We start from the raw sequence: 70,878 nt of genomic DNA, 5'->3' as shown, positions 1-70,878 counted from the left end.
GCTGAGCACCCCGCTCACGCCTGGCGGAGACCCCACCACCATCGAGGCGGATCTGGAGGCGCACCGCCAGCTCCTCCTCAAGCAAACCGAAGAACTGGCTGCTGCTAAGCGCCAGATGGAGATCACCCAGCGCGAGTACAACCGCGCCCACGGCCTCACTCCAGGCGGCGACGAGCCAAGCCGAGCCGGCCACATCCGTCGCAGGGGCCGTGACCTCGGCGCCGAGATCGCCCGCGACGGCGCTCCTTCGCCGGCTCCGTCCGCGGAGCTCCCCGTCTACAACACCCCCGACAAGAACATGCGCGCGGCACAAGCCGCCGCAGAAGAGCTGAACCGCCTTCAGGGCGAAGAGTTACGCCGCCGGACCAAGCGGGTGGCGAGCTGCTCGGCGCAGCCACCCGAGCAGGCGGCCGACCCCGGGTATGTCAATGCCCCCGAGCTTCTCACGCTCGTGGAGCTGCAGGCAACGACGGGGAAGGCGCCGGGGACTCGGCCGAGTCCGCCTCCCAGCGCCAAGCCGGCACCATGACTCCCGCGCCACGCACGCAAGCTCGAGCAGGCCGAGCCACCGGTCGAGCGGCGGCAGCCGCAGCCGGCCTCCCCGAGCCGGAACCAGGAGCAAGACTCGAGCCCCGCCGTCGGCACCGGCCGGCTCCAGAAGCAGCCGGCACACGCCAGCCGGCACACTCCCGGCTGGGCCCGCGCATCGAGCCCGCCGACGCCCGAGATCGCCTCGACCGGCTGGTTGAATCCCGCATTGCGGAAGAAGAAGCTCCAGCCGGCCCAAAGTGCTTCGGGCCCCGCATCGCCAACGAGCCCACGCTTGAGGGCTTCACGCTCCCCCGCGACACCCCCAAGTACGACGGCACCGCCAAGCCGGAGGACTGACTGCAGGACTACTCCACCGCAGTCGGCATCGCCAAAGGCAACAAGCGCTGGGCTGTGCGCTACTCCCCCCTGATGCTGGTCGGCTCCGCCCGCACATGGCTCAACAACCTGCCAGCCGGCAGCATAAACGGCTGGCTGGACTTCGAAGCGGCCTTCATCAGCAACTTCACCGGCACCTACCGCCGGCCGGGTCGCCCGGCAGCTTGAGATGTGCAAGCGGGGCCCCGGACGAGACGGATCGCGCATACCTAACGCGCTGGTGCGAGATGCGCAACTCCTGCGAGGGCGTGCACGAGATCCAGGCCATCAGCTTCTTCATGGGAGGCTGTCGGCCCAACACCATGTTGTGGCACAAGCTGCGCCGCAGCGACCCCAAGTTGATGGCCGCCTTGATGGCCATCGCCGACAAGTACGCGCTGGCTGAAGAAGCCAGCAAGGCGCCGGCTGAAATTTCTCCGGCCCCCGCCAGAAGAGACAACAACAAGCCGGCCGAGGGCGCCTCGCACGGCAGCCGGCGGGACAACTACCGCGGCAAGCGTCACAGTGACCAGCCGGACCGCCGGTACGGCTCCGCCCACGTAGCCGCCGTGGCAGACAACGCGGCAGGCGGCAGCCGCCGCCAGAAGCAAGACCGGCAATGGAAGCCGAAGTACACCTTCGAGCAGATGCTCGACTCGCCGTGCAAGTACCACAGCGGCAAGAACCCCTCCAACCACACCACCCGCGATTGCCACTTCATGAAGCGGCTGACAAGCGGTGAACCCCTCCCGCCTCCCCCCCCCCCCCGCCTCCACCAGCCGGCGGGCCGGGTGGCCAAGCCGGCGCAGAGAATGCCAACCTCGAGCACCACGAGGCTAACGAAGTGCACCATGCCGGCCGATATCTGGCCGAAGATGCTACCTACATCATCTTCACCTCCGAGCCCGAGGACAAGACGAGCCAGCAGAGCCGTTCCCTCGAGGTCAATGCGGTCATACCGCCGGTCCCCCAGTACCTAAACTGGTCAGAGCAGGCCATCACTTTTGATCGCCGCGATACACCGGCTGTCTTGCCGAAGCCGGGCAGCTACGCCATGGTCCTCGACCCCACCATCGGCACAACCCGGCGCAGCGTGCGTTTTTCGCGCGTCCTCATCGACGGCGGCAGCAGCATCAACATCCTCTACCGCGACACCGCCCGCAAGCTGGGCATCCAGGAGGCCGAGTTGCGCCCCACCCCCACCGTCTTCCATGGCATCGTGCCAGGCCATTGCTGCCAGCCGATCGGCCGGATCACGCTGGAGGTGATGTTCGGGAAGCCGGATCACTTCCGCACCGAGAGAATCGAGTTCGAGGTGGTGGACCTCGTGAGTCCCTACCACGCGCTCCTGGGCAGGCCGGCCCTGACCAAGTTCATGGCGGTGCCCCATTATGGGTACCTGAAGATGAAGCTGCCTGGCCCCAAGGGGGTCATCACCGTAGCCGGCGACTATCGCCGCTCCATGGACTGCGCCACGCAGAGCTCCAAGATGGCCCAGACGCTGGTCATCGCCACCGAGAAGCAGCTCATCCGCGACGCCGTCGCCCTCGCCAAGGCCGCGCAGACAGACATGCCGGCTGCAGGCAACCCGGCTGGGACGACTCACTTCCAGCCGGCCGACAACACCAAGAAGATCCTGCTGGACCCGGCGCAGCCGGACAAGTACGTCACCATCGGTGCCGGCTTGAGCAAGAAATAGGAAAGCGAGCTCACCAGCTTCCTCCGTGAGAATCGGGACATCTTCGGATGGACTCCAAGAGACATGCCGGGTGTGCCGAGGGAGTTGGCTGAGCACCACCTCCACGTCCGGCCTGAAGCCAAGCCGGTGAAGCAGCCTCTCAGGCGCTTCGCCGAAGAGCGAAGGAAGGCCATCGGTGAAGAAATCGCCCGGCTCCTAGCTGCCGGCTTCATCATGGAAGTGCTGCACCCAGACTGGTTGGCGAACCCGGTCCTGGTTTTGAAGAAGAACGGCTCCTGGCGCATGTGTATCGACTACACCAGCCTGAACAAGGCGTGCCCGAAGGATCCCTTCCCCCTGCCGCGCATAGATCAAGTCATAGACTCGACTGCCGGCTGTGAACTGTTGTCTTTCCTAGACGCCTATTCAGGCTACCACCAGATTCCTTTGAATCCGGCTGATCAAATAAAGACTTCGTTCATTACCCCGTACGGGGCTTATTGCTACACGACTATGCCGTTCGGCAGAAAAATGCGGCGCCACCTACCAAAGGTGCATGCAAAAATGCTTACAGGATCAAATCGGCGAAACGTTCACGCATATGTGGATGATGTCGTTGTAAAGACCAAGGAGACGACTACCCTCCTTGATGACCTGAGAGAAACCTTCACCAATCTGAGAAGATTTCGGATGAAGCTCAACCCGGCCAAGTGCACATTCGGCGTGCTGTCTGGCCAGCTCCTTGGCTACCTCGTCTCTCAGCGAGGGATCGAAGCCAACCCGGACAAGATCAGTGCCCTGGAGAAGATGGAACTGCCGCAGTGCCTCAGGACGTCCAGAAGTTCGCTGGCTGCACAGCTTCCTTGAGCCGCTTCGTCAGCCGGCTGGGGAGAAGGCACTGCCCCTGTATCAATTGATGAAGAAGGCGGACAAATTCGTCTGGTCACCGCAGGCGGATGAGGCCTTCCGTGACTTGAAGCGCGTGCTCTCAACCGCGCCAATCCTTGCAACGCCGGCTTCAATGGAGCCGATGCTGTTGTACATCGCAGCCACCAATCGAGTGGTTAGCGTTGTCCTGGTGGTGGAGCGCAAAGAAGACGGCAGGGAGCAGCTGGTCCAACGTCCAGTCTATTACCTTAGCGAAGTGCTCTCCCAGTCGAAGCAAAACTACCCCCACTACCAAAAAGTCACCTACGGCGTCTACATGGCGGCCAAGAAGCTGAAGCACTACTTCCAAGAACACCCCATCAAAGTGGTTGCCACAGCACCCTTGGCGGAAATCATAGGCAGCAAGGATGCCAACGGCCGGGTTGCCAAGTGGGCCCTGGAGCTAGCCGCCCACACCATCCTCTACGAGCCACGCACAGCCATCAAGTCGCAGATCCTCGCGGACTTCTTCGTCGGCCCAGGCTGAGATGCAGTACTTGCCGCCTGTGCCGGATTCCACACACTGGAAGATGCACTTCGACGGCTCGAAGATGCGCAACGGCTTGGGAGCCGGCATCGTCATCACCTCTCCCAAGGGAGACCGGTTGGACTACGTCCTGCAGATCCACTTCGCCGCATTCAACAATGTGGCGGAGTACGAAGCGCTCATCCATGGGCTGAAGCTGGCCAAGGAGATTGGCGTGCGTCGCATACTTTGCTTCGGCGACTCCGACTTGGTCATACAGCAAGCATCTGGCGACTGGGACGCGAAGGACGCCAACATGGCCTCATACCGCTTCCATGTCCAGCAGCTATCCGGCTTCTTCGACGGCTGCGAATTCCACCATGTGCCACGAGCAAACAACGAGGCGGCTGACGCCTTGTCCAAGATTGGCTCAACCCGGCAGGCCATTCCGCCGGGCATCGCCTTGGCGGTTCTCAAGAAACCGTCCATCATACCATCACCGGACTCGGATTCAATATTCGTACCGGCTGACCCGGGGGCTTCTCAGCCAAACCCGGGGGCTTCATCGCCCAAGTCGGGGGCTAACAAGCCGAACCCGCCGGCTACCATGCCGAACCCGGGGACTTCTCAGTCCAACCCGGGGGCTTCATCGCCAAACTCGGGGGCTAGCAAGCCAAACCCGCCGGCTAGCAAGCCGAACCCGGCGACCATGCAGTCGGATCCGGAAGCTCCCACGCAGGAGGCCCTGTTGGTTAGCGTATTCGAGATAATATGCGTACCTTCATGGGCACAAGAATTCCTCTCCTACCTCACCGACGGTGTGCTGCCTGAGGATAGAGTCCAGGCCAGGCAGATTGAGAGAAGGGCCAAGGCCTATACCATCATCAACCACCAGCTGTACAAACGCAGCGTAAGTGGGGTGTTCCAGCGGTGCGTCGAGCCGGCTGAAGGGATTGAACTCCTACGGGAAATCCATCAAGGAGAGTGCGGACATCACGCCTCATCCAGAGCCATAGTGGCCAAAGCCTTCCGGCACGGTTTTTACTGGCCGACTGCGCTCAAAGACGCAGAAGAGTTGGTGAAGAAGTGCAACGGCTGTCAGCGCTTCGCAAAGAAGAGACACCAGCCGGCTTCCGCCTTAAAAACCATCCCCATCACATGGCCATTTGCCGTATGGGGCTTGGATATGGTAGGCCCATTCAGAACGGCGCGAGGCGGCATGACACATCTCTTGGTGATGATTGACAAATTCACCAAGTGGATTGAAGCCAAGCCAATCAAGAAACTGGACGGGTCCACAGCCGTCACATTCCTCAAGGAAATCATTGTGAGATTCGGCTACCCCCACAGCATTATCACCGACAACGGCAGCAATTTCTCCCAAGGCATCTTCTCTCGCTATTGCGGGGAAATGGGGATCCGGATGGCCCTATCTTCTGTGGCACACCCAGAGTCCAACGGACAGGTGGAAAAGGCTAACGGCTTAGTCCTAGCCGGCATCCGGCCCCGGTTGGTGGAGCCGCTCGAGCGAGCAGCCGGCTGCTGGATTGAAGAGCTGCCCAATGTGCTGTGGAGCCTGCGCACGACGACAAACCGCTCAGTCGGCTTCACACCCTTTTTCCTCGTATACGGGGCCGAAGCCGTCCTGCCGACTGATATCAAGCACGACGCGCCAAGGATCAAGCTCTACACTGAAGCCGAGGCCAAAGAAGCTCGCGAAGATGGAGTTGACCTGGTCGAAGAGGCCCGGCTGCTGGCTGCGTCTAGATCTACTATCTACCAGCAAAGCCTCCGACGCTATCACAGCCGGAAGGTCCAGCCCTTAGCATTCCGAGAAGGAGACCTAGTGCTCCGGCTGATCCAGCGGACAGCCGGACAGCATAAACTGTCATCCCCATGGGAGGGTCCCTTCATCGTGAGCAAGGCAGTAGGCAATGATTCCTACTATCTCATAGATGCCCAAGAGGCTAAGAAAAACAAGCCGGACAAGGCTGACGAGGAGACTAAACGTCCCTGGAATGTCAACTTACTCCGCCCATTTTACACATGAGAGCAGGAATGTATGTATCCCTTATATCCCTTTTGTAAGCTATGAAAAAGCACGCGCCAAGAGCGCCGTTTCCGACAAGTTTTTCGCGTACTTTACCTCTGTTTCGCCAATTGGCTTGAACCCTCTCACACGGTCGGCTCAGTAACGTGATCCGGTTTCCGACAGCCGGCTTCCGATCCAGCTACAGACCGCAACCCGGCTGTCCGGCTGGCGGGAGTAAGGCCTAGGGAGCCGGCACGCGAAAAACGACTAAGGGAAAGAGTAAGAGCGAGTTGACTTGCAACTTTTCATATAAGTGCCGGATTGCCGAATTCAGCTCGTTCGACTGAAATACTGTCAGCCTCACCCAGCGGCCCGCTCTTGATCCGGCGACGGATCGCAAGTCGGACGTACGACCGGCAAGAGCACAGCCAAAGAGTGGGGCGGATGGGAAAAAGCGAACGAGTCGGAAGAAAGCAACTCGGCACACAAATGATTAACAAACACATTAAAGTGTGACATAATTAAAGGACGATAATATTCATACATGCGCACCCGGCATCCCGGGGATTTAATAAATTGTCTTGGCAAAAGAACAACCGAAAAGCAGGAATGTAAACTAAGCCGGAGGGGCATCAGCGGAGCCGGCTGCCGGGTCGTCCTCGGGCGCGTCTTCCGCCTCCTCATCTTCCATATAATCTTCATCGGATGGAGGAGGGTTCGGGTCCGCGACGAAGGCGCCCTTGTCGACGAAGTCGGCGATGGCGCTGGCTCGGGCAAGACGGGCAGCCTTGAGTTCGGCTGGGAGCTGGTCCTCCACGCCGGCTCGCCGGAACTCAAGCTGCCCCAGGTCCACCTCGTTGTACCAAGAGAGGACGAAGGACAGCGCCATGTCGGCGCCAGCGCGCGTGGCCGACTCCTTCCAGTCGAGGAAGCGATCCGGCGCCCGCTCCATCAGGGAGGTGAGGCTGGAGATATCTTGCGGCACCGCCTCCTCAGGCCACAGCATCGGCGCCAGCTCCTCAACCGCCTTCCGGAGCTCCCAGCCGAGCTTGGTGATGGGCTCGACGCGGGCAGCCATGGACGCCATATGATCCTCCATGGAGAAATACTCCGAGCTGCCCTCGCCGGTCTCCTGCCTCCTGGACTCGCGCGCAGCGCCAACGGCTGCCAAAGCCGTGTCCTGCGTCTCTGGGAAGGCCGCTGCAAGAAGAAGCAAGTCAGAAATCGTCGAAGCCGAAATAAGCTGAAAAATGCAAATTTTCGAAGTCCTAAGCCAAAAGGAAAAGCCTGGCGGCAGCCGGCAAGAACCGATTGCCACCAGCCCGAAGATGGAGATAGCAAAGACATCAGAAGTTTCTGCTGCCGGCTGCCAACGAAAGCCGGCAGCCGATAGCCGAAAGCCGGCAAAGGGAAAGGAACACTAAGGTGCACTCACCCGCCAAGCCGCGATCAAGTGCGCCAATCTCATCCGTCCAGCGCTTGGCGGTAGCCGTCAGCTCCGTGGACTTGGCGGTGACCTCCTCTTGCAGCACAAGCCGCTGTTTCTCCACCTCCGTTAGCCGCCGGCTCAGATCGTCCACCTTCTCCTTCTCCGCCGTCCTAAGGGAGTTGAGCTCAGAGAGGTGGTTCTGCTCCAGCAGGCGCAGTCGTGCCAGCTCCTGCTCAGCTAGCTTGAGCTTGGCGGCTGAAGAACGGCCCGCCTCCTCGCTCTCGGCGCACTGGGCGCGAGCAGCCCGGAGATCCGACTCCAGCCGCGGGACCTTGGCGGCTTCAACTGCGAGGCAGCTGGAAAGAAACGTCAGCCAACGAAGATTCAAAAGAAAATAAGACATCGAGTCGAAAGAAGCAAGAGCTCACCCTTGGCGGTTTCCAGCTCGTGGGCCAAGTCGGCCCGGTCCAGCTTGGCCTTGTGGTAATGGGTAACGGCGCGATTGTACAAAGTGGTGCGCCGATCCATCACGGCCTAAGGAAAAGAGAAAGTCAGTCAGCTAGGCGAAACCCGGGCCGGCTCCAAGCAGCCGGCCCATGCCTCGGAGGGCTACCAGGATGATAACCAAATCAAAAAACAGATAAAGCTTACCTTGCCGGCTTCCTCCACCTTGGCAACGCTGGCCGCGGTCTCGGCAGCCCTGGCCTTGAGGTGGGCCTGCAGGCTGGAGAAGAACATCTCCACCGATGCTTGGCCAGGGTTCCCCTCCCGGCTGGTCACCTCGTAGGAGCCGGCGCGGAGCCACGCCTGCTCCATGGTGGCAGCCGAGCCGAGGCTGGAGTCGGAGGCGGACGGCACCTAAAGAAGAAGTGCGCCCTTGGCCACATGCAGGCCCTGCTGCGACGCCGATGGGGTCTCCGTCCTCACCAGTGCGCGCGAGTCGGCGTCCTCCGCGCGCGCCGGCTCATCCCTTGCCGGCTCCCGCCTGGTTGGCTCACCCCTCGTCGGCTCCGGCGGCGGCGACGCTCCGGGCGCAGCAGATGGCCCAGCCGGTGCAGCTGTCTCCGGCGCCTGAGGTGCCCCCTCCGGGCTCTCATCCAGCACCACCATGCTCGGCGGGCGCCGGCTCCGGTCGCAGCGGCACGGCTCTGCCGGCTCCGGCTCGGTCGCGGACGGTGCAGCCTTTCCGGCTCTGGCTCCGGGTGAAGGCGGCATGCCCCGGCCGGCCCCAGCGGCGGGGTCCGAAGGCGAGTCCGGCGCGGGAACATGTCGTCCCATCGGCCGCCGAGTCGGCTCGACCCGCGCGCCGCGATCAGGCGGCGAGGCCAGCGGCACGGCAAAGGAAGGTGCCCTACGGAAGGCGCAGTGCCCGCAGGCGGCGGTGGCGTAGGAGCGCGCGATGAAGGCTGCGGCGTCGGCTCCCTCCTTTGGCGCAGCGGCGGCGACGCGACGCGCGGAGCCTGCCGGGAGCCGCCGCCCTGGGCAAACTTGATGGGAGCCCTAGCCGGACAAACAAAGAGAAGATAAGCATAAAAAGTAAGGAAAGAAAAGGAATCAAACAAGAAAAAGAAAGAGAACTCACCCGGCCTGCTCCGGAACCTTCTTCGGCTGCTGCCGGCGGAGCTTCTTCGCCTTCGCCTCCAAGGCGGCAGTGGAGCGAGGCTCGCTGGCCCGCTTCTTCCCTGCGCGCCGAAGTCGCCGTGGTGCTTGGCGGCCTCACGCGCAGAGGCACGGCCGGGATCGGCCCCGTGCCGGACGTCGCCGGCTCCTCGTCCTCCTGCTGCTCTGGTGAGGGGGGCGGATTGTGCTCCCCCTGGCCGCCTAGATCAGGCGCCTGCGGCAGGTCGTCGTCGCCAGCCTGGTCGCCGGCTTGGTCAGCCGGATCGACGTGATCCGGCGTCCACCTCCTCGTCGCCAGGTCGCCGTCCTCGGTGTTCTGGCGCTCAAAGAGCTAGAAAGACAGAAAAAGCATGAGCAAACAACAAGCCAAAAATTGGCGGAAGCAAAAGGAAGTCGGCCTCGCAGCCGCAAGCCGGAAGCCGGCGAAAAACACAAGCTTACCTGCTCGGGTAGGTGGTCCCTGTCGTGGGGCGCCAGCCCGTAGCTCCAGTCGTCCGCCACGTTCGCCTTGGTGATGTAGTTCACCCGGCTGGCCACCTGGGCCTTGGTGAGCACCGCCCTGGACGTCCGGTTCGGGTCGAACCGGCCGGACATGTGCCCGATTTTGTGGGTGCGCCTCTGGAGCGGCAGCACCCGGCGCTCAGCGATGGTGCAGAGGAGATCCTCCGCAGTCAGCCCGCTCTCGACGGCTGCCCCCAAGAAGTCCCAGAGCTGGTTCACCTCGGCATCCGGATTCGACGAGCGGGCGTTGTAGCTCCAGTTGATCCGGCCGACTGGAGGGGCCGGATTGTACTCCGGCAGATTGATCCGGTCGACGAGCTGCCCCTCGTTGCGCACATAGAAGAACGACATCTGCCAGTTCTTCACCGAGTCAACGGTGGGGATCTTGGGGAAGGGCGTACCAGGCCGAGTGTAGATCGAGGCGGCGCCGCAGGCTCGCAGGCGGCCCTCGGTGGTTTGCGCCTTCAAGTAGAACAGCCGGCTCCAGAAGTCGATGTCTGGCCACAAGCCGGCGTAGGCCTCCATGAACACCACGAAGCAGCTGAGGAGGACGCACGCGTTGGCCGGCAGGTGGTGCGGCTACAGGCCGAAGTTGTCCAGGAACTGCCGGAAGAAGGTTGAAGCCGGCAGGCCCAGCCCGCGATCCAGATGCGCGCCGAAGACGACGCGCTCGCCGGGCCGCGGCTCGGGCTCCATCTCCTCGCCAGGCGCCCGCCAGAGCACCGCCGACGGGATCCGGCGGAGGCGCACCAGCCGCTCGATGTCATCCTCCCGCATGTATGAGCCCCTCCACGATCCGCTGGGGGAGGCCATTGTCGACGAAGAGGAAGAAGTCCAGGAGAGGCGGAACGGCGACGAAGAGCCTTGCGACGGCGGCGACGGCGGCGGCTGAAGACGCTCCGTCGAGACGCGCGGCCCCGTGGCGCCGGATTGGTGGAGAGGCGGCGGCGGCCCGGCGGGAGAACGTCGGGGCAGCTGCTCGCCGGAGTTCGCCAGGAGTGTTAGCGTGCGACGAAGCGCTCGAGCGAAGAAAAGAAGAAGTTTGAGCGAAGAATGCGAGGAAGAAGAAGGGCGCCTCGGTACCGCTACCGGGGGCATTTATAGCCGCCTGGCGCGCCAGTTGCGCGGCCACGTGGCGATCGTGGGCCACGATCGGGATTTACTGCGCCGTAACTCCTCCCACGACCACGACGGTTACCGAAAACGGCCACACCACGTCGCCCACTACCGCACCGGATCCGGAGGGACATTGATGTGACCAGACGAACCGACCGCAGCGCCAGGCGTCAGACCGGTCAAGTCGGGCGCGGGACCCGAGGCGGCGGAGGCTCCGGTGCGCCGCAAGCCGGAGCCGGGCAATAAGTTCAACCCGGACTAAAAGTCGTCAACAAGGCGGAGACTCCGCCAAAACTTGCGAGAAAGCGAAAGCTGCACAAGTGTAAAAAGCGGCCGGCTAGAAGCAGCCGGCAGGAACGAGCCGGATGAGGGCGCAGCCGGCTGAATGGAAATTCTCAGTCGGCCCCTCCAAGTGCCGTCAAGTATATTCGAGAAGCCAGGAAAACCTGCCTAGGTCCTTCTAGACGCAGGACCTTGCCAGCTTCGGGGGCTAATGTCGGGGGGAAGACCCCGGATAGGGCAATGGACGCGGAGCAGCCGGCTGGCCACTGGCCGGCTCGCGGCAAAGGCCGGCTGAGGAGCAGCCGGCTGGCGCCGTGGCCGGCTGGTCCGGAAGCCGGCTGGCTCTAGGTCCTAGTCGGCCTGGCTACGGCCACCAACGCTGTAGCTGGGCCGGCTTCTACAAGCCATATCCGACTGGGGTTTGTACCTCAGACCGACTCGAGGCTGGCGAGTCTTGCACTGGGAGGGATCGGGTTGGTGATCCGGGTTCCTAAAGTCCACGCTGACTCCATCTTCCGTAAAGCGCGGGGCACTGTGGAGCAATAGTGCCGCGCGCCGGACAGGCCGTCAGGGCTTACGACGATCCGTACCGGCTACAGTGGCTGACGGCGACAGGGACAGCTCCTCTCCATACCGCTGACCGTGGCAGCCGGATGGGACAGGCCACGATGCCTCAACTACTCCTGACGTCACCGCCTCGGGAAGGAGCGGAAGCCGAAGCCGGCCCAGCCGGCCAGTAAACTATAGGGTCCTATATGTAAAGTGTCGGCGCCTATATAAGCCGCACTACCCCCTCTCGTGCAGGGGATCGATCGATCAGTCATTCTTACTTCACTCCACCGATAGAGCTGCCCTGAGAGAGAGACCATCGTCTCCCTTAGCCTCCCAGGAGCAGCCGGACACAGCTCTAGGAGCACCATTGTATTGTGTGATCATCATATACACTCATAGCAGGAGTAGAGGTTTTACCTCCATCGGAGGGCCTCGAACCTGGGTGTGTCGCCGTGTCGCTCGTGCCCATACCCGCATCCGGATACCGCCGTGAGATCCCTCAGGGACCACTTCGATTAGCCACCCTATGGCATATGCCGTGACGATACCACGACAGCCTTAGTAGCGAAAGTGTTCCGGCATGGGTTCTATTGGCCCATAGCTTTGGAAAACGCAGAGGACTTGGTACGAAAATGCAACGGCTGCCAGCGGTACGCCAAGCAAATTCATACCCCAGCGTCTGGTCTCAAAACTATACCATTGACGTGGCCATTTGCTGTTTGGTGCCTTGACATGGTAGGTCCATTTAAAACTGCAAGGGGCAACATGACACATGTGCTGGTAATGGTGGATAAGTTCACCAAATGGTTGGAAGTGAAGCCTATCGCAAAGTGTGATGGGCATACGGCTGTGAAATTCTTAAAAGATGTGATTTTGCGGTATGGATACCCGCATATCATCATCACTGACAATGGCACAAACTTTGCTCAAGGTGAGTTCAAAAAGTTTTGTGAGGATAACAATATCCGGTTGGATTTGTGCTCCGTCGCACACCGGCAAGGCAATGGCCAGGTTGAAAGGAAAAATGCTCTGGTGCTTTCCGGTATCAAGCCAAGACTGATTGAACCGCTTGAAAAGTCACCAGGATGTTGGCTAGATGAGCTACCATCCGTGCTGTGGAGCATCCGAACGACACCAAACCGGTCTACCGGATACACTCCGTTTTTCATGGTTTATGGGGCGGAAGCCGTAATCCCAACCGATATCATTCATGATTCACCAAGGGTTCAACTCTATACCGAAGAAGAGGTAAGACAGGCCCGAGAAAATGATGTGGACTTGCTAGAAGAAGCAAGAGAGCTGGCTTTGGCAAGAACAGCCATATACCAGCAGAACCTCAGACGCTATCATAGCCGGAAGGTTAACCCGAGAGTTTTCCGAGAAAGAGATCTGGTGTTACGCCTAGTGCAGCGCACTGAGGGACGCCACAAGCTCTCACCCCCGTGGGAAGGACCTTTCATTGTAAGCAAGGCTCTGCACAATGATGCCTACTACTTAATTGATGCACAGGAATCGAAGAAAGGCAAGGCGGACAGGTCCGGAGAAGAAACCAAGCGCCCATGGAACATAGCACTATTGCGTCCTTTCTATTCCTGAAGTTGTGCTGTAAGAAGTTCTTTTTTGTACCTTAATGCTATGAATAAAGATGCTGGCACCTCGAATGAATATCGGGGACTGCCTCTACCGAAAATTACATGTAATGTGTTTATTTTTTTCAGTTTACCGGTTGCTTGGTGAACATTTTTTCTTTCCGGTTTAGTAACGTGCTAAACCTACCGGAGTCTTCGACTATGTTGTTGTCCGCAGACCGGCTTCATGGCAAGCAAGATAAACCGGTAGGAACTAAGCACGTGAAACACGAAGAGGATGAATGGGAACAATCAATCCGGAAAAATTCAACTAACCCCGGTTATACCAGTTTTTTGTGAAAATTTTCGAATTTTTTCTAAGTTCAAGAAAATGCTTGCTTGGCAAAAGAACTTTGTGACTCATACGCCAAAAAACCCAGAGAGGTAGGCAGAGGCAAAGCGAAAGAACCAAGTGTGCATAATATTGGATGCCGAAACAATTCCGGAATCTTCACAGTGCAAGATCAAAGCAAACGATATGCAAAATGCTAAGATAGCGCATGAACCTTAACTTAAGTAGTTACCGGTAAACAGATACCGGCATAATTGCTGTAGCACAAGCAAAAGAAATGCTAAGTTTTATCTTACATCATAAACCCCGGCATACTGGGGTGGAATTTAACAAGCTTAAAAGTTTTGGAGGCAACAGATAACAGGGCACAAGATAGCAAGTTCAGGCAATAGGAGGCTGCTCGTCAGCCGCAGGAGCTTCCGGAGGAGCGTCACCTTCTTCCAGATCCGCCGCGCCCTCTTCGGCATCCTCATCCTCCTCGTCCTCGACGATTCCTTCGTCATCGGAAATCGCATCCTTGACGTCGGGAGGAGGAGGGATGAAGGTGCGCACGTGAGCAAATTCGGCAATGTGGTAGGCGCGGTCCTGACGCTTGGCAACGCGGACCGGATCATTCTCAGAAGGCGAGTCGCCACGAAGGGCGTGGAAGGCGTCCAGGTCCAGGTCGTCATACCAGGAGCATGCGATGCGCAGCGCCGCATCCGCTCCGGCACGAGCAGCTAAGCACTTCCACTCGAGGATCCTCTGGCCTGCGTCCTTCAGGCGCTCAGCAACCAGCGTGACATTGTCAGGCACTGGCTCCTTAGGCCACAACACTTTGAAGATTTGGAACGCAGCATCCGGAAGATCGCTCATGTGCCGGTCCACGGAGCGCATATGCTGGATCCGGGCAGAGAGCGCGACCAAATAGTCGTAGCCGTCCCAAGCCGCATCCGGGCTCGGCAAAGTTTGCTTGGCCCTGTGCTCCGTGACCTTGGCAACCGTATGCTTCTGGGAGTCCGGGAAGATCCCTACAAAGAAAAAGAGAAGAAAAAGCAACCGGTGTGAGAACATACCGGCATAAACTAGAAGCTTCTAGGCAAGAGAAAAAAGGGAGGAATCACTTACTGCGGGCGAGGGAGTCGATCTGCATCACCATCTGATCATAGTCAGATTGATCGGCGGTGAGCTGGGCGATCTTATCCTGCGCAGCCTTCCGTGCGGCAGCCTCCTCCTCCAGCTCCTTCCGCAGCCCAGCAGTGGAGTCGGTATACTCCTTCAGAGTTTCGTCGAGCTTGGCCTCTGCTGCGGCTTTGGCCTCCTTGAGCTCACGCGCATGCCGGAGCTCAGCCTGCATGGCCTGCTCCTTCAGCTCGCGGTGAGCGGAGGTGAGCTGCTCCTTTTCAGCTGAATCAGGAAAAGTTTTGTTAACAAGCGGAAAACCGGTACGATGAAACATGCAAAACGATTAAAAACAAAGAAGAGATAGTACCTTTGAGGGCGGCGAGCTCGGCGGAAAGATCCTCGAAGGAGACTTCCGGAAGCGCTGAAATATAAAAAAGTTAAGCAAGTGCTGGAAAGCAAAAGCAACCGGTAAAAAGAAGCCAGATGAGCAAAGACTAACCTTGGCACTTGCTGTGCGCTTCGGACAGCTCCCGGTGCTCCTACAGAAGCTCCTCAAAGAGCTGCTTCCGGGCGTCCGCCGTGCTCTGTTCAAGTTGAAAAGGTTTTCGGTAAGAAAGATGTCGGCAAAGAAAAGAGTTTCGCGCTAAGTGCTGCGCTCTCAACCCGAAACTCGAGGACTGGCTATGCCGGTTTTTTGTGTTTTCAGCAAAGTTTCGCGCTAAGAGCTGCGCTCCCAACCCGAAACTCGGGGACTGGGAGGATATACATAATCTTCAGATTTTGGAAAGAAAAGATTTCGGTAAAAGAGATTGAGTTGTGTGGCTTACCGTCACGTTGCTGCTGGCATCGTGCCAGGCGTTGTCAAACTCCTTGACCGCGTGCGCAACCGGCTAAAGTGCTGAACGGTGCTGCGGGGGCCGGAGGGGTCCATCATCGGGTGCTTGTCCTTGCCAAGGCCCCGCGTCACCGGCGTCAGATCCGCCCGATTCCACTTCTCAGCGTAATCGAGCAGATGGCCCAGCTCGGTTCCTTGGCGTTGAAACTCTGTAATCCGGCCAATCTGCGCAGAGGCCGCCTCGGAGGCCACCACGGCGGCACGCCCGGTATGCAGGACCATCGTCCGCGAACCGGAAGACGGGTCCGTGGCCGCAGTCTCTGGCGGCGTGGACTTGGCAGGAGCCGGCTTCCCGACGGAGGCTGCCGGAGGAGGAGTTGGCACAGTTTTGGGCTGTTCAGGAGCTTCCGGAGCATCCTTCGCCGGAGAGGAGATGGCTGGCCCGGAAGACTCCGGCACGGCCTTGGAGGGGGAGGAAGAGTTCTTCTTCTTCTTCTGCTTCGGGGCAGGAGGAACCAGAGGTTCCGCCTGCCCTGCTTCTTCGGTGCCGGCGCTGGTGTTGCTGGCGCCGGTGTCTTGGGTTTCTGGAGGGGAGACGAAGTCCCCCTCCGCGCGGTGATCAGAAGGTTTTGGGGTCGCGCGCCCCGAACTTGTGTTGCCCCCCATGAGGGAGGCAAAAAGGTTGCCGACACCAGATGGTACTGGACTTTGCTGAGGAGGAGGGGAGCCCCTGGCGGCGTCCCCAGAAGTCTCCGGCTTCATGCTAGAGCCACTCTTGGAGATCTTCAAGGGAGGCCTGGAAAGATAGAAAAAGAAGGTTCAGAGAGGAAACCGGAAGCAGAGAATCCGGAAACAGAGGAAAGTCTGGAGGCAAAAAGACTTGAGATAAAAGTAAAAGCGGAAACTCACCCGGTAGCCACCGGTATATCCCGTTTCCGGTAGCGCTTGGTGGTCACCGTCCTCCCGGCGATTTCAATCCGGGAGCGTTTGGCCGGAGGGATCTCGCTGGAGCCGGCCTCAGGCGTGGGCGCCTTCTTCTTGCGGCCCTTGGAGACGAGCTTCTCCAGGAACTCGGCCCCACACTTAGCCTGCAGCGGGGTGGTGCGCTCCACGACCTGTGGGTTGGCGTCGGTTGAAGGAGCGTCTACAAAAAGATGTGATACATGAGAAAACGGAAAAAGAAAGATACCTCCAGTATGGTAACCTCATCGTCTGAACCAGAGTCCTTGCCAGAAAAGTTACCGGGACGCAGAGTCTGGGAGCGGCTCATCTTGCTCTTGGTCCAGATCACGTAAGGATCCGGATCAACCTTGTCCAGATCGCGCCTCCGGAAAGGAGCACGCACCTCCTCAGCGATGCGGGGGAAGCGCTCGCATGCCTGAAAAAGAGGAGAATCGGTTGTTGAAAAGTTACCGGAAAACAACCCGGATTACTTGAGTTCTTACTTCAGCTATTGGAGGGTTCATGGCGCTAAGAGGAAGGAGGCCCCATTTCCAGTCCAAGGGCATGTCCGTATTACAGATTTGCCTGGCCTTGAGCGCTACATCCTCTGTGCTCAAGGCCAAGCCGGTGATTTTCGTGGGGTCACGGGGGCCGCACATCTGGCTCATCTTATGAGCTCGGCGCTGGAGAGGAAGCACCCGGCGTGAGATAAACGCACGGATGATATCGTCGGAGCAGATCCTCGTGTCCTTCTTGAGGATATCCAGGAACCGGACTATCCGGTTAGTCTCGATGTGATTGGTTCCCGGATGATAGCCCCAATTGGTCTTCGTGGGCGTCACCGGATTATAAGCCGGCAAGTTGATGAAATCTGAGGAATCTGTGTTCCTCACATAGAAGAAAGTCTCCTGCCAGGCCCGGCAGGAATCCAGGCCGGAGAACTTGAAAAAGGGGCTCCCTTGGCGGGAACCCACGATGCAGGACCCGCACCGAACCATAGGTTTGGGCTTGGGGATGTTTTTGCCTTGGACCGAGTTGATCCGAAGGCAGAAGAAGCGTGCGAAAGCTTCTTTGGTGGGAAGGAGGCCAACGTAGGCCTCCATGAAGGAAACATAGCAAGAGAGGTAGAAGATGGCGTTGCCAGGAAGGTGATGCGGTTGAAGTTTATAGAAGTCAAGGAACTGACGAAAAAAGTCAGAGGCAGGAAGGTCGAAGCCGCGCTCAAAATGAGAAACAAAAACAACGAACTCTCCAGGTTCGGGCTGGGGTTCCACCTCGTCACGTGGAATCCGGCAAGATACCTATGCCGGTATCCTCCGGGAGCGGTACAGCCAGTCGATGTCTTTCTGGGTCATGTCGGAGCCTTTCCAAGCTCCCCGAGTGATGTTGGTCAAATCCACGTCGGGATCTTGGCGGGAGCTGCTGGCTTCTTGGCCTTGCTTGGAGCTAGAATCTGGAACGGATGAGGAAGCTCCCATCCGGTCTGGCTCAGCTTCAAGCCTACCGGAAGACTGGCTGTGGCGACTGCTGCCGGAAGACTCGGTAAGATAGAGTTCGGTTGACATCTGATTAAGGATGCCGGATGCTACCCGCAAACAACTTTCCCAAGTTCTAGCCTCGAATGAAGATCTACGAAAGGGGGAAAAAGCAATAAAAAAGCGGAGATAAATACCCTAGCGCCCCAAGAACTGAAATGCCAAGACAAACTAAAAGAGATTGGGATTTTGAAACTAACCTGAGGCGGCGGAGAAGCAAAAGAAGAAGGTCGTCGAAGGAGCGACGGGCTTGCAGTCGACGGAGAAGGCCGGCGGCGTAGGCGTGCAAAGGGCGCCTGTGGGAATCCGATGTTGCAGCGGACGAGGGGCTTCAAAGATCCTCAGCGCGGCAGAGAGTCACGGCGCAGCGCGAGGAACCGCAGGAGTTCGTCGGAGTAGAACTTCGGCGGAGAACGGCGGTGACGGGAGCGCAGGAGGCAATAAGCTATGAGCGCGAGAAGGGGGCGAATGCGAGAAGAAGAAGAAGGATGAACCGCTCCCCCCTTAAATAGGGAGAACGCGTAGTGGGCCGGAAACCGTTGGGCCGCGGCGGTTCAGTTCGTGGGCCGCCACGTTGCGTGCGAGTACACGCGTGGAAAATAGAAGACACAGGAAGGCCACACGGATCCGGTGCGGCGCCATAAATGCTGGCACAGAAGACGAACCGAAGTGACCACTGACACTGTCGCGCGCCAGGCACAGTGCGCATGTCACTGACAGGCACGGTACTCGAGATATTCTCGACTTCCTCGAGGAGAAGTTTAATGACAATAGATGCCGGAGGAAACCGGTATAGATACATAAGTTCGGCAAGGACGCCGAAGAGTTTGATCCGGATTCCGAAAGGGTTAAACCGGTACCTTGAGAAAGGAAAACCTGGCATGGTCCGTTGGATAGGATCCACCGGGCTATACCAGCTTCGGGGACTAATGTCGGGGGGATGACCCCCGGTATGCCAACGGCATGCCAAACCGGATGGTTTAGGCCATCAAAGTACCGGTTTAAAGGTTGTACCGGATAGCGAAGTTGATTCAGAGAATCATACCGGTATCCCAAGGAGGGGGATACCGGAACTAACTAAGAGTGTACCGGAATAACCGGTACAGGCTACACTGTAGCACGTTGGCAAAGACTAGTCAAAGATGCTCTCCAGAGCTAGAAGTCAAAGATGAGCGAAGCACTTCAGCTTTAATCAAAGCCATGATGCCAAAGGCATAGGATGACGTAAAAGGTGCCGGAGGATGTCACGGCTTCTGATTAAAGGCATACCGGCATCACCGGTAGCTAAAGTAGCTTTGTAAAGTAGTTTGTCTAGTCAAAGATCCCATTAGGGTTTCTAGGGTTCCTTCCCTTGTAAGCCACTTTCTCCCCTATATAAGGAGAGGGGACACAGCCCTTCGCGGGCACGTTATCTTGCATTACCAAACTTGTACACAGAAACTTGTAAGCACTTGTGATGAAGAAATAGAGAGATCCAGTGCTGTTCTTGTTCTTGAGTTCATCATCTTCTTCCTTCGGCCAAGGCCAAGTTCTTGAGGAATCCATCCGGAAATCTCTCCATCCATAACAAAAACCCTCCCCCGAATCCTCTAGCGTCCATTCGGCCCCAAGATAAGCCATCCCATGGCATCTGTCTGTTCACCACGACGACATTTTGGGACTGTGACCTGCATGAATTAGATAAACGTGTTAGTCCCTTGACAGTGTTATCACCGATCATCCAAAATCCATGAGCGGGCATTAGATGCAGTTTCATCTTCCTTCCGAAAAGTGTGGCCTTGGTCCTAACTGTGCCTTTCTCTCCTCCGGTGCCATGGTAAACCCTAGGCCGGGTTCACCGAACCATGCGGCAGTGGCGCCACAATGTCGTTCTATTTCGCCTTGCCTATCAGGGAAGTGGCCGATGTGACAATGGGCAATGTTCGGAGGTGTTTTGATGCACCTCCAGTGTTGGATGCTTACCAGGGTGTGGGCCTCTAGAGTGTAAGGGTGTGTTTGGTAGATCGGGCCACCTCAACATGTCTTTCCCACCTTGATACGTCCAAAACGTATCTACTTTCCCGAACACTTTTGCTATTGTTTTGCCTCTAAATTGTGTATTTTGGATACAACTAACACGAACTAACGCTGATTTCAGCAGAATTGCTCTGGTGTCTCGTTTTTGTGCAGAAATTCAACTTTCGGGAAAATCCTCGGAATTTATACCAAAGGGGCTATTTTACCAGAAGAATCACGGAGCCAGAAGGGCAGGCCTGGGGGAGGCCCAGGGCCCCCAGACGCTAAGCCGGGGCGGCTTGGAGGAGGGGCGCGCCGCCCTAGCGTGTGGCCCCCTCGGCTGCCCTCTGACGCCCTCCTCTGGACTACTTAAGGGTTTCGATCTAAAAACGCGAGACGGGAAGTCGAAGTCGCCAGAAACCATCCAGTACGCCGCCACCGTCGCGAAACTCCGTCTCGGGACCAGAAACTCCGTTCTGGCACTCCGCCGAGACGGGGAATTGGAGGAGATCATCGCCATCATCACCACCGACGCCTCTCCATCGACCAGCAATGTTTCTCCCATCCATGTGTGAGTAATTCCCCCGCTGTAGGCTGAAGGGGATGGTAGGGATTGGATGAGACTGGTCATGTAATAGCATAAGATTGTTAGGGCATAGTGCCTAGTAATTGGTACTTTGATGATATTGTTGCAACTTGTTATGCTTAATGCTTGTCACTAGGGCCCGAGTGCCATCATCTCAGATCTGAACATGTTATTGTTTCATGATGATATGCATTGTTTTATGATCTTACCTGCAAGTTGTATACACATGTCGTTGTCCGGAACCCGAGGCCCCAAAGTGACAGAAATTGGGACAACCGGAGGGGAAGCCAGTGATGTGAGGATCACATGTGTTCACGGAGTTTTAATGATTTGCTCCGGTACTTTATTAAAAGGAGTACCTTAATATCCAGTAGATTCCCTAGAGGCCCGGCTGCCACCGGCTGGTAGGACAAAAGATGTTGTGCAAGTTTCTCATTGCGAGCACGTACGACTAAATATGGAACACATGCCTATGGATTGCTTAGTACTTGGACACCGTTTTATTATTATCTGCAAATGCCCTGCTTTGATTGTTACATGAGTTTCTCTCATCCATGCAACGCCCGTCATCCATCCCTATGCCTACAGTATTTTAATCCTGTTGTTTACTATAATCACTACTGCTGTCTTTGTTACTCTGCTGCTGTTATTTCACTACTGCTACTGCTATAAACTGTTACTACTGATAAACTCTTGCGAGCAAGTCTGTTTCCAGGTGCAGCTGAATTGACAACTCCGCTGTTAAGGCTTTCAAGTATTCTTTGTCTCCCCTTGTGTCGAATCAATAAATTGGGTTTTACTTCCCGCGAAGACTGTTGCGATCCCCTATACTTGTGGGTCATCAAGACTATTTTCTGGCGCCGTTGCCGGGGAGCATAGCTTTATTTGGAAGTTCACTTGGATTGATATTGTTCGCTGCAAATTCTCCATCATGGGTAAATCTCGCGATCCTAAAGTTGCCATATTACCATCCACTACAAGAAAAGGTACAACTCTGAGTACCTCTGCTACTCTTGATTCACCATCTGTGATAAGTCAACTTGTTTCACCACCACAAGCTTCACTTGCTGGTACTTCTGCTGAATTTGAAAATTCTTATAATATTGATAATGTTTCTGCTGTGCTTGATGATAGTGGTTCATTGGGATCTTTTCTAGATGCTACAATTGCTAGGTCTAGACAAATTGAAAATACTGAAACTCCTAATGAAAATGCTGCTACACCTGTTAATTCACCCGAGTCTGTTGAATATTCTAGTGATGATCCTGATGAGGATTATGTGGAACTTGATGATGATTTTATTGATAAATGTAATGCTATTACTGATGCAAGAAAAATTAAAAAGTTTCTCGCACAACATACTGTTAGATATAAGCTATCTCCTGATCCTAAATTTGCCACATCTCCTATAAACATTAAGGATAAGGATTATGATTTTTCTCTTCATCTATCTCATATAGCTATTGTTGAGAAAACACCCTTTTGTGGTACTGAAAAAGAAAGTGCTGTAGAACACATTAATGAACTTTCTTCTATGAGTAGCTTGTTTTCTGATGATGTCAAGATGCGTACTTATTTTGTTGCTAAAAATTTTCCTTTCTCATTAAAGGATGATGCTAAAACTTGGTATAATAGTTTGCCTCCTGGTTCTATTAATAGTCCAAGTGATTTGCTTGATGTTTTCTTTCGGAAATACTTTCCTGCGAGTGCTCAACATGCTGCTTTACAGAAAATTTATAGCTTTGACCAGGAAGATGGAGAGAAATTGCCTGAAGCATGGGCAAGATTTTGCTCTCTTATCAGAGCTCGACCTGGACATGATTTAGAAAAGCATGATTTACTTGATATATTTTATAGTGGACCAACCGTTGAGTCTAGAGCATATCTGGATAGTTGTGCTGGTTGTGTTTTCAGGAAAAGAACTCTAGACGAAGTTGAAGAATTATTGGCTAAAATAGGCTGGAATCATGATGATTGGACTACACCTGAACCAACTCCGACGCCAATACTGAAGAAGAGAGGTTTAATTAAATTGAATGATGAAGATATGAGGGAAGCCAAGAAGTCTCTTAAGGAGAAAGGTATTAAATCCGAAGATGTGAAGAACTTACCTCCCATAGAAGATTTATGTAAGATAATCCCCCTTCATCCATGATTGAGGTAAACTCTCTTCAACGATTTACTAGGGAAGATATTCCGTATTCGAAATCTCCTGCTCAATGCTTAGATGAGTTTGATAATTATATTGTTAAGCAAAAAAAATTAATATGAGAGTAGAGAATCATCTAATGGAAAATTCTCAAGCTATTAGCAATTTGCATGATATTGTGGAGAGAACCTCCAATGATGTTAAGATGCTTGTTAAACATTTTCATATGGTTCAAACTCAAATTGATCAACTCACTAAAGTGCAAAACGACTTGTTAAAAAATAATTCTAAAGAAAAACATGCTTATGAAGTAACAACTAGAGGCGGTGTTTCTACTCAGGATCCTCTATATCCTGAAGGGCATCCCAAAAGAGTTGAACAAGATTCTCAACGAATTGAACCTACTGCTCCTTCTAAGAAAAAGAAGAAGAAACATAAAAATGTTGTAGAATCCTCTGAACCTGTTAATGATCCTAATAGTATTTCTATTTCTGATGCTGAAACTGAAAGTGGTAATGAACATGATAATGATAATGATAAGAATGATGCTTCTGATAAAGAAGAGGTTGAAGATGAACCTGAAAAGCATGCTAAAAATAAAAAGTATACTAAAGAAGATTTTACTACTAAGAAACATGGTAATGAAAGAGAACCTTGGGTACAAAAGCAAATGCCTTTTCCTGCTAAGAAACAAAAATCAAAGGAAGAAGAACACTATAATAAATTTTGCGATTGGATGAAACCTTTATTCTTGCAAATCCCTTTGACTGATGCTATTAAATTGCCTCCTTATTCAAAGTATATGAAAGATATTGTCTCTAACAAAAGGAAAATTCCTAATGAGGAGATTTCCACTATGCTTGCTAATTACTCTTTCAATGGCAAAGTTCCAAAGAAGTTGGGCGACCCAGGTATACCGACCATTCCTTGTTCTATTAAGAATAATTATGTTAGAACCGCTCTATGTGATTTGGGAGCCGGTGTTAGTGTTATGCCTTTTTCTCTTTACAAGAGACTTTATTTAGATAAGTTGATACCTACTGATATATCTTTGCAAATGGCTGATAAATCTACTGCTATTCCTGTTGGTATATGTGAGGATGTTCCCGTTCAAGTTACTAATAACTGCTTGATATTAACTGATTTTGTTGTGTTGGAAATGCCTGAAGATGATAATATGTCTATTATTCTTGGGAGACCTTTTCTTAACACCGCAGGGGCTGTTATTGATTGCAATAAAGGGAAAGTTACTTTCAATGTTGATGACAAGGAGCATACCGTCTATTTCCCCAAGAGGATTGATAAAGTATGTGGAGTTAATACAATTTCTAATGTGAGAACTATCAAAGTTGGAGCTATTGATTGTCCTATATATGAGCCTAAAGAAGGATATCAACATATTATGATTGGATCCATATCAATACAATTCAAGGTAACATGATTGATTTGAGGTTTAATTCTTCTTATGCTATGTAAAATTTATTTGGTGGCAAGACTTGATCAACCTTGTTAACAAATACTTTTTTATATGCATAGAGGAGGTAAACAACATTTCTTTCTTCCTCCACTTGTTCTACTTGCTGTAGCACTTTTGTTTTGCAAAGTTCTTTAGTCAATTAGAGATTTCAAAATCTTTTTCTACCCAGTAATAATAAATTTAATACCCAGAAATGTGCATTTTTCAAAGTTGTCAAAAATTCACAAAAATTATACCGTTGGTCTTATTTTTCGAAGACGCACCTGGGAGCACCTGGGGATGACCAGTGGGGCACCCCAGGGTGGCACCCCATAGGCCCGCGCGGCCAGCAAGGGGGGCGCGCCACCCTGGCGTGTGGGTCCCCCTTTGCCCCACTTTTTTATCTCTTCCTCCCACTCTCTTCTCTCTCCCGAAAAAACTCGCACCAGTTTTCTCTCACTCGCGTTTCTGCTCAAGAGCTCAAGATTTCTCGATCTCTTTGCTCAGCCCAGATTTCTGTCTGAAATTTGGCACATTTGGTCTCCGGTATGTGACTCCTCCGATTATCCAAGTAGAATTTTGTTTGGTTGAGTATATCTTGAATATTTTGCTGTTGTAGGTAACATGTTTAGTGAGCTTGCATGCTTGTTCTAAGTTGTAAAAACTAGTTTTGATGCATGATTAGTACCCTAGCAAGTTCCTATAGTAGTTCCCCTCAATTATATGTCACCAAATCAAATTTTATAATGTTTATTGAAAATTTTCAGAAAAGGAAGATGGATAATTATAACTTTGGAGAAGTGTTTGAGAGAGAGACAACAAGCACGGGAAGGCCCTCTAGGACCACCACTCGATTCAGGCGATCCTATAATGAGGACGTCATCGCGCCGAGCTTCGAAGCCGAAGAGGACAATGGAGTCCCTAACGCTTCATCTTTTCCATGTTTTGACTTTTTGAGTAATGCAGGGTTGCTGAATGATTTCTTGACCCTGGTTGGTAATGCGGGCTTAACCGCCTATATGGAAGATGAGAGGGAGCAATACCACATGCTCACTAAAATCTTTGTTGAGAGCTTTAAGTTCAACAACAAGCACTATCACCCGACAGTTACATTCAAGATCTATGGTAATCCTGTTACTATGAAGTTGGAAGATTTTTGTATTGCATTGGATATTGCCCCTGTAGGTACAGCGAAGAGGATCGAGGACAATCCCAGGGCTTTGCTTGAGCTCTATCGAGAGATCACCAATGATGATTGCCGCACCATTCAGCGTGGCAAGATAAGAAACATCCAACTCCCCGCCATTAAGTATTTTGCTTATTACCTTGCTACTAGCATTCTTGGTAGGGAGAACACTAGCAATATTTCTAGCTATCATCTTGCTTTCTTAATTGCTGCACTCACTGAAGAGACACCTTATCATCTTGGTGCTCTTGTTGCTCGCCGCTTGTCTAACAGGGGGCCTATTTTTGGAGGAATTATTGCATCGCGCATTTTAGCATATCTAGATCTTCCTCTTGACCCTACTGATGTGAAATTAACTCCTATAAGGCTTGATATTGCTGCTATGAAGAGTCATCAATTTGTTACAGCTGACTCTAGTTCAGATAATATGGTCTATAGAATGTTGTTTTCTGATGGGGATGAGAGGGAAATCCCTTTGCCGCAGCAAGATTTGTTCAGTATTGACAGGAAACCATGGTCGCGCTCTAAGGATGAGGTGGATGAGCAACTGAATATACAGGGCTTCCACCAGCAGCATGACTCCGAGAACGCCGAGCCCTCCTGCGACTACACCGTCACGTATCCGGATGCTTCTTCCAGCACATACCTGGAATATGATCCATCTTCGTCGTACTACGGAGGTGCCACTTCATGGGCACCATGGGATTGAACTCCACTTAGGCCAAAAGCCTAAGCTTGGGGGGAGGTATACCGGCATCGCTCATTCTTTGCATATTATGGTTGCTGGATACTTGTATATACTTGTTTAGTTTCTTTAAGTAGTTTTCTAATAAGAGGGAGATGATATTTGGGGAAGTGCTGCCTGAAAACAGATTCTGGACTGTTACCAAAAACATTCTCAAAAACAGCCAGAACGTTATTTTGCTAAGCCAATTTTTTTGCATGTTCCCCAGGTCGTTGTCTAACTTTCATTAGTTGAACACTTTTCGATTTGAGCAGCGGAAGAATTTCTTAAAAATCGATTACTGTACTGCTGTCAAGTTTGACGAATTCCTGCTGCTTTGTGTTTATGTGACTCTTCTAGTTTTCATTTTCTTGTTTTTGCTTTGTTTCTTTCCTAAAAAAAACAAAAAGACCAAAAATATTTATGTTGTTTCTCTTCACCACTTGTTTATTTTGGTTTCTTGCTTTTATTTTGCTTCATTTGCTATCGTTGGTTTGCTATAAGAAAATCCAAAAAGATTTTGCTTTGTTTGCTTGTTTCCCTTTGTTCTTGTTTCCAATTCGAAAACACCAAAATTATTTGTTGTTCTTCTTTGGTTTTGTAAAGTTCATTATGAGTTCAATGGTCTTCGGTGGCTGGAGCGTGGTTTTCATTTCATATTATTCAAGCTACACAAGTGAAAGGCAATAATGACGATCTACGACAATTAATTGTGGTGAGAGGCTGGTATGAACTCTATTTGTTTTCATTTTTGTACATATACTCATCCATGTGAGCATGCTTAGTTGGTTCATGTGAGGTATATGTCATTTAAGAAAGTCTAGTAGTTCATGATCTCTCATGTTTAGCTCCAATTTATTAATATTAGTAGCATGTCATGGATGTTTGCTTGCATTGTTTTATTCATAAATAGGTATGACATTGTGGTATCCTCCTCTGAATAATTCATTTGAATCGACTTGGCACATGCTCACGCATGCATATGACTGAACAAAAGTCAATTAAGCCTCGATGATTTACTTTGCCTCAGAGTTCTTGTATCACTTTTATGCCCCCGTTAATTTATTTTGCCGCAAGCATGATTATGACAGTGACTGCTCTCTTGATTTGTCGCTCCCCAGTCTATTGCTACCCTTCACTTGTACTGAGCGGGAACGCTGCTCGTGCTTCCAAACCCCTGAAAACCAAGTTATTCCAAAGTGTCCACCATAAATACCTATGCATGGCATTTCAAACCATTCCAAGTAAATTCTCATGCGCTACCTTTAAAACCTTCAAAATGCTTCTCAATTTGTGTTAATGTTTTATAGCTCATGAGGAAGTATGTGGTGTTTATCCTTCAACCTTGTCATTTACTTTTGACGGACTTTCGTAATAAGAGCTGGCAACGGGGTGCCCAGCCCCAACTAATAACTTCATTAATAATTCTCTTCACATGTTTTACTCTGATTCATCAGTAAGCAACTTAATTTTGCAAATAGACACTCCTCCATGGTATGAGATTGATGGAAGGCACCCGAGGATTCGGTTAGCCATGGCTTGTGTAAGCAAAGGTTGGGGGGAGTGTCATTCATAATAAAACTAAAATACGTGTGTAAACAAAAGAGAAGAGGGATGATCTACCTTGCTGGTAGAAATAACGTCCTTCATGGGAGCCGCTCTTGAAAGTCTGGTTGGCGAGGTAGTTGGTGTACCCATTACCATTCGTTGACAACAACAAACACCTCTCAAAATAATTTTACTCTTGTTTTAAAAATGAAAAGCTCTAGCACATGTTAATCCCTGCTTCCCTCTGCGAAGGGTCAATCTTTTACTTTCGTGTTGTGTCACCATCCTTTCTTTGAGCACTTTCTTGAGAGCACAACTATCATTCTTAGTATAATATGCTTGTCCCAAAATATGATTGACTGTGGTATAACTTTGATGCTTTTATCTTTGACAATCTCTATTTCTAGTCTTTCCATGAACTTCAGAGGTGCCTGAGCATTTATGTTTTGCTGATCAAATACGGGCAAGCGAGATACCACTTTATCATATCCTTTTATGAACATTGCAATCCTGCTGATAGACATGATTCATGATGCTTATTATTAATTTGTTGGTACCTTTCCATGATTGACATAGCTATTAGATGATCTTATTTGCATGTATCTTATTATGAATTGCCTGAGTACTTGTCCATGTCATGAGAATATTTACATCATATGAACAAATGTGTTCGTGAAAGCTTTTATCGCACTCAGTTGTTAACTGAATTGCTTGAGGACAAGCAATAAGCTAAGCTTGGGGGAGTTGATACGTCCAAAACGTATCTACTTTCCCGAACACTTTTGCTATTGTTTTGCCTCTAAATTGTGTATTTTGGATACAACTAACACGGACTAACGCTGTTTTCAGCAGAATTGCTCTGGTGTCTCGTTTTTGTGCAGAAATTCAACTTTCGGGAAAATCCTCGGAATTTATACCAAAGGGGCTATTTTACCAGAAGAATCACGGAGCCAGAAGGGCAGGCCTGGGGGAGGCCCAGGGCCCCCAAACGCTAGGCCGGCGCAGCCTGGAGGGGGGCGCGCCGCCCTAGCGTGTGGCCCCCTCGGCTTCCCTCTGACGCCCTCCTCTGGACTACTTAAGGGTTTCGATCTAAAAACGCGAGATGGGAAGTCGAAGTCGCCAGAAACCATCCAGTACGCCGCCACCGTCGCGAAACTCCGTCTCGGGACCAGAAACTCCGTTCTGGCACTCCGCCGAGACGGGGAATTGGAGGAGATCATCGCCATCATCACCACCGACGCCTCTCCATCGACCAGCAATGTTTCCCCATCCATGTGTGAGTAATTCCCCCGCTGTAGGCTGAAGGGGATGGTAGGGATTGGATGAGATTGGTCATGTAATAGCATAAGATTGTTAGGGCATAGTGCCTAGTGTCCGTAATTGGTACTTTGATGATATTGTTGCAACTTGTTATGCTTAATGCTTGTCACTAGGGCCCGAGTGCCATGATCTCAGATCTGAACATGTTATTGTTTCATGATGATATGCATTGTTTTAGGATCTTACCTGCAAGTTGTATACACATGTCGTTGTACGGAACCCGAGGCCCCAAAGTGACAGAAATTGGGACAACCGGAGGGGAAGGCAGTGATGTGAGGATCACATGTGTTCACGGAGTGTTAATGCTTTGCTCCGGTAATTTATTAAAAGGAGTACCTTAATATCCAGTAGATTCCCTAGAGGCCCGGCTGCCACCGGCTGGTAGGACAAAAGATGTTGTGCAAGTTTCTCATTCCGAGCACGTACGACTAAATATGGAACACATGCCTATGGATTGCTTAGTACTTGGACACCGTTTTATTATTATCTGCAAATGCCCTGCTTTGCTTGTTACATGAGTTTCTCTCATCCATGCAACGCCCATCATCCATCCCTGTGCCTACAGTATTTTAATCCTGCTGTTTACTATAATCACTACTGCTGTCTTTGTTACTCTGCTGCTGTTATTTCACTACTGCTACTGCTATAAACTGTTACTACTGATAAACTCTTGCGAGCAAGTCTGTTTCCAGGTGCAGCTGAATTGACAACTCCGCTGTTAAGGCTTTCAAGTATTCTTTGTCTCCCCTTGTGTCGAATCAATAAATTGGGTTTTACTTCCCGCGAAGACTGTTGCGATCCCCTATACTTGTGGGTCATCACACCTCATACATGCTGACCTTAGATATGATGTGTTGAGATTTTGTGCCTTGTTTGGTAGCTTGTATCTGGAAAGAGATGCTCAGCTGAGATGTTGTTTGGTGTGTGGATGAGCTGAGATAGTGCTGAGTGGACATTTTTACGCAAAAGTCCCTAGATGGAAAAAGAAAAAGCAATCAGGTCCCTGGTTCATCCAACCACTGCATCAAGGAAGATGCTCCGACCATAGGTGGCGGCCGTACCGGCGCGTCCTGGCGGGCGTGGCTGTTCCGGCGGCTCGTGGGGCGGTGCTCGCTGGTGGACTTCAGGGCGCGTCAGTGGCGGAGCAAGGAGACGGCGTCGAGCAGTCTCGTAGAGGCGCGCGCGCGTGGTGGCCGTGGCGCTCCAGGCGACGGTGGCCGTTGCGCTCCAGGCGGAGGAGGCACGCGCGTGGTGGCCGCCGGTGCATCTAGGTGTGGAGGAGGAGGAGACGGTGGTGTCGCTCCAGGCGGAGGAGGTCGCCTGCGCGTGGTCGGGGCATCCAGGTGTGGAGGTTGCCGACGAGGAGCCACGGGAAGAGAGAGGATACGCGCAGAGTGGGGGGGAATGGCGTGCCGGGTGGGGGTCTGGGGGGGTGGGCGGGCCACTGCTACAGTGCTTTGCGGGATTGGCTCATCCCGGATGAGCAGCGAAGCTTGATTCGGGCTTCGCTCCTCGTCCCAGCTCCGAGCCCTTTTTCGTATGCCCTCAGCAGTGTGGAGATGGCACGAGCCGGTCTAACAAACACCGGATCTCCTTAAAATCTCGGTTGGGAGGAGAATTTCTGAGTAGCCCCGGGCTACCAAACACACCCTAAATGTATGGCATGGAATATGCAACTTAGTCGGCTCCTTCACCGAGTCCAGTCAAATCCTGCCTTCAACTCACTGTCTCTTAGGTTCATGGGGGAGGGAGGGGGTGTTGGTCCGAGTTGCCTTGGAGTTGTTATCGTACTACGGTGGTGCCTTTCCTGGACCGTGTCGCAATCTTGTAGCTCAGTGCGTCGTCTTCTCACCATCCTTGGAAGGAGGTTGGGCAAGGCAAGTTGTTATCGTCGGGTCGTTGATTGACAATGTGTTGTAAGCCTCTTGGCAGGTTCTGCATTTAGCTGTAGCCTTAAATGGCGATGTATCAACCGTCTTGGCATTTCTTCTACGAAATATGATACATCTTCAATGGCGCGTTCCACAACAAAAAAAACTGTCTAGTTAAGCTCGCTCCAACCTTGTTGTCGCCCTTGTTGTTGTAGGCTGGAATCTAGCTATGTTCCCTACGAGTAAGTTTCTTATCTCGTAGCTATGAGCGGGGTATCTAGAAGATATATTAAGAATATGTGTTCATTATACACTACGTGATCTACATTATTTTATTTTTCGTGACTATATTCCACGTGTACATGCCATGGAAAAACAACTTTTACAATTTGAAAACATCTCGCGCGAAGCGAAATGGAGCCCGCAAACTGTACCTATGAAAGAGTGAAAACTGGAAATGTTTTCAAACCATAAAAGTCAAGATTTGAGCATTTCAATCAACAATGATAAATACTACAACAACTAAATGATGCAATAGTTTATAGTTTTTACATCAAATTTTCACGGTCACATCAACCCAGATGTACATTGGGCAATGTTCAATTACCGGATGTCCAAAAAGTTACATGTCCTCCTTGATGAATGCAAGAGATCATTAAACCATACTATCGTTGTGGAGCTCATCGTGAACACCTCCATCACCACCACCCATAGGAGATTCACCTAGGCCACTTGACGATGCTCCGTGACGAGCTAGCCTTTTCCTCTCAAAGATGCTCGAAAGCATGATGCAACTCCAATTGTGCTTCATTCATCCACGAGGTATCCAACGTCATGATCTCCTTCTCCTTGGCCATGAGCTCCTTCATTGCCTTGGCCTCCTTTATCTTGAGCCTCCTCTCCTCTAGCTCGCTCTTGTACTTGGCATCACTTCGGATTGCTTCCAACCTTGAATGCTTGATCACCATGTTCTTGACATGCATCATCATCTTCGATGTGCTGCCAATTGTCCTTGATCTCGGTGTAGTTCACAACACGTTTCTTCTTTGCGTCATTGCTTGGGCTACATCGAACACCTCATATTCCAGTTCAACCTCAGCATCTTCTTCTTAAGCATCATCGCCAAATTGAATCCGGTCGCCGGTAATCTCTTCTGTGTTCCCGTTAGGCATAGTCATGAACGATGTTGTGGCCGCGTGCGCATTGTAGCTACATCGGATTAAGCTTAACTACTGCAAGAATCTAATTAATGTACGGTATCGTGGAAAGGACGGAGGTCATACCTTGCAGAATCATCGCCGAGCACATTGCTAGCACAATCCAAAGGGGACGCAAGGGCTAAGCGGCTAAAGTGCGACGAGCTGAGGCTCATCAGCGACTTGATTGCTCTTCTTGGGCACATGCTTGGGCGCCTTAGCGACGGGCGCATGTTGTCGCGTCTTGGGTGCCACTAGTGACGAGGGAGCCGCTCGTGTTCCCCAACCGCTTCCTCTTCGGCTTGCCGGCGCCCGTAATCATGTGCGCGACAGATCTGACGGCTGGGGAACCAGAGCCAAATCCAACCGCTAGACTTGGCTGTTGAGGCGGCGCGACCACACCAGCAACATGTGAAAGATCAGTGACGTCCATGGGGTTGGGTGAGCGGTGGCGCCAGAGAGCGAGTTGGGGGGAGATCGAAGGCGACGGCGGCACGGACGCGTGAAGGAGGAAAGCTAAACTGTCCTTTAGGCGCGAACAACTAGCAATACAGGACACGCTCGACGAGTGTAGGGTTCGAAGATAGTTTCTCCGCGGTTTTCGCGTGTTTACTCTGCTATAGAGGCCAATTTTTATGGAAACCAAAAACTAGAGGTTATTATATTGTTTTTAGGTGCTTACATACTTCGTTAGAGTTGCTCTAAAATCATTATTTGTTGGGATCCGTTTTGATGTTTTCTTTTTTTGGAAAAATATAAACATAGATGATACTTTTTTTTAGAAGAACATAGATGATACTTGTAACTACAAAAGTAGACAAAGCAAAGAAAAAACAGCGGCGATGAAATACTCGTAAAAAAGTGGATTTTTAGATTTTTTAGGAAATAGATATCGTGTAATTCGAAATTTATTTACTCGTCCTCTTCCATCCTCCTCCCTTTCTTTCGTAGATAGAAAAGTAATTCGTGAGCAGAAGGGTTCAGAGATTGGCCTACCACCAAAGACATCAAATTCCCCAACTCCAACTCCAACTCTTCGCTCGACTCAAAACCCTCACCTTCAATAAGGCCTCTCGACCTAGCGCGGCCGCCGCAACAATGGCGTCCCTCTTCAAGGTACGGATCCCCCCGGAACCCTAGCCAAGCCTTCGATTCGCCCCGCCTCTCCGCTCATACGGCCCGCGCCTTTGCTTTTCCAGGACCCGAGCAAGCTGTCGGTGTACCGGGACCGGCGGTTCACCGGGACGCAGGAGGAGTTCGAGGCGGCGCTGCTCGCGTCGCTGACGGTGTATGTGGGGAACATGTCCTTCTACAGCACGGAGGAGCAGGCCTACGAGCTATTCTCCCGCGCCGGCGAGATCAAGAAGATCATCATGGGCCTCGACAAGAACACCAAGACCCCCTGCGGCTTCTGCTTCGTACTGTGCGTGCTTCTTTCCCCTTCATCCCTCAGGGTTTCATTTATTTAGCTCCTCTTATGGTGGATCCGGTGATGTAGTATGTCAACATTCTAGACAACTGGCGTTGCCCCAACTTATTATAAATTGAGGTCCAGATGTATTTTGATGCAGTTAGATGCTTGAAGGATGGCTGTCTAGTTCTGATTACTCATTGACTTAAATTCGTTGGTTATGTGGTGATTGTGACTTGTGAGAGATGACCTTTGAATTGTGGGATTAGAATGCGTGATGCAATTTCGGTGCTGCTGGGAATGTGTGAGATGTGCTAGAACGGGAACATGTGCTTTCGCAGTGTATGTATGGCTTAGCTTGGGGAATTAGATGTTGCCGTAGATCTTCTGGAGCTCAGTTGCGGGGTTCTGTAAGGGATTAGCAGTGTAATAGTGTGGCCTTGGTTCTTGTAGAGCTAGTTATCGCCTTAAAAGAATTCTCTTCTCTGACTGATTCGATGTCGCAACATAGCACACGTTCTGTTTGACTGTGCACTCCATGCTTAGAATATCTTTTGTTGTTGAGCAGGCTGAGATTGTAACTTATGGTTAGGCGAATTGGTGGATTGAATGTATCATCATGTATCTGAATCTGGTTAGATTGTTTGGTGCGTGAGTACGTTCTTTTGTTCTTAAAAGTTGATCTTTCTGTTGCCATATTTGGTTGCATATGCTTCATGAATGTTGAAAGTATTGGTCGAAACTCTGTATTATTGTCATCACAAACCGCAGTATGCCTTGTTCTGGGATAAATGGGTGCAGAAAACTTGTGTAGGGCATACGCTGATGTTCTGGTCTTATATTTTTATGATATATTGGAGTGTCTGTGAAAGGTTTTTAAAGTTTGGAAGATAGTGTTTATCTAGTTCAAGCCAATAGTACCATTGTTAGAGCATGTCTAACAGATCCCCTAAATTTCTGCCCCGTATAACACGAGTAGAGGGCCCTGTATTCGATTTCGATCGGCCGAAAACTCGTCCGAGCTAGCAGACCCCGTATCACTAAACTGTAAAAGAGCATATTCCTAGAATATGCCAAATTAACTATTTTTTCTTTTTTTCCTCGTCTTCCTCCTCTCTGGGCAATGCACGCCACGGCCCCAATCCCCAATCGCGCGACGCCCCCGGCCCCGCCCGCCACGGCCTGGCCTCCGGCCGCCCCGCCCCGCCCGCCACGGCCTAGCCTCCGGCCGCCCCGCACCGGCCTTCGGCCGCCCCTGCCCGCCACAGCCCCGTTGCGCAACGCCGCCGCCGCCCGCCACGGCCCGGCCTCCGGCCGCCCACGCCTCTGCCCACCACGGCCAGGCCTCCGGCCGCCCCCGCCCAAACGGCCTGCTGCTCGTCGCGTTCTCCGGCCTGCTGCTGCTCGTCGCGCCATGCCATGCACCAGCCGCCATGGCCCCGTCACGTGACGGCGCCCCGGCCGCGACCGACGCAATGCACCGACGATTTCCTGAAAATTCAGCCCGCCACGAGTGAGGGGTTCGCCCTGTATTCAGCCTCCCACCCTGTACTTGTAGGGGGCGAGGAGCCGCCCCGTACCCAAAACTGTAAAAATTCGATACCGGGGGCTGATTTACGGGGTCTGCTAGACGGCCGGGTAGAGCTCTACCCTGTATATCGGCGGTTATTTTACGGGGTTGGGGCTTTTAAGGGGTCTGTTAGACATGCTCTTAGCTTGTAAAGTTTATTCCAACTCTATTTCTCCATATTCAGGTACTACTCCAGGGAAGATGCTGAAGATGCAGTCAAATATATTAGTGGCACAATGCTTGATGATCGCCCAATTCGTGTTGATTTTGATTGGGGCTTTCAAGAAGGCAGGCAATGGGGCCGTGGAAGGAGTGGTGGACAAGTATTATCACGATCTTATTATGTATCTTCAACAGATAAATAGGGCCTTGTACCCAACTCATACTGATATTATTTACTCCTTTCGCAGGTTAGAGATGAGTACCGCACAGATTACGATCCTGATATCCTTTGATACTACAATTGCCTTTACTGCACAGTGATGTGGATTTATAGTGTTAGCATACTCAGAAACCTGCTGTGTTAGCTCATATTGAAAATGCTTCCATCATTTTATCCATACACCTGTACAGTGCTGCTTGCTTTTTAGATCAACTGTATTTTTCTTACTGGTGTAGTATGTCATTGCATGTTTCTTTTATACCTGTAAATTACTCTTGAGTCTTCCTTAATGAATCTTACGAAGGGGTGGCTATGGCAAGATGGTTCAGAAAGAGCTAGAAGCACAAAGAGAGTTGGTTGACTATGGTGTAGGTTTTCAAACAAATGCTCCACCTCAGTGTAAGTTTTGAAGTTTATTTGTATTATGCGTTTTTTAACCAAGTCTTTTATGCATTTATTACTTCCACATACCTTGTAATTTCGTGTCTCCATATACCTTACTAGAAACACTTGTGCGTATTATAGCTGTCATAACTTTACGAGGGTTTGCTAAATAGCCTCGTTGGTAGATTTGCAACTCGGACCTTTTTGCCAGAATCCCAGACAGAAAAATACATCCATGTTTAAATAATAAATGTAGTTAATGAAATTATAATTCCATGACAGGCCTGTCATACAGTTTGACTTCACAGTTGAAGTAACTAGCCGCTGGCAGGAGAGCATGTTAGTGTTTCTCTGCAGTAGCACTTCAACTTGGATATAGCATGCACTACACGGTCTAGTATCATTTCTATTGCAGTGATCTGCTAGTAGTAGTGGGAGGAAATCCTGTTTCTTTACTTTCTTTAGTCCCATCTTGTTCGTCGGCCTGCCATTTCAGTAATGCTTTAGTGTTGTACAAACCATTTACATGTCGTCAGAAATGTGATTTTGTAAGTATTCAGTTTTTCCAGTATTTGACTCCATGCTGTCAAAGGCATGGTTATGGCCCCTGCCTACATTGCTTTCAATCAACTGCAGCATGTTTTACAATTGACCTATTACTGTCTAGACTCCATAGGCACGTTGGCCCTGACTATCTATTTACATGAAAACTAATGTGTTTTTCATTTAAATATGCAGTTGACAGAGCTGACAGGAAGAGAGGATACAACGACCGGAATGACAGAGGTGACACAGCTTTTTTTGTGTGTATTCGTAGATCTGTGTTTTACCTTTTGGAGGTAGAAAATAACATGATCTGATGCCCTGTCAGATTACCAACGAAGACGCTCTGGGCCAGATACCTCCAGGAGAGCACCTGACTCAGACTCTAGGAGAGATGCAAATCAAGAGCCTGTAATTTCACCATCTACCTTCCCTTACCTCCACTTCACAAACATGATACATTTACTAAGTATTCCATGGTTTCTTGTACAGGAGAAGAATCCCAGATTTCGCGAGAAAGGTGATTCTGACGAGGAAGAAGATGATTACGATAAGAAACGCCGTCGCTGAGCCCGAGAAGCAAATTGTTGCCATATGCCAATGCCCAAATGACTTCAGTTGTAGGATTATCTACTTTATCCTGTTGTATGCCGTATAACTTAAGTTTCCCTTGGGGGATATTTGTGTTTCTTATGCATTTTCGAGTCTGTTCATCAGCGTATGCATAGCCTTCACATGTGACTGATATGATATTCAGCACCCACTGAAACGTGTGCATGTGTATGTACTGATTAAGACTGTTTTTACATGATTAACATAACCTGATATTTGGCTACTAGATTTTCTTTCTGTATCACCATCACATTCAGATAATATTACATGTATGATTAGTAGAAGAACTACTCCGACCAGACATTAAAAATATACTACCTCCGTCCCAAGAAATAAGGCGCACATGTATTCCAGGACGAACTTCGACCATAAAAATTGAGCAACAAAATCTTGGAGTAATTAGTATCGTTATATTCATATTGAAAAGCACTTTCTAATGATGTTAATTTTATACAAACAATCTTTACATATTTGAAGTAATACCTAGTCAAACGAAAAGCACGTAAAACGAGGGCGCCTTATTCCTTGAATCGGAAGTAGTATAGGCTAAGTTACATAACGTTGCAGACGGGACAACGTGAGCGATGACAAAGCTCCAGGTCTTGCATTCGGACACCCTGTAATGGTATAGCTCCTTGACTGGGATCATCGCCATCACGGGACTGTCCTCGTACATGAAAATGGCTCATCCTGGCATAATAAGCGAGCGACAGTAAAGTCCAGGCACGCCTGATGGAAAGCAAGCGCACACTCCACCAGTCTGATAGGGCAACACAGAGAGGCACTTTAGAACCATAGAACCGCGTCTCACCTGGTTCCTTGGTCACCTAAAACCTGATCCGCACCATCTTTTCACAGTTCCAGAAACAACTTGTAGGGCGCCACGGATGCGAAGGGTGTTCCACACAATCCACACGACGAGAGTGGGAGACACCATAACTTCGAAACATGGTCAAATAGCTACTTATCACGTTTCAGCAAAAATAAACCACATCTCTTTATTAAGCAATGTTTAGCCAGTGTCAGGACACCTCCAGGAGCATACGACCGACAGACTGAGGAACAGAGATCACGAGTTTAGCTGCACAGCAACTAAACAGTCAGGAGAGCAGCTTTGCCCGGGTGGCAGGATCCTCCTTGCTTTCCACCAGGATCATGAAAACATAGCCGAGGCACCAGAGGAGAACATACTGGTAGGGAACCCAGCACAGCACTGCCACAAGACTAAGGATGCTCCCGACATACTGGGGGTCCTTGATATAACCAAACGGAAATTCGGTCACCCACGGGATCTTCTTTCCGAACCGGACGCCGTAGTAGGTACCTGACTCACCGAGCAGCTGGTACACCCTGAAACGGAGATCAAATATTTCAGCAGCACGTCAGCAGAATGACGATGTACTTCTCTTGCTTTTCTTACGTGTAATGAATTAGCAACTTCAATTGATTAATGTAGAATACAGTGTTTGCCAAAACCATTGTCTACAGCTAGGCCATCCACTTATTTGATTATGTAGGATACAACATCCGTCAAACTATTGTCCACAACTAAGTTATTCTGGCCCAATGCTTCAACAATGTGCTATACAAAGTGGCCTGTATGAGAATATAGATGAATATACAAATGATGGTAGTCCAAGCCAAAACATCAAAACCAGAAGACCGAGAAATTTTGGACCTTGAGTGCCTCATGGCCTCACACTCTCCCAGTGACATAAAGTGTTGCCCAAATATACGAAACATATAAATGCACAGGCATTACTGCATTAGCATAGTCATAAAGGTGTAGGCATGTAGTTGCATCATAATAACCTCCGATTCAGGGAATAAGGCGCCCTCGTTTTACGTGCTTTTCGTTTGACTAAGTATTATTTCAAATATATAAAGATTGTTTGTATAAAATTAACATCATTAGAAAGTGCATTTCAATACGAATCCAACAATACTAATTACATATAATATAACCAAGATTTTGTTGCTCAATTTTTATGGTCAAAGTTCATCTTGGAATACGCGTGCGCCTTATTCCTTGGGACGGAGGTAGTAATATTTACTGGGGCAGCAATGACCACAATCTCCACTTTTCCGAGGCAGTGGTTTCACACATAACAAGACCACCAACATTAATTACCATGATTGCTGGGATTATCCAAAAGATTGGGCACTGCCCTGTAAGTAACTGTGTACATATAGAACTACATTATCCATGAGCACCAAAGACCTAAATTGCTGGCATCAATTACATCAGGGAATCCCATTCCCCTATAGCTAATGTTGATTCCAACTACAATGTTCAATGCTCAAAGACCCTACCATATTTTCAAGTTTTTTTTTCTAAGCCTGTAAGAATTTATGGTTTATAACAAGAAGATCATGACAATAGCACCTGGCCAAAATAACTGAGAATGCGAGAGAAGAAAGACAAGGCAAATAGATGTATTGGTGAACTGAAAGCACTGCTTGCTTTTTACCTGATACTTAAAGTAGTATGAGTTCATAAGTTTCAAAATAAGATGGAATTCCAATTCATTCTTCACAATAGTTGAAAGCACCAGATATGATTTTAATCACTGTTCAGCTGCAAGTTCTGTTTTATTTTCGTGATGATAATTAGTAAAACAGAAGAAAATTTTCATTAGATTCCTTGTACACCACCCAGACATTTTTGCCTCACTTCGCCCCAACTCTTTGGTTGTCCCTAGTTTTCCAAACACACATGCCAGTGTTAACTTTAGTGTAGCGTTCCTGTAGCACTAAAGTTGAACTGTGGTTATCAAGCCTTGCATAGTGAGGTGAACAGCCCCGGATTCCACCCGGGAGCTACAGGGCACTTTCGCTGATTTGTTTTTATTTGAGCGCGAGAGCTTCACTTGGGTAAAAGGCATTGTTCCTTTTGTCCAAAAACTCTGTGCCGCGTCGATAGCTATAGCATTAGAACATTTCCATCCAAACCGGCACTTCCAATCTAACAAAACCTGATAATTTCTATGAGACTATGGACCACGGGAAACGGGACAGGGCGAAAAATCCTTTTGATCTAGAAACTACAGACCATGGAAATGCACCCAGTTCAGTTCAGTACTTTATAAACCACGAACTTTACGGTGGCATATTAAGCCCCCAGTTTAATCAAGGCAAACAAAATATATGTCCCCTCACAGGATCGAAGAACCTAGAAGCGCGTTGCAGCTAATCTGAACCGGGACGAGAAGTTGAACTTGATGCTTACTTGAAGTTGAGATACTGGCCGAAGGCGAGGAGGGCGAAGGAGCAGGTGGGCGGGGGCCAAGAGAAGGAGGCGACGGAGGCGAGGGCGAGGAGCTGGAGCGCCTTGAGGACGTGGGAGACCTGCGCCATGCGGCGGCACGGGTCGGCGCCGCGGCCGCACAGGTCCACCCACCGCTGCGGGTGGCTCCACAGCGCCCAGTAGAACGGGAACGGCAGCAGCACGCCGACGCCCGCCGCCAAGGCCGCCACGCTCGCCATCTCGGGTGAGCTAAGATTTGCGGGTTCGCGTTTAGCGCTGAGACTGAGAGCACGCCAGCTGTTCGACTGTTTGCCCAGCACGGAACGGAGCACACTGTGGTTTTTACATGGAAGTAGTTAAGTACCTTTCAGTCTTTCCGTCTAGTAAAAAGGTACAGTTTTCCAGCATGAAGATCGGTTGGAAAAAAAAAGTGTTTTTGAAGGTGAGGAGCTGCAAGGTTGAGAATTTGAGTTGTACTAGTGATACTTGTGAGGACTTCTTATATATATCTCAAATGTCTGAATTTACCACGTGTCACCAAATGCATTCCAGTTATCAACTACTCCCAAGTTCGACCAAATCTAAAGAAATCATATCGTTAAATCTCAGATGTCTGAATTTTCCATGTGTCAAACTGCATTCCATTTATCAACTCCCCATAAGTTCGATTTAATCTACTCCATAAAAGAATGTTAGAGATTTGTCTAAATTTGAGTGTACGGATGCATTCGCTACTACCTTCAACATTTTTTTATGGATGGAGAGAATATAAGAAATCATATACTATACTAAATTAGTTTCATCATAAAATATTTTTTGTACTGCATATATTCGATGTTGTAGGTACTAGCAATTGTTGTAGGAAGCAAAGATGCAAGAATCCTCCATCCACTAGATAAAGATTGAATGTAAGCAAAGTCACAGATGTAGGTGTTTGGCTCCAGCGGATCAGCCACAGTAACCTCATATATATAACATTGTTGTTGCTAGAATGAGCAACAAGAATTCCTAACCATAACAATGACCATACCAGGAGGATACATAATTTTTTTCCACAGTATCAACACTCCATGTTAACAGCAAGAAGGGAGAACCGGCACACTTTTGGGAGTAAAATATCTAACTCTATCCTGTAACCTGCTCGGCACACGCCAGAAAAAAGACATCAAAACTTCTGGACCTCATTGTTTCCAAAATTGCAAATAAGCTCAATTACTCAGCATCGACATCATCAAAACCATCATCTTCATCATCGGACCTTTGAGGCGCTACACTATCTTCACCGATTATATCGTCATCTCCAGACTTTTCAGGGCCAGGTCCGGCAGACACCTTGACCATTGCCGGACGTAATAATCTATCGCCAAGTTTGAAACCTTTACGGAATTCCTGGATGACTACCCCATCTTCATACTCCACTGACTCTTCTCGCATAATAGCCTCATGAAGCTGAAACAGAATGTGCAAAAAGGAACCATTGTTAAATAATGTTAAACATTTATCAAACCCCAAAACTAAATATTAATACTTTGTGAGAGATTCAGCTCATTTTAGTACAGCTCAATAGCATTTCCACATTCCTATGATGCTATATCCAAAGCCATGAAACAAGGATGTTACTTAAGATCTCTCTCGGAGAAAAGCAGACTTCACATAAAGGCTATTTACTCTATACAGTTTAGTAACAATAATCATTTGCCTCTGCTTATAACTGGATGTTTGATGATGGACGCACTAAACACCAGACCATGCAAGGGAAGAAATTCATATGTAACATGAAAGTTTAACTAAAGGTAAAAATTGCTCAATTCAAAATATGAGGTGATGCCGATTACCATAGGATCAAAAGGTTTGCCAACAGTTTCCACATCTTCAACGCCCAGTGAATTCAAAATTTCAACTAATTGCTTATAAATACTCTGGTAGCTGTCATTTATTTTAGCTTCGCGCTCCGTTTCCACCTTTAACTGTGTTTTCGCTCTTTCAAAGTTGTCAAAAACAGGCAACAAGCTCTCAACAACTTCCCCTTGCACATTTTTCATCAAAGAAAGCTTCTCTCTCTCTGTCCTCTTCCTGTAGTTATCAAAATCAGCACTTATCCTCAAGATACGATCTCTCTCAGTTGTCAATTCTGCATCTAAAGTAGTAATTTTGCTCATTAGGGAGTTCTTCTCATCCTCAATAGAAAGCAAAAAGGACTCTATTTCCGCAACTTTTGCTTCATCATCATTTATCAAAGCCTCTTTGTATGATTGCAATGCTGTGATGAGAACAGGTGAAGTTTCTTCTGTGCTCACAGAACCATCGTCAGCAACAGTGTCCCCAGTAACTTCAGTTTCTGTATCCTCCTGTGACATGTGAATGTTTCAGCGTAAATATTCAACTGATCATGTACAAAAAATTGTGCAAGACTATAGCTTCTAATGATACATAATAGGTTTCCTTAGCTTTTACCGAAACGATGAAAACTACATCAATGCCATCTCACAATGGTTAGCATTACATATTTGTACAGTCTTGGCAATGAAGGACATTATATCCATGTGCTATCAAATAATCTGCACATGCTAAGAACTCAAATCATTGCATCATCTATAATATGTGAATTCAACTGAACTCATGTACTACGAGCTACATAAATCACACTTATCACTGTTCTAAACCTAGAATTAAGTCATTGCTCTGTAACAAATAAAATAAGCCTATGCAGTAACAAAATGACGTCGTTGTTCTGAACCCAGAATCTAAATCTGGACTAAAGAGTCGATAGCAGATTTCCACCAAAATACAGCGAGTCCATGCTCTAAAGTAACTGGCTGTGTATAATTAGGGACCAGATGTAGGAAGAACTACAATAGCATCTTCACACAAGAGCACAGGCTCACATGCATGGCAGGCTAAAATGAATCTATGAAACTGGATTACAAAGCTAACACCTTACAAGTACCAACGGCTAAATGGTGTACTACAGGGTTTTCCGTCATATTCATAGCTCATGATGCGTATAAATAATAAATAGAAGTTCAACACTCCCACTTTCACATTAGGAAATGGTTGGCTTTTGCAGCATAAATAAAACCTAAATTTAGCTCAACCACCTGCGCAACTCACAAATTTGTATCGAGCATAAATTAAGAAAATATAAACAAGCTAATATTGAATATGAACTATGATCCAACATAAGTCAAACTTCTGGTGAACTGAATATTAGATGTTGTCAGGCTAATTAAGTTGGATATCCCTTTTATTCTAAAATAACATGACAGAGTTTCGTGCACCCACGAACTGAAAGTTAAGTTCAATACTTAACTACTCATCACTGTTACAAGATTTGTCTGTAAAATTTGCACCGAACGTGCAGGAAGGAATTAATATCCTTCGCACCACCCAAATAACAGAGACGATAACATGTAGACACAGCTGTTCAACTGAATTAAACAACTTAAAGCTGACAAATAGTCGAACATTTTATCTACAAGTTATTAGTAGCTAACGGTGAAAAACTGGGCCACGGATGTTTAATGCAGGTCGCCCATGGTCATCTTATCCCTTCGTATGCAAACTCCGAAATCTAATTTTTGTCAGAGACGATACAACATTGCAAATCTAATAGCACTTGTACGGAACTAAACGTTCATCCATCGAAAATCATGGAAGCTACACGCCTACACAATAGGCACCCCAGGGGTGGGGATGGGGAGGGGACGCGAAACCTGACCTGCGTCGCCGTCTGCGCGGCCTCGTCGGCGTTGGTGGCCCCCAATCTTCGCAGCCGGCTGGCAGCGTGGCCGGGAGCGCGCCCGGCCGCAGGCAGCTGCGCGCGGAGGGGCCGCGCCGGCGCCCGGCGGGAGCAGGCGAGGGACGCGGCGCATGGCCGGCGCGGGGAGTCACGGGCGGGCGAGGGCGGGGGCGCGAGGGCGGCAGCCGTGCGGAGGAGAGCGGCCATGCGGGCGGGCGGGCGGGGGAAGGGGATAGACGGAGAGAGTGCTTGCTGCGGCAGAGGAGAAGAGCAGGCGCACGAGATAACTCTCCTTCGGGGTGGGTGGCGATGGATCGAAAACGCCACGCGAGTTCTTGTGTTTTCTCGAAGCGAGGGACGTAGGTCTGGGCTAAACAGCGGTCGTCCGCCTATCCTTTCCGAGCGGACATTTTTGACCAGCTTTTCCCCTATATTTTTGACAAAATTTAGACACTCGGATGGGTTATTTATGAAGTGTGTTGCGTGCACACAACAGGGGAGAAAATGCTCACAAGAGGAAACAAAAGAACCACAAGGTTGTTTAATAATAAACGGTGGTACACAACTCTTACAACAAGACTGCCAACATAACGAAGATAACCCTAACTTTTACGAAGAGAACACCAACAAGCTGATGGAAAAAAGCAAGCAGGTCCAAAGCATCTTCTTGCACAGGAGAATAACCTCATCGTCGCTGGTGATGCCACTACTTGGGACAACGAAACCTCCATGGCACCACACCATAGACTCCGTGCTGAAGATGCATTGCCTACCATATGGCATCTTGGCCGGGAGGAAGAAAGGTCGATATTCATCCATCAAATTTGAAGGTGAGTTGGAGACAACCGGTAATCAACAGCAGCAGCGGGCGCCATAGCCTCTCACAAGTAGCCGCCAAGGTTCGAGGATGAGCACCTTCCCGATATAGATCTCCATCTCTCCGCCACCTCATCTTCACTATCTTCGCGACCTTGTAGGCATGAGACCTATGAACTAGACGGGCTTATTTGAGGAGATGCCGGCGACAAACTCCACCAGAGTAGCTAACACCACCAAGATGGCCACCGCCGCGTGTCTCAATCGACTACTCGCTTGCGGTGGCGACACACTCCACATAGTGATACTGCTAGACAACACAAAGACGAGTAATGACACAACCTATAACTAGAGCTTTATGTACAAGGCTACGCTGAGCACCTCTCTTGCCCCTAATCCGATCGGCATCGCCATCGGGGAAGATTGGGGATCGGGCGGGAAGTGGGATCTCTATCTCGACTCTCAGTGGGCTCTATAGAAGGGGTAACTCAAATCAGATCTAATCATTCTTGGGATAATCTCATGCTTTCATTTAAGATTCTTTTCAATCAATAAAACGATCGCGACGAGATCTTTGAATCTAGATATCATGTTGATATGTTTCAGCAACTTTTTTGGGATAAAATTACATGATGCGTTACGTGATTTATCAATTGTCACCATAATAAGTCACTCCCTAAAAACATAATAAGTTATCAACCTCGAAATTTAATGTCATTTGAACTGTTTTGTCAAAGCTCATAAGTTATGGCCCCAGTAATGTATGACCTACCATGTGCACAAGCTTCAAAACTTATCTAGGTTGAGTGTGTCCTTTGACCAAACTACAGCATGTGAGTTACCGGATAAAACAAAAGTAGTTTTAAATAGGTATATATAATTCATATGCGTTTGTCGATAATTATTTAGTCGCGAGTTATCACTTGAGCAATGTGTGACTTACCATATTGTTCATAACTATTTACTCAACACCTTGGCAACTACATCATCTTCATGATGGTAACCTTTCACTTTAAACATTGGCAATGTCTACTATACTAAAGCTCAACCTCTTTGTTTTCTCTCTCAGAGTTTTGAGTTTCTTTTGAGGACTTCATGTGGCGACACATGTTAATCATTTAGTTTGGTTCATGTTGTTTTTTTGCTGTGTACGCTATTGGTACTCCTTACTATTTTTCTGCCGCTGGTCAGATTCTTCCTAGGTTAACGCATGTGGATCTCTATGTGTTTTCTGAAGGAGATATGCCCTAGAGGCAATAATAAAGTGGTTATTATTTATATCTTTATGTTTATGATAAATGTTTATATATCATGCTATAATTGTATTAACTAAAACATTAGTACATGTGTGATATGTAGACAACAAGAAGTCCCTAGTATGCCTCTTAAACTAGCTTGTTGATTAATGGATGATTAGTTTCATAATCATGAACATTGGATGTTATTAATAACAAGGTTATGTCATTGTATGAATGATGTAATGGACACACCCAATTAAGCGTAGCATAAGATCTCGTCATTAAGTTATTTGCTATAAGCTTTCGATACATAGTTACCTAGTCCTTATGACCATGAGATCATGTAAATCACTTGTACCGGAAAGGTACTTTGATTACACCAAACACCACTGCGTAAATGGGTGGCTATAAAGGTGGAATTAAGTATCCGGAAAGTATGAGTTGAGGCATATGGATCAACAGTGGGATTTGTCCATCCCGATGACGGATAGATATACTCTGGGCCCTCTCGGTGGAATGTCGTCTAATGTCTTGCAAGCATATGAATGAGTTCATAAGAGACCACATACCACGGCATTTAGTAAAGAGTACTTGTCGAGACGAGGTTGAACAAGGTATAGAGTGATACCGAAGATCAAACCTCGGACAAGTAAAATATCGCGTGACAAAGGGAATTGGTATTGTATGTGAATGGTTCATTCGATCACTAAAGTCATCGTTGAATATGTGGGAGCCATTATGGATCTCCAGATCCCGCTATTGGTTATTGGTCGGAGTGAGTACTCAACCATGTCCGCATAGTTCACGAACCGTAGGGTGACACACTTAAAGTTGGATGTTGAAATGGTAGTACTTGAATATGGAATGGAGTTCGAATATTTGTTCGGAGTACCGGATGAGATCCCGGACATCACGAGGAGTTCCGGAATGGTCCGGAGAATAAGATTCATATATAGGATGTCATTTTATGTGAATTAAAATGTCGTGGAAGGTTCTATGGAAGGTTCTAGAAGGTTCTAGAAAAGTCCGGAAGAAACCACCAAGGAAGGTGGAGTCCACATGAGACTCCACCTCCATGGCCGGCCAACCCTAGTGGGGGAGGAGTCCCAAGTGGACTCCCCCTTAGGGGGCCGGCCACCCCCCATATGGGAGGTGGAACTCCCACCTCTAGTGGGAGTCCTAGCTTGGCTAGGTTTCCCCTCCATATGGAAGGTTTTTGGTTCGGGTCTTATTCGAAGACTTGGGGACTAACTCTTGGGGTTCCACCTATATAATGAGGGGCATAGGGGAGGGGGCCGGCCACCACAAAGCCACAAGTTGGCCGCACCCCCTTGAGGCCGGCCACCCCCTCCCAAACCCTAGCCGCCCCCCTCTCCTCCATAACTCCCGCGTAGCTTTAGCGAAGCTCCGCCGGACTTCTCCACCACCACCGACACCACGCCGTCGTGCTGTCGGATTCAAGAGGAGCTACTACTTCCGCTGCCCGCTGGAACGGGGAGGTGGACGTCGTCTTCATCAACAACCGAACGTGTGACCGAGTACGGAGGTGCTGCCCGTTCGTGGCGCCGGAACCGATCGTGATCAAGATCTTCTACGCGCTTTTGCAAGCGGCAAGTGAACGTCTACCGCAGCAACAAGAGCCTCCTCTTGTAGGCTTTGGAATCTCTTCAAGGGTGATACTCGATACCCCCTCGTTGCTACCGTCTTCTAGATTGCATCTTGGCTTGGATTGTGTGTTCGCGGTAGGAAATTTTTTGTTTCTATGCAATGTTATCCTACATTTTCCTTCTTGGTGTTTTGGCGGTAGGCTACCTTGGTGTTTAGTGACGTGAGCATAGTTAAACTGATTGAGATAGTGGTGGGCCATCCAGGTGTGGACAACAAATATTTTTTACGATATACAATTATTACTTGTCCACTTGTTGTTTATGGTGGATACCTTTGCCGATTCAGTCAGTTAAAGTGGTGGTGCTTCGTGCCCACTCCTGCTATTCCACCGACATATGCTATTGACGTGTGTGTTGGCTATGCATCATGGCACACAACTCTCATCCTCCTCCTGTTATCCAATAATCTAGTCTCATCTCTGCACATGCCACTATTATTTCCTCACCGATCTCCTCCACCGAACCAAGCATGTAGTGAGCTTGCCCCAAACACACTCTACGTCGTGATGTCTTCCCTGTTTGAACTCCTCTTGGTTGTCGTCCACTATGTTCCATCTGGATGCAACTTGTGCTCATCTCGGTCGTGTGTGCCTCGCCGTCGTGGCGCCTTGCCTCTTCGCGACGTGCGTCGCCCCGGCCGCTTCAACGAGGTGAGGACATGTTCGTTGTGCAGGAGTTTTCCACATGGAATCCCACCTAGGATGTAAAACCCTAGGTCAAGTTGCCTTATAAAGCTTGACCAGGATAGTATAGGAAAGATCTATTCATCCTTGTAGCCTCCACAGCCGCCGTAACTTCCACATACATCATCTACGCCACCGACAACACTGTAAACATATACATCAACACAATCAAACAGGGGTGACCTTTATCTCCACCGATATAGGCCGGACCTAGGTACGTCGTGTACCAAGCTCGTCTAGGTGCCCCAATGCCATCATCGTCAACCACCTCTCCGAAGGTACCCCCGGTAGCATCTGTCTCAACAATACCACGACAAAAATTAAAGAAGGCCAACAAACGAATGGCTTGTAAAAAAACCAAGGCCTAACAAAGAAAAAGGCTGAAATGTTGGGCTTAGCCCGTTTACCCGATTAGAGTTGATAGAGAAAAAACATAAACATGCCAAATTTTAGGCTCGGCTTATATAAATGGTCGAAGAGATTGGGCTGATTTTCAATCACGATGATTTAATTTCGTTACAAATATTCCACGTAGGACTAACCACGTAAGATCTAACGTGGTCAGGCCAGACCACTATTGACGATAATTTATCATCACAAAGGTTATGTTGATAAAAAAATATCGCTATCTTTCATTAGTGATGACTAGCTTTTGACAATCCATTTTTCAACACAAATTGTCATAATTGAAAATTGTGACTATTTAGTGAAAAAAATAAAGGATCATCAATCAACACATTTCTTGTAGCGGTGTCACCACGGTTATACCATGAAAGAAAAAAAAGTCTTGGACTATTATTATTATTATTATTATTATTATTATTATTATTATGTGTAAAGCCTAATCCTCCGTTGAGGTCTTATCACCAACACACAAAGTCTTTCATTAAAACGTAGAGTACAAAAGTGAAATAGACGTTGAAAGCTTGTTGATAAGAAGGAACGGTCACTTATTTCAAACAAAATATGTATGCATACAAAATATCATTGTATTGTATGCACGAAAATTCAATTTGTCTCACGGGTTTATATGCTCTCTCTACCAAAAAATTATATTTTGAAATGTCGAATTTTTTTTACAAAAATTCTACATGAACATCTCCAAAAAATATGTGTGTTTGTCAAGTTTCGCGAGGAACCAATATTTTGTGTGGTCTATGTAAAACTAGAAAATTTATCTTTTGAAAAAACTTATTTTAGCATTGATTTTGTCTTTTTTACACACGTGACAACACAAGTCGATTTTTCATTGAACGAATTTATGAGTGCATAGCACGTGAAGATGTATGCGTAAATTTTCGTTTCAAATTTTTAAATTTCAAAATATGTGTAACATGCATTTTAAAATAGAGGGAGAATATGCTCCAATGTGCCAAAACAACACTCTCATGCATGCACCACTATTCCTCCGTTCGAACATACAAGGCATATAAATCTAAAGAAAAGTCAAAAGTTTCAAAGTTTTACCTAGTTCGTAGAGAAAAATCTGAACATCCATGATACAAAATGATACAAAATCAATGTCAAAAATTCACCATAAAATATATTTTTGTTGTATACTTATTTAGTGTGGTAGATGTTCATATCATCTTCTATGTATTTGTTCGTACTTAGTAAGCCTTGACTCATGCCTTATATTTTAGAATGGAGGGATAAACGATAATGTTGAAAGAAAACTTAAATGTTAGTTCTCAGTTGTGCCACTTATAATGGCTGCTCGTTTGAAATAGAAAAGAATCAATAGAAAATCAGATAATTTATCGGGTAACTTCTTTTATCATCTGAATTACATTGAACACAGAAAATGTCTTATCTAGTACTATGTTCCAACCAGGGTTTGGTCCCAATAAACCCCATAGGTGCCCACAACCTCGCTTTTGTCAGAAGTCATAGCAATTTGAACATATCTGTCAAATTCCGAAACTATTCAGTTAGTGCCCTCTTGCCTAACCCATCTGGACCTTGTGGGCGCTTCACATGTGGGTCTCAACAGGGCCCAATGATCAGCAGCTAAAACGGGATAGAGTTCTTTCACATCTTCGCAACCACATCTCAAGTCTCTAGGAGTCAGCGAGCTCCATCTCAAAAAAAAAAAAAGGAGTCAGCGAGCTCCCACAAGCAATTCATACCTACTTGCATGTTCGGCCAGCAGTACCCGGAATTCAACCAAGCGAACGTCCGTCGTCATCATGTAGTCCATGCCACGCAACGTTGTAGCCGCCACGTTTACGCTTCCAGATTAACGATTCTCTGTCTGTTTCTGGCCAAAATGAAGTCTGCATTTGGTAGTAGCACTGTTTTGTACTTCTCGCTAGTTATCACTTGTCGGAGAGAAATGATTTTACCTTTTGGTAGAACGAATGCCTACAGTTCACTTCAAAGTTCAAAAATGATTTTTCTATCATCGTCCGCCCCTATGAGCCGGGCTGTGAATATCACCGGGGATTCTTTTTGATAGTGCTAGCCAGCTGCGGCGGGTTTTTTTAGACTGGCATTCTCCAAGAAGCCTCGAAATCTGCTGGCCGAAGGGTGGTCCACATTAAATTCATCCTCATCGGACTTGGTCCACTTGGATGTAGAGCGATGCTGCTCGTTGGGATTTTTTCTCTGCAGCGATGGAAGAGCGGTCTATGCCACTCCGTTAACTGTTCTGGCCGAAGGGCGGCCGTGTGTGGCAACAGTTTGGACCGGCCACCGTCTTCAACCTCCTAGCATACTGCCGTTTCGGAGGCACCTTGCTCGAAAGCCAAGGTTGCATGCCATGGCAGCCTCGTTGCCCCAAGTGGCTTTGTCCATTGTGACGGTGAGGTGGTTTTGAGCGTTTCGAAGGACCTGCCCGCGTTTTGCAATATGTGTTCGAGGTCCTCCTTGCAAATGGTCAAGGACATGTTCATATTTTTGTACTCCCTCCGATTCATATTAGTTGACTTCAATATGGATGTATCTAGATAAATCTAGAACTAAAATGTGTCTAGATACATCCATATTAGAGCCAATTAATATGAACCTGAGAAAGTATTATCTCTGTCCATAAATAGATGCCAAAAGTTTGTTTAATTTGAATGTATCTAGATACGATTTAGTGTATATATACATTCAAATTTTAATAAATCTTTGGCATCTATATATGGACGGAGGGAGTACATGTTCTGGGTCCTGATGTAATCCATCGGTGTACTACTTTCATATTAGGGCTCCTATAATTCATAGGATAGAAAAAAATATTGGAATAGAAAAATTATACGATTGGGATGTCATGTCTACTTGAATCATATGAGAAAATGAAGTGTATTTAATTGTAGAAAGAAATTCTCCATGAGGTATGGCCTAATTTTTTTTCTACAGGATATGTGAATCAAATAACTTGTGCAGAATTTTTTATAGGGTATAAATCCTAAATAATTTCTATACAAATCATATGAGTCAAAGGAGGCCTTAATGCCGAGTCAGCCGTGCTTGGACCCTTCTATGTTAGAAAAAAAAGGTCTTCGAATAGAGAGTGACATTTTGTAGCTCGAGCTACATGTAGCCTGTTTTTTCAGAAATTCGAAAATAGCATTTTATAGTTTCAAAAAATTAGGAACAAAAATTCTATAGGTAGACAATGGTGTACTCCACGACTGAAAAAATCAATACGGAAGACTCAGTATTTTGGGCTGTGCAAAATTCACAAATCCATAGATCTGAAAACGTGAACAATATAGATTTTGAAACCTCTCTAACATTTATCAGAATTTGTCATTTCTGTGTAGCCTCTAATATAATGTATTTCATCCTGAAAATTTGCACAGTGGTAGAGTACATCATTGGCTACATTCAGATTTTTTTTCCAGATTTTTTTGAAACTTTAAATGTCGAATTAGAATTTTGTGAAAAGACCAGAGATGTGTAGCTCGGACTACACTTTGAGTTTTCCTCTTCGAAAAGGCCAATCTGAAACAGGTCTGTCTATCTTATCCATGATAACCAAATAAATAGGGAGCCAAATAAATAAGAATAACCTTATTGGCATTTATATTGTTCATATTTTGCATCTATTTACTGTCTGTTGTGCAAATAGATTTTTTGAAATTTGATAAGATGCACAAAATATGTCCTGCCCAACAAGGGCAAGGAAGAAGGGGAAACATGCAGGAACTACGTCTGGAAATCAAAGAATCATTTGCTGCATCCTAGTAAGCTGTAACCAATATCGCCCTCTGCACTTTGCTCAAGTCCTTCATCTCTCTTTCCGCGCTGCATCCCGTTGCGGCTGCGGTTGCGCAGGTGCTGCTTGTTGGTTTCAGAAGTCGAAGATCATCTTCCGGAACTTCTCCATGTGCTCGGCCTGCAGCGAGATGGCCACCGACAGGCTGCCGTCGCGGTTGGCGCTGGGGAGCACGAAGGCGAGCCCCTCGTAGGCGATGCCGCCGGGTCCCATGAACACGGGCCGTCCCCAGCCGAAGTCGGCGTCGTGGATCGGCAGGCGCACCCAGCTGGTGAGCCCGAGGTTGGGGCACCGGAACGTGTGCGCGCCGCGGACCAGCGCCGACAGGTCCGGCTGCAGCTCCAGGTAGTCCAGGGCCGAGTGGCAGTACTCGTCGTCCATCTTCTCGAGCGCCGCCTGGATGGTGGCCGCGCCGTCCGCCAGAGAGCCGGTCACCTTGCCGGCCTCCGCGAGCGGTGTGGCCGTGAAAATGACGTTGCCGAAGTAGCCCTCCGGGAGCGTCGGCGTCAGCCTTTGCCGGCCGTCCGTTGCGCAGTACAGCTTGGTGGGCTGCTCCGGGGCCAGGCCGCGCGCCAGGGACGCGCACCGCCACACGTGCGCCGCGAGCACCGCGTACGTGCTGAACCGCGGCGCGCCCTCGCCCGTGGGGAGCTGCGCGCGGAGGCGGCCGAGGTCGGAGCGGGACAGCTTGAAGATGTCCACGGCCGTGGGCGGCGCCTCCGGCTTGCCGGCGGCCAGGGCCTGCGGCTCATCGGAGCCCAGCATGGCGGGCGCGGGCTGGTACTCGATGTGCGGGTGGGTCGGGGCCGGCGGGTCGCGGGCACGGAGGAGGGTGCGGTCGATGAACGGCATGACCGCGATCGGGACGCCGCGGCAGAGGTCGGCCCATGAGTTCATGAAGTGCAGGCCGGAGAAGCCGTCGGCGACGTGGTGCTGCATGCCTATGCCGAGGGCCACGCCTCCGCACTTGAAGTGGGTCACCTGGAGCAGAATAACGCGCGAGTTAGGATCGAAAATGTTAAATTGCCCGGAGTTCACTTTTGAATATGCTCCCTTTATCCAAAAAAGACTAACAAATTTTAAATGTTTAAAAATTTAGGAATTTTTCTTCACATGTATATCTTCACATTGTACTTGCGCACATAATGTTTTGCCAAAAGACAAACATTTTTTTAGCCATATGTAGAAAAGATAACATAAATGTCTCGAGAAATGCTTTAGTTAAGCACTAAATTTTGTCCAAGTCACATAGGGGTGGAAACTGGTAGTGGGTCCGTATTATCCGACATCCGTATGAGAAATTGAAAATGGAAGTGGTAATATCCGAATCCGAACGGCCATGGATACGGATATGGTAAATATCTAGATTCGTTTTACAAAAAAAATACAACTTGGTATTGAATTTGAAGCAAATGTGGATATGGAAATGGATATATCCGTATCCGAATAAAATTGTGCTAGCCAATTTTGGTAATTCGACTCCAATATGTCAATTACCTAACCTAGAGAAACTAATGCATCGATCAAATGTTTTTTTATGTTATTGGACTTGAAACTACTATGCATTATATCAGTATATTCTATAGTTGGCTCGTTAGAAGACATGAGTCTATTATTTTCTTATATTCGTATCCGCTCCAAATTAAGAAAACATCCAAGCCGTATTTATATTTCGGCTTCAGCTCCAAATTCGTATTCAGCAATATTCATATCCGCATCCGTATTCGTTTTGAAAATATGAAAATGGATATGGAAATGGCACTATCCGATCCGCTTCCACCCCTAATGTTACATAGGCCTCACAAAAAGTCGATTTTTGCCAAAGCAAAACTTTGTGAGTATGTAGTATATAAAGATATACACGGGACATTTTGTTTTATATTCATTTGATATTTCCAAATATTTTAAAAATGCATTTCAAATAAAGAAAGCAAAAATTGCCTTTTTAAAAATCATTCTACTGCTTGACCAAGGATTTCCAAGTTACTAGTGCCGTTACGTACGGTAGTACGGACCGAGATCGCATCTCATTAGCACGAAGAACAAGACTCGATGGAATAAAATGGAATGCAGCGCAGAGAAGCAATACTAGGTGCGACTCTGACGCGATGAAAAACAAAACGAGCGGGTTTGGTCGACATCTAATCCTGCTAAGCACAACTGGATCAGGCTGCATCGACTAATGATCTTGCATCATACGTAGTACCTGCCACCGACCTCACTGACAATACTGTTTAAGAACAATTATTCGGCATCTTGGATAGTTGCATCTCCAATCTAACGACTCACGACAAGCTCTGTATGCCCCACAGCATCTTACTTTGCGATTACAGTAGCTGAACTGACCAAATGATGTACTCCTACAGTAGCTGAACTAACCAAATGATGTACCCCTACAATCAATTAACTACAGTCGACAGGTAAGGGTCGACCAAAAAACGATAGCTACAGGTTGCTTCCCAGCTCAAAAAAAGTCAGTAGCCTCCAGTTGGTCAATCACTTTCTTGCAACCGACCGACATGTAATGTGCGCCCGAAGCAAAGACCATGCAGCAAGCAACCAAACGGTGTACGTAGTAGTTGCGAGGTTGCACATGATTATGATCTGTCGACCTTACCAGCACAGAGGTTGGCTTTCGTGTTGGAAGAAGTGTGGTCGGACTTATTAAGCTGGTAACACGACGCTTTCAAACAGTAGTTCTTCAGAATTTCTTGATTGGGGACTTTCGGGTTGGAATTGTTTGCTCTTACAAGTGGGGTTGTTCATGATTGCTAAATCCAAGTCGCCTGATATTTTATTATGACCAAGTCGATAACATGGGCCATCCAATACATTCTCACATTGAGATTCGCACTTCCCACATGGGGGCGAGTTCATAGCTGTGGGTTCCCCTACCTGAATTAGTTCGTGCCGCCAATCATTGCACCATGTGAAAGCTTAAGTCACGCATTGGCTGTAGACATGACATGGGCTAGTTCCTTTTTTTGTGGATTTACATTTTGTTTACATGAGTCCTAGCTACAGAGAGACCTACGAAACGGAAACAATGCCATCTACTCATGTCAACAAATGAAATGCCATCTACAAAGAAGTACCCTGTCCGCCCCAAAAAGGATAGCACAGATTTATCTAAATTTGAATGTATCATGCGACATCATTTTCGGGACAGAGGGAGAGGGAGTAACTAAATAATACCACGCCACTGAATTGGAATGATAAATCCAGACTGATGGCCCATGCCAATTGCAACAAAGTTCCAAATGCGTAATTTTCAACCTTAACACGTGGCAACCGATGCCGACACTAACATGATTGATCATACTTCATTTGTTCCATTATACAAAGTAGTACTCCCTCTGTTCCGAAAAGTATATCACAGAGCTATCAGAAATCGGATGTATCTGCGACTTCCTTTTTTAAGACGGAGGGAGTAACTAACTATTACCGTTGCCAAATTGGAACGATAAATCCAGACTAATCACCCATGCTAGCCCCTTCGGAGGCCACCAACACAATTTGAACCCCGACACATGGCGACCAACGCTAACATGATTGATGATAGTTCTGTTGTTCCATTGTATATATAATACATTTTTGTGCCGAAATGTCTAACCAGAGGGAGTATTTTTTTTAGTGGACAACATGGTGCTAGTGCTATTTTTGGATTAGCAACATTTTTCATAAGATGAGGATAACAAAATAGTTTGCTCGATTGCATAATTTCAGTACCACAATCTAGTACTCCCTCCGTCACATACTAGTTATCGATGATTTAGATGTATTAAAACATATTTTATATACAAAATGCACCTAATTTGCGATAACTAATGTGGAACGGTGAAGTATATTATTGGTGTACAAACCCAGGATGTTACTACTATGTGTGTAGGAGAATTATTTAAGTTGATAGTAGAAGCTTGGGTTCATGTAAGGTCTCACGTTTCCACCTATAGCTAGTACTACACGAAGGCCACTGCTGTTGCTGACCTATCGGTAGTGGCAAGCAGGCCAGCTGGATATTTGGAAGGAGCGGTCAACAACCATCGACGAAGCGAGAGTGTGATGGCCCCACACGTCATACACAGGTCGTAGCCTAGTTTGGTCCAGCAGAGCTGCTTGTCTGGACGCGCCCGCACCGATCGGCTGCCTAAACGTGAGTGACATAGTCCACGTACGCGCGCGACGGACACGCGTGCGGCGCCGACGGACACGCGTGCGGCGCCGACGGCCGAGTCAGGTTCCCGAGAGCGACATCGGACCGTCCGTTTCTGGCCAAACTTTAGCGCCAACGGCGGTCGATCAATCAAACCCAGCTGTGGGTGCTCTGCTTCCTCAGCAGCACGCCGCGTATTACGATCGATCGCGCGTGAGGAGAAATGTCGGGTGGGGTTACCTGTGCGACGAGTAGCGGGTATGATGATATTCCCCCGGTGAAGTCGACGGCGGGGATGAGGCGCTTGAGTTCCATGGTGGGCGCGAAGTCCCCGAAGTCGTCGACGGCGCCGTCGGGCGCGTCGGCCTCGACGAAGAGCACGCCCTCGGCGTTGCAGTCGATCTCGACGCGGCCGTCCTCGTCGCGCGCCAGCCGCCCCGCCATCGGGTAGAAGGGCACCAGCGCCTCCGCCAGCGCGCGCCGCATCCGCGCCCCGTCGAAGTAATCAGGGGACTCGCCGGGGGTGTCGCCGCGGCGGAAGAAGTAGACGCTGGGCGTGTGGAAGCGCGGCACGACCAGGTCCGGGTTGGAGTTCCAGAGGCGCAGCCGCGGCGTCTCCTCCGCCGGCACCACCGTCGCCGACCCGCGCACCGTGATCTTCATCTCGTCTTTGCACTTGCAGATCTGGGGCTCGATCGATCGGTGGAGGGAAACTAGCAAGAACAACAAGTAAAGCGGAAAGGGAAGCGGAGGAGGGTCGGTCGGTGTCTAGCTAGCTACGTGGAACACGCGTGGTAGGGATTAAAGGGGATGTTTGGTAGCTCTTGGTGGAGAGCTGGTGAGCGAGAGGGGGGTGCCGCGGCTTTTATAGCCGCCCCGCCATGGGAGGGAGGCGGGGACTTGCCCTCGCTTGCTTTTTTGCTGGTTCGAGTAGCTCGATTGCTTCGTGGGATGAGGAGGTGACGGGTGGGGAGTTGGTGGGATGGATGATGACCAGCGGAAGAAGCTCTCGCCAAATGGTGGGTGGACGCGGTCCAACCCACCGTACCATGGACGCGCTGCCGGTGCCGGTGGCGTCTACACATCAGCGTGATCCGCTCCATCTATCACCGCTGCATCAGCACTGACAACAGCTTCAGCCTTTTTCACTTTTGGAGGTTGGGGGAGTAGGGTAGAAAAGGCAGCTCAACGCACCGCGTGGTGTGACCTGCTCATTGTCTCATTGCATCAGCAGCCTCTTATTTTGTTAGCAGCCGTCGATCTTCTATGGACGATTTTGTTTCCCATCGAAGAAATTTTGGAGGGTTCGTCACTCCACCATCACATCAGACACAGTGTGGTGGAAGATTCTAAATTGGCGTTTGCAGCCCGTTCCTTCAAACTTAGAGCAAACTCAATTAAAATCAAACACAAGAACAGCTGAGATCGCTCGATATTACCTTCATCATTTACATTAAACGGGTATATGTGGCTCTGTATAAAACCCGTATGACCCAACTAAATTGTACGGACATATAGCATACATATAGATACAGGTCTGTACGTACGACGGCTCATCGACGGCGACTGTTCCGAGCAGTGACGATCGTGGCCAGCGGGCGGGAAGGACGGCAATGCGGTGCTGGCCAACTACGAGGCACAGCGAGACGGCACTGGCCAACACGACCATCAGCAATGCCTCGCATGTGCGTGCCGACACGGTTGGCAGCAACATGGAGGCGCCGGAGGACGGCGCAATGAGCGGCCGGATGGTCCGACGGAAATTTGACCGGATAGTCCGGTGCGTTGGGAGTGTATCGCGGTGCTCGTGACGGATTGTCTTGTGATGCACACGATGGACTGTGTTGCGGCAGCCAGTCTTGTGATGCCCGCGATGGACTGTGTTGCGGCAGCCGGACTGTGTTGCGGCAGCCGGACTGTCTTGTGATGACTACACTGGATTGTCTCTATGAACTGTCTCTCGGTGGTCGGACTGTCTTGTGGTACACGCACCGGACTGTCTTGCGACGATGGTGATGTCATGTGAGAACTAAGAAGGTAGTTCTTATAAATTCCCCACACCCATAAAACTATCTCGTAAAATTATTAATAAATCAGTGGATTATTAAAAGATCAGTCTATTAATTAAAAAGAAATTTAGAAAAAGCAAAAAAAAAATTGGTCTACTCTCTCGGTATTATTCACGCAATAGATTTGCACCCGTGGCAACTCAAAGTTCGGCCTCCTTCTTTAGCTTTTCCAATATTGCCAATGGTGGTGCTTGCTTGTTGGGGAAGATAGGAGGTACGCATCTAAGAGAAAGAAATAAAATGTCAAAAGTGGCATGCATGATGACGCTTGGATAAGAAAAACACATGACGAAATTTTTTCCATGGCACGTGCAGACATGCTAACCAGATTGTAGACATTTGGACAAAACTAAGAGAGGTACACCTCAGTGAAGGCATAGATGATGACTTCCTTTGGAAGCTATCAACGAATGGGCGATGTTCCGCAGCATTGACATACACGGCATAATCCTTAGAGGCTACGATAACATCAATGAACACCACGGTTTAGGAGGTTTGGGCACATCCTAAGATCAAGTATTTTGCTGGGCTTCCTCTACAAAACGGGCTTTGGATGGCCGATCCCTTGGCAAAGAGAAGTTGTCCCAATTGTGGATTGTGCCTGCTTTGCAACACACATCTCCCCTTTTCTCTAGGTGCCGCTTCACCATCCGGCTATGTAGGCTTGTGAGGGATCAGCTTGGCCTACACGATATTTCCTACCGAACAATGGTTCACTGTATCTTACAATAAATGGTGGCTAAAGATATCCTTGGTTCCCCTACTAATCGCAAGGCGGTAGCATCTCTTACCCTGCTTATCTCTTGGAAGGTGTGGAATAAAAAAATGCACGGATCTTGTGCAACAAGCACGCACCGCCTCCCGTGCTCCTCTCTAACATCAAGGAGGCTTGACTTTTGGTAACCATGGATAGAAAATATTTAGGTGAAGTAATGCGGGAGGGAAGGGTTTTGTAATTTTGGACCCTCATGAATTCTTTGTGTAAAACTTTTTCTCAATTAATCGATTTAGACGAACCATCGGACATCTGTTAATGGATGGAGGGAGTATTATTTTTTTCAAAAAAAAGAGACATGAAGTATCGGTTCCTTCGGTCCGAAACCTTTCCAGAAATGAAGCGATGGGCTATCGATTTAGGGTTGAGGAGACGGTCATGTGAAGCCACCAATATCTAAGTAATCGATGTGGCCCGCAGAACTAGAACTAGCAGAGGAACAAACGTATGACTACGCAACGACACGTATCTAGTAGAGTCAGTTTCCGAGAAACTACAACAGCATATTACTGTATTAGAACAGGTGATTGTGTCAGCTGGCCTAGCGGTTGTGCGCAAATAAACAAAAAACGCAGACTGCTTCAACCTCTGGAGGCGCATTGATACACCGGTTACCTCATATCTACAGACCTACAGTCAATGGTGCTTTCGATCAGTGTCTTGTATATGGAGACACTCTACCACATTCCTACCGTAGCTGTCTCGTTTGATCTGGAAGAAAAATACTGCCAGTAGCACGCAGTAGCTGTCTCGTCGAATCAGCCGTATAGCTGTGTGTCCAGGAAATTTCAGGCTAATTAATTTGCTGTCAGTTGAACCCAAGCTGATCGGTCGCGACCATTTCCATGGATTAATTAGGATGTCGGACGAGCTAGCTGCCGTTCGGATAGGGATAGTGCAAGGATGCAATGACGAAATCACTCGGAACCTTGCCGTTGCGACGACGCCGTTGCGGCCGTTCTGATTGCGAGAATTTCGTTTGATCAAATGGTCCATTGCGATGGGGCTTCAGAATTCAGACTCGGCGCGCGTACTTTCACGTGCGCAGCGGTTCGTAGAGGAGCAGCTGCGAGCACGAGGACTTCCTGGAATCCAAATCTTAATTTAGAGCATGTTTAAGAGAAACGCTATTTTAGCGCGGCGCACAAGAAAAACCGCCGATACTTTCGCCGCTCCGACAGACGCGTTAAAATAACGCACGTTGCAAAACAAAATAAAAATCGCACGCTGCATTCTGCACAATCGCGCAGACCAAATATGACACCTCCGTTCCAGCGTTCGGCAAAAGTCACAGCCAACGCCCACACCCAACGACCTCGGAAATTTCACGGCGCGCACCCATCTCCATTTCCGCTTTCACTCCAGCACTGTCGCCACCCCTATTCCGTGTTGCTTGCTTGCATGGTAGATAAGTTACTCCACAAGTTTTTTTTGGCGCGCCGGCTCTATTCAAATCGACGGGTGACCAACCGCGCCGCCGCAGTCTCTACCGCCTCCCGGAGTCGATTTCGCGCTCGGCAAGCACCTCCACCGTGGATTTAGCGCCTCGGCGCGCACCTCTACCCCTCCGCCCGCGCGCATGACCAACCGCTTCCGTCGACGCGACATGATCCACGGGCAGGTACATGGCGCCCCCAAATCGATTTTCCAATGTAGAGGCGATTTGGAGGTCAATTAAAATTAGGATTTTCATTTGCAGATGACCTCCTTGTATGATTCGTCCGACGAGAAGATGGATTTAGAAGAGAAGGAGAATATGTTGATGATTTTGGCTATGCACGCGAAGCGGCCGAAGTATGGTGGTTCTGTCGTTGGTCGTCGAAAGTTGTGGAGGGAGCGGATTGAGTGGCACAACAAGTTGATTCGCAATTATTTTGCTGAAAATCCAACTTTCCCCGAGAGCTACTTTCGTCGCCGTTTTAGGATGAGTATTGACTTGTTCGGCCATATTTGCAATGAGGGGATGAAGAAGGATCGGTTTTTTAAGAAAAGGAGGAATGCTTGTGGCGAGCTTGGGCATAGAACTTACCAAAAAAGTGATCACGGCCTTGCGTATGATGGCATACGACATTCCAACCGATCTTGTTGATGACCACCTCGCAATGGGTGGGAGTCAAGCAATTGAGTGTGTGAAACGCTTTGCAATAGTCATTGTGGAAGTGTTTGGGGAACACTCCTTGAGAGCCCCCACTGCTGAAGATACAACTAGGCTTTTGAGGATGAATGAAGCTAGAGGGTTTCTCGGTATGTTTGGATCAATTGATTGCATGCACTGGAGTTAAAAGAATTATCATGCAGCTTGGCATGGACAATTCAAAGGCCACAAAAAGGATTCCACCATCACCCTTGAAGCCGTGGACGATCAAGAGACTTGTTTTTGGCATTACTTTTTTAGAATGTCGGGTTCCTGCAATGACATCAACATCCTCCAACGCTCATCACTCATGACAAAGATGCCAAGCGTGAAGGTCCACCGGTGCAGTTTGAAGCAAATGACCACACACATACAACTATGGATACTATCTTGCTGACGGCATCTACCTAAGGTGACAAACAATTGTGAAGCCATTTAAATATCCAAAAGGCAAGAAAAGACTCCAGTTTCATAATGCACGAGCGGTGGCTAGGAAAAAATATGGAGAGTGCATTTAGAATTTTGCAAGCCCAATTTACTATTGTTAGGGGATTGGCTAGATTTAGGATCAAAATATCGTTTGACATATCATGACCGCTTGTGTCATCATGCATAACATGATCATCGAGAATCAGCGTTGCCAAGAATTAAACTCCTCTTTTTATGACTTGATGGAAGTTCCCGTCCAAATCCGTAGGAGAGAAGAGAGACTAGCCCAATTTATTTTCTCATACCTTGACATTCATCAAACCGAAGTGCATGATCAACTTTAACTTGATCTCGTCGAGGAGTGGTGAAATTGGAATGGGCAACAATTAATAACCAAATTTGTTTTACCATTTATTGTATTTGTTGTATTGTTGTTAGACATCTATTTATTCATTTAAATTATTCATTGTTGATGTTATTTGTGTTGTAATAATAATTGAACAATTTATTGATGACTTTCTTTGTGTGTGTTTGATCTTCAATTTTGGAGATGGATGTGAGATTTGTGTTTGCCCGGCCGCGCACTAAAATGCAGCATCCGGTGGAGCGCAAAATTTTAGCGCGCGCTGCAAAGACTAAAATAACGCTGTAAACGAATTTTTGCGCGTGCAAAATTAACGGTTCTTTTGGAGATGCTCTTAGTACCTTTCGCACAGGATAGGATGACTTGAAGTAGCCAGATGCAATGCATAGTTGCGACCTGCTCTTTCGATCATTCTAAGCAGCTGCAACCTTCGTGCCGTTGTTGATTGATGGGGTTTTAGAGCATCTGGGGGACGCGACGACAAAAAAAAATAACATTCTCAGCCGTGTTCCTCAAACCCGTTTTTTATCGGCGCGGCTAGATACGGTGTCCGGCGCACCGAGTCCATCCCCCCACATGGGACGCTCCGGGCATGCCAGACACAACGAAAAGCGAGGCGGGGAGTGGCGGAACCGACGCGTCAGAACACATTCAAGTTTGGATCTAACCGTTGCCTACCGCGCGGCGGAAGTTATTCGCGCGCAGTGATACACAGCTGAAGCGTCGCAGCTTTGCCTTAATGGTGACGGAGGGGCAGACGAGACGTCTCGCCGGTGCTGCGCAGCCTTCACGCGTCGCTGGCGTTCGCACGCCAGTGCGCGTTCCCGCGCTTTTTTCCCGCCGCTTCTGGCCTCTTCCCGCGCTTTCTTCCGACGCCGGCGTCTATAAAAGACCCCCCCCCCCCTCCCCGGCTCAATGGCAGCCACCAAAGCTGTCGGCACCCCTTTCTCCGCCACAAGCACAACCCTCGTCGCTACGCAATGATGAACCGCCCCGGCGATGGCCAGTTCCCTCCACCGCCGTCTCCTCCACCACCACCTCCACCACCGGGTTAGCAGCGAGAGGCAGCGCTGGCGGCAACGGAGGCGGCCTGGGGGCGGTTGCGTTGGCGGCGGAGGCCGACGCGTTGGCGGCGCGACTGGAGGCGCGAATGGACGAGGAGGAGGAGGAGGAGGAGGAGGAGGAGGAGGAGCAGGAGGACGACGACGAATTTCAGTGGTCCGACAAAGACGGGCCGCACCCGAACGCGACGGCCGATCAGCAACACGCGCTCGTCGAGTCCTTCGAGTCGGAGAAGAAGCTCCAGGACGACGCCCGTGCCCGCGAAGAGGCGCAGATTCGCCGCGCCGTCGAGCTCTCCCTCCAGGCGGCGCAGCAGGGGAGGGCAGGCGACGACGCGCTGCTGGAGCAGCGGCGTCTGGCCACCGCCCTACGCATGGAGAGGCGGCGCGTGTAGCAGGAGCTGCGGCGGAGGGGAGGCGACGATGGGGCAGGACCGTCGAACGCACTGCCGAGCGGTTAGTAGGCTAGGGTTTAGATGAAATATAGCCGTTTTCATTCAAACTTTGTAATATATAATCAAATTTGAATGAAAACCTTTATTTTCGTGCACTAAATATTAATTTAGGGGGAGGGCGTTTGGAGGACGCGACTGGGGAGCGACGTCCCCAAACGCGGCACGAACAAAACACGTCCTCCAAACACTCAATTGGGCGCCGTTTGAGAGACGGTTTGGGAGACGTGACTGGAGATGCTCTTATATCGTTAAGACACCCTCAAATTTGTGCAATTATCGGTCACTTGTTTGTTACCTCTTAGATTTTTTTTCCTCTTTCAAATTCGGAAAAAAAGTTTACCATTTTATTGATTGAGAGAGTGAAAGCAAAAGAACACGTCCCAATTCAGAAAGGAACGACTCCAAGGCAAACAGAAACCACGACTAAAGACGGACTCCCCCGGAATAAATTTGGTGGTACAAGGTCGAAGACAAGAAAAATCTCGGCCGAGAGGGACTCATGAAAACCACCAAGGTACAAGGTTGAACCATAAAAAAAAATTGAAAACCGCCTCCCACAGAGTAAAATTGGCGGTATAAGGTCGAATCCAAAAACATCTCCAAGGCTGACAGGAACTCGTGAAAACCTCCAGGTGCCTCGCAGACAGACAAGGGAATCACACTCGCACTAGAGCCAAAATCGTATAAAGCATGGAAACTTTTAAGTCCTATCAAGCATAAGGCTGAAACCAAAAAAAAAAAAAAAAAAAACTCCAACGCTAAAAGGAACTCATTAAAATTATCTTTAAATGCAAAAAAAAACTCATAAAAACCACAGGTATAAACACTAAAGGTAGACCCCCCAAAATAAAATTGACGGTACAATTCGAATCAAAATCTTTTCCAAGGCTAACATGATCCATGAAAACCACCGAGTGTAATAAAACCGACTCCCACGAAATAAAATTAGCGGTACGAGGCCGAAGCAAAAAAAAAAAAAACCCAAAGCTAACAGGAACTCATGAAAACCACTTGGTGTAAATATTAACGACTGATAAGGCGGTAATCCATGAAATAAAAGCCACAACAGACCTACTGCCGGAGGCTATCTTTCCGACATGAAAACCGAGCTTCGGACTCAGAAGTCCATTGGTTGGAACCTTCGACAACTTCTGGGAGTGTTGGACATTAGGTTTGCTTCTTAGAACCTCTGATAGTCTTTGTACTTCAAACAATGTAAAATGCCAGGGTTTCTCTTACTTAAAAGAAATCAAAGTACTACTAGGCGCCCACACGAGAGCACCACGACCGCCGCATAGTGCAGACGCCAGCCACACGACCCACGCTTTGGGAAGATCATTGGATTGTATGTCACACGATGGCGCGTATAAGATAGATGATATGGCCACAACCATGAGAGGTAGGCGGGCCGCGGGAAAACTGCTCAACACCCGGCAGCCGCGCACGTGCCACGTTGTGTCGCCATGGTAAAAACAGTGCTCGTTGCTCGCCTGCTTGGTGCCAGTTACCAAATGATTTCAGAATATGTAGATCGATGGAGAAACCATATACCCCGTGTAAGCCAATAGTCATAAGGTAGTGAGGTAACCGTTTGCGATTTGTTACTCCTCGAAATAGGCTTTTTGCTCCGTTTTATAAATAAAACACAAACGCACGAATTGATATGTGGAGAGGAACCCCTCTTTACAAGTAGGTCAAAATAAAAATGACAAATGAAAGGAAGACGAGACACCACCAACTCCCAAGTCGAGCAAGCAAGCTGGATAAGCCACACCTAACACTGGGCCACATAGATTACCAAACAAGAATAAAGTCGCGCATCCTGAGGAAACCACCGAACACCGTTGCACCGAACCCACCAAGTTACGGCTAGAAAGGGCCGCCTGCCCTCTCGCTCCAGACCACAGAGCGTCGATCCTGCTAGCAGATAACGAGTAGTGAGAACGATGATACCAAGATCACGTGTAAGGGATAGGAGACCAACGACGTCACCCCATGTCAGGGTCGAAGAAGCTTCACGCCAGAATCAAGGCAGCTCCCATGCTGCAGAAACAGGAACCAAAGTTCTCCGACGATGCCCCAAGAGAGTAAAGGCGTGTCACACCGCTGTCGTCAAGTTCGAAGAATCGGACTAGGGTTTTCACCCAGAATCCTGACATAGAGAGGAACTCGCAACAACGCCCCCCAAGAGGGATACGCCACCCGCAGGTGTCGTTCGGGTGAAGGTTTCGCTCGGCACCTCTCCATGTCACCCAAGGTTGGACAAACCAAACAAATGATGGACTGCCTCAACCAGCAGAAGGCCTCCAGAAGTCCAGATCTAGACTAAGGAGCCGCCACCGCCGAAGCTACGACAACGCCATGATCATCCACCACCTCCCGCTCGCTGCCCACGTAGCCACTAGGGGGCGTCACCACCACTGCCCTGCCGCTGAGCCACCCGTGCAGCCTCACCATCTGAGACTACCGTCCCAGCTTCCATGCCCCCTCAGCAGCAACGACGAGCACCAAAGTACCAGCCACGACCTAGAGAACCTAGACAGAACAACAAGGGTGCTGCCAGATATGGGCCCGCCGCCTAGCCTAGATCTGGCTCGAACGCACACGGCCGCCCAGAATGGCCAATGCGCCACTTAGCCACCGCACCGACGCAAGCCACTCCAAGTCGTTGCAGGCCCTCCTGGCCCGTTGCAGCCCAGATCGGGCCCGTCCCACATGCCACCTCGGCAATGCCCATGAATCATGTACTTGGGTTTAGGGAGAAGACAACGGCGGAGATTTCGAGAGCGAGAGTAGGCACGCGACGTACATAGGTTCATATCCCTACGGTAGAGGATTGCTACGTCATGCTAGCAATCCCAGTATATTATCATAGTTATGTTACGGGGAGCCGCCATAGGCGGGGTTGTATCTGACTATCTATGTTTTCATGTGTCTAAGGGGTACCCCTGCCTAGCTTTATATATGTAACCATGTTAGGGTTTACAAGAGTCCTAGTCGACTACACACTGGAGTTGCCTTCTTGCGCCTTCTAAGAGTGCTCTTTCTTGTACTCCAACCTTACATTACATGCGGGTCCAGCTTGTCGAGTTTGTGCTGGTCCACCTCCATAATAGGCCGCGCCGGGTATAGAAATAATGCGTACCCGAAAGGGTATGCCCATGACAGTAGCCCTCGAGACTCTTCTCGAGTCATAGAGTCGGGTTGAGTCTCCAAACCTTGATCTCTTCATATTTATAACATGAACCCGAATTTGCATTCGAGTAAGCATTTTACTATATTTAATCAATATTTTTATCATGGGGATATTAGTATGACTAGTCTGATGCGTCCGGCGGATCAGGAGCTAGGTAATTTACCGGGCTCGTGAACCTACTTCAAACTCGAGTCCTTGGACTCGAATTCGGATTACTGGCATATTTCAGCTGCCGCAGAGGTCTTATTGAGTTCTGAATTCCAGCTGAATGTTAAGGGTGCCCAACGTGTCTATCGGAATTTTTCATCATATCATCGTTATGGATAATATTCTAGCAGAGCGCAGCTTGTGCGATATCAGGCCCCACGGGATGGAACCCGGGGTCTTACCTTCATGTTAAAAAGCACGAAATCAGACATGTTATCGCGGCAAACGGGGTCTGAGAACTTTTATTTTACAGTGACATCCTTATTTGGTCGACGCAATAGCCGAAATTGTCGGGTTCTTTATTTGCCCGATGTCGACATTTTTTCGGCTACGATCCGCCCTCCCAATGGAGTAAATGACGAGGCTATGTTTGGGTGTTTACGATAGATCATAGGCTCGAATTTTCTTCTTCATCATCTATTTTTTTTGAATTCTTTCTTAAAATTGTCTTTATATTGGGTGCGCTCGAAGAAGTATTTGAAGAAGTTGTCGACTCCTGTTGGAGAACTTGATGAAATTGTCGAATCCTGGTAATCACCCAAAAAAATGAAGAGTTGTGAAATATTTTATCACTTAAAAACATTGTGTTAGCAGCTTGGTGATAAGACTCATCGCATGAGCAGCCTCGTATGCTAAGCCTTTTTGATAGACTGACACCCGAGGTTTGTATGCCTTGCCGACCTATCAGTTGGGCTACAACTGGTTGGAGTTTTCAAGTATTCAATGGGGTAGTCAGCTACTCGGGCTTTCGCATGTGAGGTGTCAGATGCTCAGAGTCGATGATATGTAGGGTGAGTTTGGATGACGGAGCTCCCAGATGTCGGGTGCGATGAAAGTAAATACTGAAAGTAAATAATAATTGACTTTTAAAAGAGGAACACTTAGTTTTTTCGGGTGCAGAGTTTTACTGGAAGCGGTCGTCGAGGCGGATATAATCGATGCAGCGGAACGGATCAGCACGATGAGTCCGCGACAGGTGAGCCCCGAGCGAGGCGAGTGCATACTGTCGAGTTCGCGACGGGCGAGCACCCGAACTTGGCAGGTCCGCGATGACGAGTGCGCGCTGGCGGGTAGCGTGGTATTGAATATGCGATATCGAGTGCGCGATAGCATGTGGTGACGGACGAGATGGAATATGCTACGTCGAGTGCATGATGGCGAGTCGGCGATGGGCGAAGCGAGTCCGCGACAGGCGCAACGCGCAAATAAACAAGAACGAAGACTGCTTCAATCTCTGGAGGCGCATTGATACACCGGTTTGCCTCAAATTTACAGTCAATGGTGCTTTCAGTGCCTCGTACAATAATGGAGACACCCTACCACATTCCTTCCGTAGCTGTCTCGTTTCATCTAGAAGAAAAATACTACTAGTAGCACACAGTAGCTGTCTCGTCGAATCAGCTGTATAGCTATGTGTCCAGGAAATTTCAGGCTAATTAATTTGCTGCAAGTTGAACCAAGCTGATCGGTCGCGACCATTTCCATGGATTAGGATGTCGGACGAGCTAGCTGCTGTTCGGATAGAGATAGTGCAAGGATGTAATGACGAAATCACTCGGAACCTTGCCGTGTTGCGACGACGACGTCGCGGCCGGTTTGATCAAATGGTCCATTGCGATGGAGCTGGATGCCGAACAACCAGATTCATACTCGGCGTGCGTACTTTCACATGCGCGGCGGTTAGTAGACCGCGAGTACGACTTCCTTGAATCTTAATTTAGAACCTTTTTGCGCAGGATAGGATGGCCATTGAGCTAGCCAGATACAGTGCATAGTTGTGAGCTGCTCTTTCCATCATTCTAAGCATCTGCAGGATTGTTTTGACTTCATGCCTGGTGCTGATTGATGGGGTTTTATATCGCTAAGACGCCCTGAAGTTTGTATGTGTATCGGTCACTTGATTGTTATTACCTCTTAGATTTTTTTATCCCTTTCGAATTTAGCAAAAGATTTACCATTTTATTGATTAAGACAGTGAAAGCAAAACGGCCGAACACGTCCAAACCCAAAAGCGACTCCAAGGCTAAGACAAACCCATGAAAACTACTGATTGTAAGCACTAGACGGACTCCCACAGAAAATATTTGGTGGTACGTACAAGGTCGAAGCCAAAAAAATAAATTCTCAAAGGCCAAGAGGAACTCATGGAAACCACCAAGTGTAAACACTAAAGACTGACTCCCCCATAATAAAGTTGGCGGTATATGGTCGAAGCCACAAAAAATTCTTGAAACCCATCTCCCCTGAAATAAAATTGGCGGTAAAAGGTCGAATCCAAAAAATCTCCAAGACTGGCACGAACTGACTGTAAACACTAAAGACCGTCTCCCTTGGAATAAAATTGGTGGTACATGGACGAAGCCAAAAAAAAAAATCTCCAAGCGAGTACCCATGAAAACGTCTCTCAAAGAAGAACTCATGAAAACCACGAGCGTAAACACCAAAGATAGACTCCCCCGAAATAATATTCGTGGTACAAAGCCAATTTTTTTAAAAAAATCCAAGGCAAACATGAACCCATGAAAACCACGGATTGTAAACACTAAATAGTGACTCTCCCTAAATAAAATTGGCGGTACGAAACCGAAGACATAAAGATCCAAGGGATGAGCTCAGGACACCATGAGTGTTAACAGTAACGACCAGCGTTCCATTAAGTAAAGGCCACAGAAGACCTACTGCTGGAGGCCGTCTTTCCATATGACAATTGAGCTTCGAACTCGGAAGTCCATATATAGATTGGCACGTTGGGTGACTGGACGTTAGGTTTCCTTTGATAGTCTTTGTATTCCAAACAATGTTTTAATTCAACAAAGTGCCAGGGTTTCTCTCAAAAAAGAAACTACTACTGCGCGCCCATACGACAGCACCCCGACCACTGCATAGTGCAGACGCCAGCCACACGCCCCACGCTTCGGGAGGATCATTAGATTGTACTGTACGTCACTTGATGGCGCGTACGAGACATGGGAGGTAGGCGGGCACACTGCTCAACGCCCGGCGGCTGCCATTGCCGTTGCCATCCACGCCCACGGCGTGTCACCATGGCATCAACCGTGCTCGGTTCTGTGCCAAAGGACTTCCGAATCTGCAGGTCGATGGCGAAACCATAAATAAGAGCATCTTCAGTCGCGTCCTTTAAAGCGTTTCCCAAAGAGATTTAGAGCGTGCCGGACAAAAAAACGTTTCCAGCCGCGTCCCCCAATGCCGCTTTTTGTCCGACACGTCCTGATACGGTGTCCGGCGCCCCGAGCCCATCCCCGCCCCACAGGGGACGCACCGGGGACGCCGGACACACCGAAATGCGAGGCGGGGAGTGGCGGGGCCGACGCGTCAGCGGCACATTGAATTTTAACCTAACCGTCGCCTACCTCGCGACGAAAGTTATTGGCGCGCAGCGACGGTGCAGTTCCCGCAGAGGCGTAGCGAAGTGTCTCGTCGCGCCTTGCTCTGCGTGCTGGCGTTAATGAGCGCCACCGCTCCCCCGCCTCCCTGGACACGGAGGGCCCCGTGCTGATCGAGTTCGTCCTCGTCCTCAATGGTGACCCACGCGGCATCCAGAGGCTGCCGGACAGCTTCGCCGACTTGTCGGCGACTACCGTCCCGGCACGCTGCATCTGCGGGAGGATTCGTGCGGCTACTACTGGTGGATCGTGGACG

The 70,878-nt window shown here is 49.0% G+C and overlaps 4 protein-coding genes across 4 annotated transcripts; 1 reads left to right on the top strand and 3 right to left on the bottom strand.

Annotated features, from left to right (window-relative positions):
• Positions 1–32,834: 32,834 nt before the first annotated feature.
• Positions 32,835–37,004, top strand: LOC127307135 (nuclear cap-binding protein subunit 2). Its single transcript, XM_051337837.2, has 8 exons — positions 32,835–32,992; positions 33,076–33,299; positions 35,042–35,180; positions 35,268–35,301; positions 35,540–35,638; positions 36,362–36,409; positions 36,495–36,577; positions 36,659–37,004. The coding sequence occupies exons 1-8, from the start codon at positions 32,975–32,977 to the stop codon at positions 36,734–36,736; spliced, it is 723 nt and encodes a 240-aa protein (XP_051193797.1). The 5' UTR covers positions 32,835–32,974; the 3' UTR covers positions 36,737–37,004.
• Positions 37,005–37,750: 746 nt separating this feature from the next.
• Positions 37,751–40,369, bottom strand: LOC127307136 (phosphatidyl-N-methylethanolamine N-methyltransferase). The gene is made up of 2 exons (XM_051337838.2): positions 40,008–40,369; positions 37,751–38,128 (listed from the first exon to the last, which is right to left on the bottom strand). Exons 1-2 carry the CDS (start codon positions 40,262–40,264, stop codon positions 37,879–37,881), a joined length of 507 nt encoding a protein of 168 aa, XP_051193798.1. The 5' UTR covers positions 40,265–40,369; the 3' UTR covers positions 37,751–37,878.
• Positions 40,370–40,952: 583 nt separating this feature from the next.
• On the bottom strand, positions 40,953–44,000 carry LOC127307137 (uncharacterized). Its single transcript, XM_051337839.2, has 3 exons — positions 43,744–44,000; positions 41,861–42,373; positions 40,953–41,474 (listed from the first exon to the last, which is right to left on the bottom strand). The coding sequence occupies exons 1-3, from the start codon at positions 43,969–43,971 to the stop codon at positions 41,238–41,240; spliced, it is 978 nt and encodes a 325-aa protein (XP_051193799.1). The 5' UTR covers positions 43,972–44,000; the 3' UTR covers positions 40,953–41,237.
• An 8,155-nt stretch (positions 44,001–52,155) lies between these two features.
• Positions 52,156–57,474, bottom strand: LOC127307138 (hydroxycinnamoyl-CoA:5-hydroxyanthranilate N-hydroxycinnamoyltransferase HHT1). The gene is made up of 2 exons (XM_051337840.2): positions 56,769–57,474; positions 52,156–53,356 (listed from the first exon to the last, which is right to left on the bottom strand). Exons 1-2 carry the CDS (start codon positions 57,189–57,191, stop codon positions 52,451–52,453), a joined length of 1,329 nt encoding a protein of 442 aa, XP_051193800.1. The 5' UTR covers positions 57,192–57,474; the 3' UTR covers positions 52,156–52,450.
• Between the last annotated feature and the right edge of the window lie 13,404 nt (positions 57,475–70,878).

This window comes from Lolium perenne, chromosome 6, assembly GCF_019359855.2.
Source record: "Lolium perenne isolate Kyuss_39 chromosome 6, Kyuss_2.0, whole genome shotgun sequence".
NCBI lineage: Eukaryota > Viridiplantae > Streptophyta > Magnoliopsida > Poales > Poaceae > Lolium > Lolium perenne.
Note: the sequence above shows the minus strand (reverse complement) of the source record. Positions and strands in the feature narration are given on the sequence as shown.

Coding starts and splice junctions, on each gene's coding strand:
- LOC127307135 (XM_051337837.2), top strand. Junction 35,181..35,267: donor GTGGAAGGAGTGGTGGACAA/GTATTATCACGA, acceptor CTCCTTTCGCAG/GTTAGAGATGAGTACCGCAC. Junction 36,578..36,658: donor GAGATGCAAATCAAGAGCCT/GTAATTTCACCA, acceptor TTTCTTGTACAG/GAGAAGAATCCCAGATTTCG.
- LOC127307136 (XM_051337838.2), bottom strand. CDS start 40,264: ATGGCGAGCGTGGCGGCCTTGGCGGCGGGCGTCGGCGTGCTGCTGCCG. Junction 38,129..40,007: donor GGCCAGTATCTCAACTTCAA/GTAAGCATCAAG, acceptor TCTCCGTTTCAG/GGTGTACCAGCTGCTCGGTG.
- LOC127307137 (XM_051337839.2), bottom strand. CDS start 43,971: ATGGCCGCTCTCCTCCGCACGGCTGCCGCCCTCGCGCCCCCGCCCTCG. Junction 42,374..43,743: donor CCGCGCAGACGGCGACGCAG/GTCAGGTTTCGC, acceptor CACATGTCACAG/GAGGATACAGAAACTGAAGT. Junction 41,475..41,860: donor GCAAACCTTTTGATCCTATG/GTAATCGGCATC, acceptor ATTCTGTTTCAG/CTTCATGAGGCTATTATGCG.
- LOC127307138 (XM_051337840.2), bottom strand. CDS start 57,191: ATGAAGATCACGGTGCGCGGGTCGGCGACGGTGGTGCCGGCGGAGGAG. Junction 53,357..56,768: donor ACCCGCTACTCGTCGCACAG/GTAACCCCACCC, acceptor ATTCTGCTCCAG/GTGACCCACTTCAAGTGCGG.